This window comes from Bidens hawaiensis, unplaced genomic scaffold (assembly GCF_021521415.1).
Source record: "Bidens hawaiensis isolate Kalapana, Puna unplaced genomic scaffold, B.hawaiensis_p1.1 tig00001960_1, whole genome shotgun sequence".
Classification (NCBI taxonomy): domain Eukaryota; kingdom Viridiplantae; phylum Streptophyta; class Magnoliopsida; order Asterales; family Asteraceae; genus Bidens; species Bidens hawaiensis.
Window position 1 is genome coordinate 2,792,369 of NW_027491108.1, and position 72,089 is coordinate 2,864,457.

At 36.2% G+C, this 72,089-nt stretch overlaps 4 protein-coding genes and 1 pseudogene across 5 annotated transcripts in view; 1 reads left to right on the forward strand and 4 right to left on the reverse strand.

Annotated features, from left to right (window-relative positions):
- Nucleotides 1-2,897: 2,897 nt before the first annotated feature.
- LOC143600924 (glutathione S-transferase U17-like) lies at nucleotides 2,898-3,855 on the reverse strand. The gene is made up of 2 exons (XM_077078468.1): nucleotides 3,446-3,855; nucleotides 2,898-3,293 (listed from the first exon to the last, which is right to left on the reverse strand). The coding sequence occupies exons 1-2, from the start codon at nucleotides 3,767-3,769 to the stop codon at nucleotides 2,925-2,927; spliced, it is 693 nt and encodes a 230-aa protein (XP_076934583.1). The 5' UTR covers nucleotides 3,770-3,855; the 3' UTR covers nucleotides 2,898-2,924.
- Nucleotides 3,856-22,984: 19,129 nt separating this feature from the next.
- Nucleotides 22,985-23,808, reverse strand: LOC143600932 (glutathione S-transferase U17-like; annotated as a pseudogene). Its single transcript, XR_013147568.1, has 2 exons — nucleotides 23,468-23,808; nucleotides 22,985-23,354 (listed from the first exon to the last, which is right to left on the reverse strand). The product of XR_013147568.1 is annotated as a glutathione S-transferase U17-like (transcript).
- Nucleotides 23,809-27,647: 3,839 nt separating this feature from the next.
- Nucleotides 27,648-39,001, reverse strand: LOC143601445 (aconitate hydratase, cytoplasmic-like). Its single transcript, XM_077078852.1, has 20 exons — nucleotides 38,671-39,001; nucleotides 37,988-38,092; nucleotides 37,724-37,884; nucleotides 37,542-37,644; nucleotides 37,304-37,479; nucleotides 36,257-36,418; nucleotides 35,475-35,619; nucleotides 35,260-35,402; nucleotides 34,643-34,699; nucleotides 33,774-33,853; nucleotides 33,617-33,692; nucleotides 33,333-33,518; nucleotides 31,385-31,452; nucleotides 31,107-31,225; nucleotides 30,394-30,515; nucleotides 30,201-30,299; nucleotides 29,289-29,768; nucleotides 28,272-28,370; nucleotides 27,958-28,200; nucleotides 27,648-27,889 (listed from the first exon to the last, which is right to left on the reverse strand). The coding sequence occupies exons 1-20, from the start codon at nucleotides 38,948-38,950 to the stop codon at nucleotides 27,818-27,820; spliced, it is 2,976 nt and encodes a 991-aa protein (XP_076934967.1). The 5' UTR covers nucleotides 38,951-39,001; the 3' UTR covers nucleotides 27,648-27,817.
- Nucleotides 39,002-44,779: 5,778 nt separating this feature from the next.
- LOC143602303 (uncharacterized) lies at nucleotides 44,780-45,127 on the reverse strand. The gene has a single exon (XM_077079467.1). The coding sequence runs from the start codon at nucleotides 45,125-45,127 to the stop codon at nucleotides 44,780-44,782; it is 348 nt and encodes a 115-aa protein (XP_076935582.1).
- Nucleotides 45,128-65,665: 20,538 nt separating this feature from the next.
- Nucleotides 65,666-72,089, forward strand: part of LOC143601455 (putative beta-1,3-galactosyltransferase 2) — a 14,269-nt gene continuing 7,845 nt past the window's right edge. Inside the window, exons 1-5 of the mRNA XM_077078861.1 lie at nucleotides 65,666-65,859; nucleotides 66,438-66,534; nucleotides 66,632-66,705; nucleotides 66,838-67,046; nucleotides 67,298-67,361. Of these exons, the coding sequence (XP_076934976.1) occupies nucleotides 65,735-65,859; nucleotides 66,438-66,534; nucleotides 66,632-66,705; nucleotides 66,838-67,046; nucleotides 67,298-67,361 (569 nt within the window). The 5' untranslated portion in view covers nucleotides 65,666-65,734. The remainder of the gene's footprint in view (nucleotides 65,860-66,437; nucleotides 66,535-66,631; nucleotides 66,706-66,837; nucleotides 67,047-67,297; nucleotides 67,362-72,089) is intronic.

Sequence of the window (72,089 nt, forward strand, 5' to 3'; positions counted from 1 at the left end):
TGTGTAATTGAGCTCCCATTAGACGTGGCTTGGATGGGAGCACCATCGAGCCGACATGTATCTTGTTCGGGATCTCGTTGTTTACGCAGTATGTAGTCTCCGTTGAAGCTGCGATTTTATTCGTGCGTTTCCCCAGCTGGGGTTCACGCATCAGCCTGCTCGACGCTCACTTCGCCACAAGGTGCGCGAGTGTCCCATCCTTGACAAATGCTTTGACCAAGTCCTTTACGTCTAAGCATTCTTCAGTGTTGTGACCTTTGGTTTTGTGAAAATCACAATACTTTCTCCGGTCAGCATTGTGGCGTTGTCGGATGTATGGAGCCTTCGGCCACGGGAGCTCCTCCGTGGCGAATATCTCAGTCACTCTCTTTGTGAGTGGCGTCCACCTGGAGTTCTTCTCCGGTTTCACGTTATCTCTTCCGCCCAACCTATGTTGGAAGCTGGACGGGGTGTCAAAGTTTACCCTTGACTGCCAAATGCCCAGCTTCCGTTTTTTGTTTAATCGGCGGTAAGGACGTTGTTTTCCCTCGTTTTCTGGGTGTAGAGGTTCGTACTCTGCGGAAGATCTCTACCCAGTTGCCTCTCAGTTTCCGCAAAGCGTTTAGCTGCGGTCATGATGGCATCCCATGTTGATGGCATGCCATCTTTGCCCGTTAGAGTGCGGATGAGTTCCGGGTCGTTTGCGCCTTGGATGAAAGCGGCTGCGAACGAGATCTTCGCTAACGTTGCCCAGGCTTAGCTTCTTCGAGTTGAAGCGAGTGATGAAGTCAGGCAAAGATTCTTCCTCCTCTCGGACGCACTTGAGGATTGTCCACTGCTCCTCAGTGTACTTTCTTTGCTGACTAAAGTGTTGGCTGAACTTCTGTTGGAAGTCCGCCCAATCGTAGATGTGGTGGACCGGTAGACGGTCGAACCACGCTCTGGCTGCTCCGACCAGCGTCATTTGGAACATATAACACCACGTGGGTTCCGTCCAGTTACTAACGGTCGCCCCCGCTATGAATTTGTTCAAGTGATCGTCAGGGTCGGAAATACCATCATACGTGCCTATGTTGGACATTTGTTTGGCACTTCTTGGGGCGATTGCTTCCGCAATGTCCCTCGCGAATTTGGACGTTCCCGCCCTTGCCGCAGTTGGCGTAAATGTTTTGGAGAAGTCCCGTGGGCTGTTACCTACGTTTATTGGACTGAATGCTTCTCCAAAACGCCTTCTCGGTTGGGAATCCGTTTCTTTACGCTTCCCTTTCGCCTTATGACGAGGGTTCGCGTCTTCCTCGGATTCCTCCGAATCATCGTCGTATTCGAATTCTTCCACTTGTTGGAGTGAACGTAAACGTTCATCCAACTCAGCTTGAAACTCTCTTTGACGTGCTTCGGCCCATGCTTTAACCTCATCGAGTGTTTGGCAGGGGAGCCTCGTCTGTTGATTTTCTAACTGGGTATCGGTGAATCCCAGTGTCTGATTATTTACTCCACTTGCCCCGGCTTGGGTAGCAGGGGTAGTGTTCGTAAAGTTTGTGTATTCGGTATTCCCCCTCATAGCTGGGGTTGTAGTTACCGGAGTCTCTTGGTTACTCGGTTTCGGGACCGGAGTATCCTTAACCATCTTTCCAGAAGTTTTGAAAAAACTGGAGAAAAATAAAGTTCTAGCTTTATGCACGGATGGCGCCAATGAAGAAACACCAGTCGAACCCCGACAGATTACGAGTAACCTGAGGGTTAGATAGACGTTTCCCACGAGGGGTTAATTCCGGCAAGATGGTTCTTCCGATAACCTGCAAAACAGACACCGTGAGCTCGTCACTAAGAAGGGGGGGGGGGTTCCTCCTTGTGACCACCCTCCGGCGTGAGAATCAGTCTATATTACTCTTTCAATATAAAAGTATATTAAGAATACTAGAGCAGTTATCAGGTAAATTATACAAGATATTAGATGATGAAATGATAATACCATTTGATGTCTTTTATAGCCGAAGGTGGGTTTCCAAGGAGGTTTAGCCGGCCTAGTACTCTGCCAACTGTGGCCTACACACGTGCTCTGCTGGTAATTGGTGGATAGGCAGCGGCTGATAGTGACCAGGCGTGCTGTTTACTTTTCCTTTTCCACTAACTACAGGCTAGGCACGTGGTATGGCAGGAGTTGGTGAGTAGGCGGCGGCTATTGGTCACAGTGCTGTGGCGTGTTGTCTGCCATGCTGCTGTCAGTGAGCTGTCGTATCCTTGGTCAGATCTTTTGTCCATACCTCGTCAGGTATCACACAAAAGATCCTCCATTATTATACGGACTGGCTCATTTAGGCGGGAGTTTTCCCCCTCCCGCCTTTATGCGGGAATGTTCCCGACTTTGCTCATTCCTTCTTCAGGTGACTACTGAATTATTACGAGTTTGAGCCTTATGCGTGTAGCCATGCTGCGCGGGTGGCCAGTCCCTAATGGCGGGTATCCGCACCTGCGGGGACAGGCGGATACTTGGAAACCATAGGGAGGCATTTCCTGCGGGACCAGCTTGCGTACCGCATGTGAGGTCGTCACAACTCTGAGCGTGGTGGGTCCTGCGGGTCTGGTAGGTCGCGGCGCAGACGTCCCTATGGTGAAGTCTGCGGGTTCAACTGCGCAGACGTCCGTTTAAGGAGTCTTGCGTGTTCAACTGCGCAGACGTCTCCTTTTAAGGGAGTCTTGCGGGTCCTAACCACCTCTGCTGGGACCTACCTCTTCAATTATTATTATGTCAATGTCAAAATAATTGATTTGGCAGGGATTTCTTAATGATCTTGAAAATAATCACCTGATTTGAAAACAAAAGGTAACATTGATATTAGAAAGCATATATAATACATGGTTCAAATCTAATTGAAAGATGATAACATGAAATGACTTTCAACAACAAATCACCACACAAGCATTATCAAACATCTCTATGTGCTTTATTTATATGGTGGTCTGTAGATATTAATCAAACCAAAGAAGCTTTCAAGTGTTTCCTTTCCTGGTGTCACGCTCTTAAGGGCTTCATGCGATGCTATGCACTTCGCCCATTTTGCAAGTTCCAGGATTCTAACTTCGTCAAACTTATTGAAATCGTTAAGTTCATCAACATGCTGTGTCCATCTGATGAAGCATCCAAGAATAACATCCAAATAACCTACTTGATCTCCTCCAAAATAAGTCTTCCCATTACTAGACTTAATAAAGGCTTCTTCCAACTGTTGTGTCGCTTCTATCATTTGTTCTTTTATTGCTTCTTGTCCTGCCTTATTTAGTGTCTGCCTCAACTCTTCATACAATGGGAAAAACTGCGGAAAATGTTTTACTATCAATACAACATATTATGTGAATTATATATGTATATCCCTTAAATTTGTTTTTGCCAATAAGAAAGTTTATAACTTTATGAAGGAAATTAATATAAATGCATACTAATGTCAAATTTGATTATTTAATGTACCTTGTTATCAATATATGCGGCCCAAAACCGACAATTAGCCCGATCTAAAGAGACAGATGGAAGGAGTTGGTATAAATCGGGTCGGATTTCATCAAGATACTCGACTATGATTTGAGACTCACAAATGGGTGGTTTATCTGCATGCAAAAGGACCGGGACTTTTTTATGAACTGGATTCGATTTTATTAGAAGCTCGCTTTTGCAAGCGAGATTCTCTTCAATGTACTCGTACTTCATAGACTTGAGGTTGAGGGCGAACTGAACCCGGTTTGCAAATGGACTTGCAGCGGTTCCAAGAAGCTTTATTTCGCTCTTGTTACCCATTGAAAGAGTTGATGAATACTTGGAGAGATATCCATGAAATATATAGACATGAAAAATAACTAGTTATGCCCCTAACCTTTAAATAAATAACAAAACTACCCAATAGGTTGCATAGGGGCTGTTTATGTGAATTGTCAATCTTCTGACTTCTACACAATCGATCTGTTCAATAAATGGGGATCAATGCTTTTTATTAGATAATATATTCATATATTCTGTTCAAGTTATATCTTTCAGGACGGCACTTAATCATAAATAAATTGTCAATGGTTTTGAGCAATACTTGGAACTACCTCCGAGTGATTCTTCTTAAAACAAAATATCAACCGTCCATACTGATTTTGACGCTTTAGGCCCAATTCATCCAGGAAACCTATCAAGGATGTGCAACAATGTATTAAAACATGAACATTGATTATTTAGACTCTTTTAGTGTACAATGTGAATCATTATGCATCAACAACATAATTGTTGTATAGATAGCCAATCATATTTAAAAGAAAAACATAAATTTCTTGCTTTGAATATACATTGTTTCATTGAAACTTTGTAAACTACATATATTTTTAATTTAATGAAATTGAAGCAACTTATTTTACAGTTTTTACACTTGAAATTAATAAAATAAAGAAGAAGACTTGGGTATGCACGTGAAAATGATTGTTTGCTCATTCCACAATTTTCCATCAAGGTTTGTTAAATGTCATGTTGTATTAGTTTATGTGGTTAATATCATCACATTGCAAATGAGATTTCGTCTAATATATGTTTCTCATCAAAGTCAACTTTCTACATTAATTTATAATATATCGAAGTCTAAGAATAGATGTGGGTCATTAGATCTCATGTTAAAGGTTTAGATTAAATCTAGTAAAAAAGCATAGGGTGTTATAAGATATGACCTGTTTTTAAGCTAAGAAGTAAATGATGAGTTTTAAGGTCAGGTGTGTTTTAACCTCCTTGTATCATATACTTTTCAGGATACACTAACCTCTAGTCATACAAAGCGTAAGAAGAATTTTGAACGCTTAGATTAAAAAAGCAATCGCTGATATCAGACCAAGGCGTGAGACACAACGCTACAAAGCAAAAATTTAAAAATATGGGGCACCAAGGGCAGAGACAATAAAAGCTTGACGGGCGCGATGGTGTTTGACCGGAGTGAAGACTAGCCATTGAGGGGCGGAGTATTGTTTGTTTTATTTTATATACTCGTGTTTGCAAATTTATTTAATTACTAAATGCATCTTTAGTATCGTTATCATAGATTGTTTTTATTTGTTTTTTTAGTTTATTTCTTTTTGGTTTTAATAAATAAATAATTTGTCAAACATCATTAAGTTAAATGTGAAAAATATCTAGACGCAATTAAATGGGATGAAACGATACAAACTTAAACGGCTTATTATTATTTTACCGGAGCTTTTCCATCTTCATTTTAATTTTTAGGGCCCTTAATATACCTTTGATAAGTCAGCCTTAAGAATTATATAAATCAATCAAAGTTCAAAGTTTAATTAAACAAACATGGTTCTAGCCATTGATTTAAGTTAATTTGGTTCTAGTCCACATAAAAAGAAACAATAAAAACATTGCTCAGGATTAATCTTGATAAACGTTTAAAGTTTAAAGAGTTTTTATTTGAGTCGGTTTAGTTTATTAATTAGGAATAAGATTAGTTATTTTTATTTATTTATTTGGTTTCCTAGTTTGAGTCTAATTAGGTTTCTTGGTGAGCAAGTTAAGGTTTTAGTATAAATAGATGGTTTAGGGTTATTGTATTTTGTGTGGTTTTCGTTCTTAATAATATTGAAAGAGTCATGAGGAGTTCTCACAAAATATCGGTGTTGTTCGTGTTGCTCGATCCAAATAAGTCCAACAATTGGTATCAGAGCGGGAGTTCTGTAAGGCCCCGAACCCGGTAGCCTTACTTTAGCGTCGGATTTACTCATAAACACAGTTCTTACAAATCAGAGTTCATTAAAACTTTCGCGGAATATAAAAAAAACTTTCATGAAACCTTACAGCAATCCAAAACTTGCCTTAATTAAACATTATTGTCTTTCAAAAATAAACGTCAATTACATTAAAACATCTTGAGTCTTCAGATGCCAGTCTCCTATTCGCCCACCATGTGCCCGCTCAAGCTAGCTGTCTCATTCTACTTACCTGCGTGCATACTAAAAGTCAGCTACGCTGAGTGAGTTCTAGTTAATCGGACGCCATACAATACATATACATACATACATATCCGAAGATACATATCCATACTTAACTAGTTACCCTTCTGTTCTACATACATACTTACTACCATACATACATACACATCTACAATCACTAACCTCAGTCTACCGAGAGTACGTTCATAGTCCGCCGTCTATACCTGTACTTAAGGTCGTGAACACGTAAAAGGTCCGCAGTCCTTACCTATGTTCACCGTTTATGGTACGTGCAAGGTCCGCAGTCCTTCCCTATACCATCCTACATCCACAACACGTACAAGGTCCATAGTCCTTCCCTATGTTGCAACCTAAACCATAGCACGTACGAGGTCCGCAGTCCTCCCCTATGCTACCACAATACAAATACATAGCACGTACGAGGTCCGCAGTCCTCCCCTATGCTACCACAATACAAATACATAGCACGTACGAGGTCCGCAGTCCTCCCATATGCTACCACAATACCAATACATAGCACGTACGAGGTCCGCAGTCCTCCCCTATGCTACCACAATACAAATACATAGCACGTACGAGGTCCGCAGTCCTCCCCTATGCTACCACAATACAAATACATAGCACGTACGAGGTCCGCAGTCCTCCCCTATGCTACCACAATACCAATACATAGCACGTACGAGGTCCGCAGTCCTCCCCTATGCTACCACAATACAAATACATAGCACGTACGAGGTCCGCAGTCCTCCCCTATGCTACCACAATACAAATACAGCACGTATAAGGTCCACAGTCCTTTCCTATGCTGGTGTCTATCTATAATACGTAAAAGGTCCGCAGTCCTTAACTGCGTTGTCATCTATTATCTGTAACACGTATAAGGCCCACCGTCCCTATCTACGTTTACATCTATCATCTACCTTACGTATAAGGCCCGCAGTCCTTAAATACGTCATCACCAGCCGAGTCTGTGACAACTGCCCAATCCGACCCGACCCAGGTACCCGTTTTCAAATCCGATTCTTTTTATGATTTAAAATTTGATTATTAATCTTTGTAAATTTAACATTTAATAAATCATATATATATATATATATATATATATATTTTATAATACTTACTAATAATAAAAAAATTCCTTTCCGCCGTCCCGCCCTTTTCTCTCTTGTCGCCGTCCCGCCTTTTCTCTCTTGTCGCCGTCCCGCCTTTTCCTCTCTTGCCGCCGTCCCGCCCCTCTGCTTAACCCTTAAGCCTTGAACCCCTTTTTTTTTCTCTTAACATTTTGCTTGTCCTTTGGTTCTTCCCGCCTAAGGATGTCTGCGCAGCTCCACGCGCCAGACTCCTTACAAGGAAGCCTGCGCGAAGACCATCTGTTCCTGCGATACACGAGGCGAACTGTTCCCGCAGCGCGCTAAGAATGGTAGTTCTTCCCGCGGCGCGCTAAGGATTATAGTTCTTCCCGCAGCGCGCTAAGAATTGTAGTTCTTCCCGCGACGCGCTAAGAATGGTAGTTCTTCCCGCGGCGCGCTAAGGATTATAGTTCTTCCCGCAGAGCGCTAAGAATTGTAGTTCTTCCCGCGACGCGCTAAGGATTGTAGTTCTTCCCGCGGCGCGCTAAGGATTGTTCTCTGTCTGCCTTCGCCCTCGCGCGCGCTCGAGCCTTCTCGCGCTAGAACTTAAGTCTTTTCTTCAGTTAGCCTGTATGCTTTTGAAATATCTTATCTTTTGTATGAGCACTGTAGGTCAGTTCCGACATCTGTCCGAAAAGCCACTTTCGGCGCAGCATGCGCACCAATCCTATTGGTTGACAGAAAAAGTGACTGACATAATCTTTTGAAATCTTCTTTTGCATGTCTTGAACAGTGCTTTATCTGACACCTCCCATGCTTTGATCTGTAACCTGTCAGCTTTTCCCCATCCCCTGCAGCTGCCGGCATATCTTTGGATATCTTTTGCTTTTGTTTTCTTGTGTTTTTTTTTATATCTTTTGCTTGATTTGTTAAGATCTTTTCCTCTTTTCAAGGGATTGTGTTCCCTTGGGTTTTCCTATAAATTAAGCTATTTTCTTGTTTATTAACACTTCACACACTACACTTAAACACTCCCCAAATCTTTCTCCTTTGCTCTCTACCGTGATCCTCAGCGACGCCTCCTTGCATCCGCCTTCTCTTCGTTTCTGCCCAGAAATCTCGGTAAATATATATTTTGTTTAAGTAACTGCATATATTCAAGACATAAAAACCAATCGTTAAACCAATAACCTCTTATTTATAGGTTAACTTGTGCTTGTTTAAAATTTGGATTCTTGCTTATCTTTCAACGCACCGTTTACAAGTGAGTAATCTCGTACTTAATCCCCTTTTATTTTTAACGTTTTGGGATGTTCATGTGTTCTTACAACTTGAGTCTTAAACTTGTTTATGAAATTTATGTGCGCAAAACCCCATGTGTTATGGACGTTTACTTGGCTGTTTATTTGTATGTGTGAATCATTAACCGCTTTGTTCGGCCTATTCCGAAGTTTTCATGGATCCATTAGATGAACACGGGAGACCTATCGTTTACGGTTTTCTTGTTTTGTTTACACATGCACGTATGATTACTTGTTTTTGTGCTCGATTGGGAGCACGGATTGAACTATGAGCTATGATCTATTTAGGCTTGATCACAATCTGATTACACCCTATGTTAAACCCCAGTTAAGCACATGTTGCGCGCAGTGTTTGTTATTATCTATTTATATCTATTAAACTTGATTTCTCACCGACACGCAAGTGTTGACGTTTTATTTTAACACATGTTCAGGTTTGCTGTAACTGCTTTTGGAATCTCAAGGACACATAGGATGTTTTCTTTTTCTTTGGACCTAGATTAAAATGTAACAAGACAAATTATGTTATTTGGATATTTTGAGTTATGATATGATTTATGTTACTTTATGAGATTTGTGTTCTGCGCGTGCGCAATGAAAATGTATTTATTAAATATGGACACCCAAATAGTGTCGCGAATAATGAAACAAATACGTGGCGCCCCGATGTATAATCCGCCATCGGTCGGGGTGTTACAGATTGGTATCAGAGCTCCGTGACTTTAGGATAGGTGGTTATACGTAACGACCTAGAATACCTAAGAGTCCCTTCTCGCGCATGAGAAATATCTCATGTTTGCGCGTTAATTGTTAATTACTCGATATTTATAAAATATGCTTGCGCATACGCAGCACATAATTTCATGTTTTATTCACAATCTTTCGATTTTTATTATTAATTTTCAATTTATTTCTTTACTTACATATTCGTTTGTTGTTGGGATTTAGCATTGAAAATCCGAAAAGTCATGGTGATACATGAATAGTTGATTTTCAATCCCCATTAACTTTATGTTTTAAATTGAAGATTTGAAAAGTCATGGTGATACATGAATCGTCAATCTCCAATATTCATTTACTCGATATTTTAAATTGAAGATTTGAAAAGTCATGGTGATACATGAATTGTCAATCTCCAACATTCATTTACTCGATATTTTTAAATTGAGAATTCGGAAAGTCATGGTGATGCATGAATTGTCGATTTTCAATTCGAATTCATTACCTGTATTAAGTTTGCACTTAAATTTATATTTTACTTCAAAATTTGATAGCATTTTACTCCGCGAAACAAGCTTTACGACGATATACTATGCGCTAAAACGATTTCCCATACCAAGATATTAACGAAAACTAAAACTTTTATAGAATGCCTCCGCTATCAGCTCGTTATCAGAGGAGAGAGGCCGCGCGCAGACGTAGGCAGCAACGTTCCCAGGAAATGGCCGCCGCAATAGCCCAAGCCTTAAACCAAAATAATACCAACCCCTCCGGATACAATATTAAATCCTTCAATGCGGGTAACCCTCCGAAATTCACAGGGCTTGAAGGAGCCACCGTAATGCTCCAATGGCTCGAGAAAATTGAGAACACCTTCCTCCATACCCATTGCCCTCCAGACCGACGAACCTTATACGCCTCAAGTGTCCTGGAATCAAGGGCGCTTACATGGTGGAACGGAGTAGCTCATGCGCGTGGCGCAGAGGCTGCTTCTAGCATGCTCTGGGAAGAATTCAAGGAACTTTTGACTAGAGAATTCTGCCCTCCCAACGAAATAAAGCGCCTTGAGGAGGAATTTTGGAACTTGAAGCAGTACAGTGGCGAAGCGCGTGAGTACGCTACGCACTTCCACGAACTAAGTTTGCTTGTCCCGCACCTAGTTACCCCTTCCCGCCGAGCCATCGAGAAGTTTCTTGGGGGTCTCCCCATGGAAATTCAAGATTCTGTATGGGCCAGGAACCCAGTAACCCTCTCTGACGCCATCGAGTTGGCCGCTGTGCTCAGCGACAACCATGTCAGGGCAGGAACCCTGTTCCTGCGGGGAGCCGAGAAGACCAAACTCACCAAGACTGTCCCAGAACCAACAGAAACCAAGCCAGAACCCTCAAACCGTAACAACCTTAAGCGCAGGCGCAAAACAAATCATCAAGCCTACGCGCTTACCAACCCGCTCGTTGTCCAGCAACCCGCCTACCAACCTCCAGTATACGCTCCTAACCCACTGTCAACCTACCCAACACCCCCTATAGTCCATAACTACGCCATAACCAATCCCGCACTCCCTGCCCCGTCAACTAAGAAACCTTACACAGGAAACCAACCCTTTTGCCCAACCTGTAGACTTCACCATCCAACTCAAGTCCCGTGTCGACAATGTAACCGATGTGGCCGTACTGGTCACACTGTTGAGAACTGTAGAGTCCTTCCCGCCAACCCAATCGCGCAAACACCACCAACTTACCCGCTAAACCCACAACCAACATACCCTAATCCACGACCCAGGTCGTGCTATAACTGCGGTGACCCCAGTCATTTCCGGAACGCGTGCCCAAGACTGCAAGTACAAATTACGCAAGCTAATCCGGTTAACCAAATTTCAAACCAAGTGACGCGCGGACGAGCTTTTAATATAACCGCGCACCAAGCGCAAGCGAATAATGACGTGGTTAATGGTACATTTTTACTTAACGGACTATATGCATCTATACTTTTTGATACTGGCGCCGATAGAAGTTTTATTTCTCGCGCTTTTGAACAAAAACTTGCGCGACCGCGAGTAAACTTAAACGAAAACTTTTCAGTTGAATTGGCTAATGGTGAAACTATTTTAATAAACTCCGTGATCAAAGATTGCACGCTTAACCTTAATGAGCATGATTTTCTAATCGACCTCATTCCCATGCCTCTTGGAAGTTTTGATGTGATTATCGGAATGGACTGGCTCTCGCAAAATCGCGCCAAAGTAATCTGCGCCAAGAAGTTGATTCGCATACCTCGGGAAAATGGTCAAGATCTTCATATCTACGGCGAGAAACCATCTAACGGTCTTAAACTTATGTCATGCACTGAAGCCCGAAGACTTTTACGAAAGAAATGTGTCGCGTTCTTAGCTCATGTGATCAAACCCGATGAAGGAAAGAAGAAACTTTCTGAAATCCCCATCGTGCGTGACTTTCCTGAAGTCTTCCCCGATGATCTTTCTGGTTTACCTCCCGCTCGGGAAGTCGAGTTTCGTGTTGATCTTGTCCCTGGTGCATCCCCCGTAGCCAAATCTCCTTATCGACTTGCACCCGCTGAAATGCAAGAATTAGCAAGTCAACTTCAAGAGTTGACCGATAAAGGATTCATTCGCCCTAGCTCTTCGCCGTGGGGTGCTCCGGTTTTGTTCGTTAAAAAGAAAGATGGTTCGTTTCGCATGTGTATCGATTACCGCGAGCTGAACAAGCTCACCATTAAGAACCGGTACCCCTTACCTCGTATTGACGACCTCTTTGACCAACTCCAAGGTGCCTCTTGTTTCTCCAAAATCGATCTCCGTTCTGGCTATCACCAGTTGCGCATCCGTGAAGAGGATATTCCCAAGACTGCCTTTCGAACCCGCTACGGTCATTTTGAATTCTTGGTCATGCCTTTCGGTTTAACCAACGCACCCGCTGTCTTCATGGATCTAATGAACCGGGTGTGTAGGCCTTTCTTGGACCAATTTGTGATTGTGTTTATCGATGACGTTCTGGTTTATTCCAAAACCAAGGCCGAGCATGAACAACATCTTCTGTTGGTGTTGCAAAAGCTTCGAACCGAACAACTCTATGCCAAACTCTCCAAGTGTGAGTTTTGGTCTGACGAAGTACAGTTTCTTGGTCATGTTGTAAACAAGATGGGTATTCATGTCGACCCATCCAAAATTGATGCAATCAAGAACTGGATTGCACCGACCACTCCTACCGAAATCCGTTCCTTTTTGGGCTTAGCTGGTTACTACCGGCGATTCATTTCGAACTTCTCAAAGATCGCCTTGCCTTTAACAGCTTTAACGCACAAAGGCAAACCGTATATTTGGGGCTCGAAGCAAGAAGAAGCCTTTCAAACGCTCAAGCAATTGTTGTGCGAAGCTCCTGTTCTAGCGTTACCTGAGGGTACTGACGACTTTGTCGTTTATTGTGATGCCTCCAACCAAGGTCTCGGTTGTGTACTTATGCAACGAGGCAAGGTTATCGCTTACGCGTCTAGGCAACTCAAAATTCATGAAAAGAATTATACGACTCACGACCTCGAACTTGGTGCAGTTGTATTTGCCTTAAAAATCTGGAGACACTACCTCTATGGGACTAAGTGTATCATTTACACAGACCATAAAAGCCTTCAGCACATTTTTGATCAAAAGGAACTTAACATGAGACAACGCCGATGGAACGAACTCATCAGCGATTACGATTGTGAGATCCGATATCACCCTGGAAAGGCTAATGTGGTAGCCGATGCGCTCAGCCGCAAACCCAGTCAACTCAACTGTATCTTGCCGCGCACGCAGCTTCATTTCGCGCCAATCCAAAACGATCTTGAATCGCGCATTCGCGACGCGCAGCGCGCATCGATCAGCAAGGGCAACCTACGCGCCGAGTTAGCGTGTGGTGCAGAAGCGCATCTAGTCCCTAACCTGAATGGAATTCTCTGTTATCTCAATCGCATCTGGATTCCCAATGATGAGAATCTTCGCTCTGTCATACTGAGTGAAGCGCACAAAACTCGGTATTCCGTTCATCCTGGTGCTGACAAAATGTACAAAGATTTGCGCCTTACCTTTTGGTGGCCCGGTATGAAAAAGGATATTGCTGTGTTCGTAGCTAAATGCCTAACTTGTTCTAAGGTAAAAGCTGAACATCAACACCCATCTGGTTTGCTCGAACAACCTGAAATTCCTACGTGGAAATGGGAAAGTATAGCAATGGACTTTATCACCAAGTTACCCTTGACCGCAAGCAAACATGATAGCATTTGGGTAATAGTGGATCGATTGACCAAGTCTGCCCACTTTCTGCCCATTCGTGAAACCTACCGTGTTGAACAACTTGCGCATCTTTATGTCAAGGAAATTGTCTGCCGTCATGGTACTCCTTTGAGCATCATATCCGATCGCGATGGCCGTTTTATATCTCGCTTTTGGTAATCTCTCCAATCTGCGTTAGGAACTCGTTTGGACATGAGTACTGCATATCATCCTCAGACTGACGGACAGTCTGAGCGAACCATCCAAACCCTTGAGGATATGCTTCGTTCTTATGTTCTTGATTTTGGAGGTAATTGGGATTCACACCTACCTCTGGTCGAGTTCTCTTATAATAACAGCTATCATTCCAGCATCGGTATGGCCCCATTTGAAGCACTTTACGGTCGAAAGTGCCGCTCACCGATTTGTTGGAACGAAGTGGGTGAAGTTCAAATCACAGGACCCGAACTAGTTCAAGAGACAACCGATAAAATCGCCAAGATCCGTGATCATCTGCTGACTGCCAGAAGCCGACAGAAGAGTTACGCAGATCGCAGGCGGAAGCCTCTCGAATTTCTAGTTGGTGATCTTGTTCTCCTCAAAGTGTCGCCCTGGAAGGGTGTTGTCCGCTTTGGGAAGAAAGGTAAGCTTGCGCCTCGTTATGTTGGTCCGTTCAAGATTCTTGCGAGGGTGGGAAAAGTTGCCTACAAACTGGACCTGCCGCCCGCGCTCAGCAATGTGCATCCAACTTTCCATGTATCCAATCTCAAGAAATGTTTAGCTGACGAGAACCTCCACATACCACTTGATGAAGTTCAAGTTGATGAGTCTATGCACTTCGTTGAGAAGCCTGTTGAGATTATGGATCGCGAGGTAAAGCAAACCAAGCGCAGTCGCATCCCTATTGTTAAAGTTCGTTGGCAGTCCAAGCGCGGAGCCGAGTTCACTTGGGAAAGGGAAGATCAGATGAAGATCAAGTACCCGCACCTTTTCTCTGCGCATCCTACTTCGAGATAAATTTCGGGACGAAATTTCTTAAAGTAGGGGAGACTGTGACAACTGCCCAATCCGACCCGACCCAGGTACCCGTTTTCAAATCCGATTCTTTTTATGATTTAAAATTTGATTATTAATCTTTGTAAATTTAACATTTAATAAATCATATATATATATATATATATATATATATATTTTATAATACTTACTAATAATAAAAAAATTCCTTTCCGCCGTCCCGCCCTTTTCTCTCTTGTCGCCGTCCCGCCTTTTCTCTCTTGTCGTCGTCCCGCCTTTTCCTCTCTTGTCGCTGTCCCGCCCCTCTGCTTAACCCTTAAGCCTTGAACCCCTTTTTTTTTCTCTTAACACTTTGCTTGTCCTTTGGTTCTTCCCGCCTAAGGATGTCTGCGCAGCTCCACGCGCCAGACTCCTTACAAGGAAGCCTGCGCGAAGACCATCTGTTCCTGCGATACACGAGGCGAACTGTTCCCGCAGCGCGCTAAGAATGGTAGTTCTTCCCGCGGCGCGCTAAGGATTATAGTTCTTCCCGCAGCGCGCTAAGAATGGTAGTTCTTCCCGCGGCGCGCTAAGGATTATAGTTCTTCCCGCAGAGCGCTAAGAATTGTAGTTCTTCCCGCGACGCGCTAAGGATTGTAGTTCTTCCCGCGGCGCGCTAAGGATTGTTCTCTGTCTGCCTTCGCCCTCGCGCGCGCTCGAGCCTTCTCGCGCTAGAACTTAAGTCTTTTCTTCAGTTAGCCTGTATGCTTTTGAAATATCTTATCTTTTGTATGAGCACTGTAGGTCAGTTCCGACATCTGTCCGAAAAGCCACTTTCGGCGCAGCATGCGCACCAATCCTATTGGTTGACAGAAAAAGTGACTGACATAATCTTTTGAAATCTTCTTTTGCATGTCTTGAACAGTGCTTTATCTGACACCTCCCATGCTTTGATCTGTAACCTGTCAGCTTTTCCCCATCCCCTGCAGCTGCCGGCATATCTTTGGATATCTTTTGCTTTTGTTTTCTTGTGCTTTTTTTTATATCTTTTGCTTGATTTGTTAAGATCTTTTCCTCTTTTCAAGGGATTGTGTTCCCTTGGGTTTTCCTATAAATTAAGCTATTTTCTTGTTTATTAACACTTCACACACTACACTTAAACACTCCCCAAATCTTTCTCCTTTGCTCTCTGCCGTGATCCTCAGCGACGCCTCCTTGCATCCGCCTTCTCTTCGTTTCTGCCCAGAAATCTCGGTAAATATATATTTTGTTTAAGTAACTGCATATATTCAAGACATAAAAACCAATCGTTAAACCAATAACCTCTTATTTATAGGTTAACTTGTGCTTGTTTAAAATTTGGATTCTTGCTTATCTTTCAACGCACCGTTTACAAGTGAGTAATATCGTACTTAATCCCCTTTTATTTTTAACGTTTTGGGATGTTCATGTGTTCTTACAACTTGAGTCTTAAACTTGTTTATGAAATTTATGTGCGCAAAACCCCATGTGTTATGGACGTTTACTTGGCTGTTTATTTGTATGTGTGAATCATTAACCGCTTTGTTCGGCCTATTCCGAAGTTTTCATGGATCCATTAGATGAACACGGGAGACCTATCGTTTACGGTTTTCTTGTTTTGTTTACACATGCACGTATGATTACTTGTTTTTGTGCTCGATTGGGAGCACGGATTGAACTATGAGCTATGATCTATTTAGGCTTGATCACAATCTGATTACACCCTATGTTAAACCCCAGTTAAGCACATGTTGCGCGCAGTGTTTGTTATTATCTATTTATATCTATTAAACTTGATTTCTCACCGACACGCAAGTGTTGACGTTTTATTTTAACACATGTTCAGGTTTGCTGTAGCTGCTTTTGGAATCTCAAGGACACGTAGGATGTTTTCTTTTTCTTTGGACCTAGATTAAAATGTAACAAGACAAATTATGTTATTTGGATATTTTGAGTTATGATATGATTTATGTTACTTTATGAGATTTGTGTTCTGCGCGTGCGCAATGAAAATGTATTTATTAAATATGGACACCCAAATAGTGTCGCGAGTAATGAAACAAATACGTGGCGCCCCGATGTATAATCCGCCATCGGTCGGGGTGTTACAGAGTCTATGTCCGACAGAAGCTAGAGGGATTTGCCATCCTAACTTACTATGTCGAACGTAGAACTCACATACCATTCGTGTACCTGTATACACATACCTCACATATACAATAATTACATTATAGCATAAGAACACTCTAGGCGTTCTTTACATCATTCATTTAACAACCATACCTCTTGTGGATACGTGCAATATCCGAAGAACGTTCACGCCCCGACAAGTATTCATTTGTAATGTTCATACATCTTCGATATATAATATTCGTATCTTTATTTTTAACCTGACAGTACGTGCAATATCCGAAGATCGTTCGCGTACCGACAAGCAATCATTCATATCCATCACATATATCACATATGGCATACACTTATCACTTAGGATAAATGTATTAACAACACATCGAGTATGCACACAGCCCCGAAAACATAACAAGGAATGGGGCTAGAAACTCACCTGAACTCTGCTTCTTCCTCCGATAGTTGTAAATCCCTTCTTTAACTGAGCTCGGCTGACTGTATAAGTTACACGTATCAATACTCGCCTGATCTAATCTGGTGGCCTAGTATTAGCTTACTTTTACTTATCGTTTTAATTTATTTTCTAATCGAACTTGACTCTAGGCGAAGTTAAACCTTAGGCGAAGTTGTCATCAGGCGAACTTAGCTTTTAGGCGAAGTTGTCATCAGGCGAACTTAGCTTTTAGGCGAAGTTGTCATCAGGCGAACTTAGCTTTGCAGGCGAAGTTCATCAGACGAACTTAGCTTGCAGGCGAAGTTGTCGGCTGCAGCTACTGTTCGTCCTTAATCATCTTCGTTTCTTAACCAAATAACTCGATTTAGGTATCCACGGAATCGTCTGACCAGCGCCTACAAACCCCAACCATCAAATCGGCCTAACATCGATGTTTAAGGGTGCGATTTAGGCATATAGGTTACGGGTTCTTTTATCAATCGATTAACCCATCAAATCTTAACCATTTTCAGTAAGTTTAGCTTTGTAGGATTCGTTTTTACCATACAAACATAGATCTATCATTTCTATACTAATCCAAACCTAAACGAACAAGTTCTCGATATAAACGTACCGTAAATGAGTCGAACTACGAACACGAGCTGGTCTTGTTGCTTTGGTTCGTCACGACGATCTAGCACCAACAAGCTCGGGTCCTCGCCTTTGGATCTTGGTTCGGGTTGTGTGTTTTGGAGTGTGTATAGATTATGATGGAAATGAAATGAGGGTTTAGGGTTTTAGGTTGGTTTAGGGGATATTTATATCCCTTAGAGCCCATGGACCTAAAGCCCATTCTCATTTAACCCATCTCCATTAATCTAAATCCATGATCCGTTCTTTACTCGATATTAAGTAATTAATAACGCGAACTCACTAAACGTAACTTTCTTTATTCAACATTATAATTTTAGGATGTTACAAGTTCAAAGAGACCTGTGAAGACGTCGAATATTTGCAGGCATCCATAAGAGGGGCGTGCTGATTTGGTCAAAGAAAGAAATCAAGCAAATCGGCACCTCTAATATTTTTCGGCTGGAATTGTCGAACAAAGGAAGCAAGCGTCGGTGGAATTAATTCAAGAATCAAGTAGGTAAAACAAATTGCAAGGAGGTCGCAATTAGGAGAGGTGGTGAATTAATAAAAAAAAAGTAGCACCTCTCTATGTACTACTGAATTCGAGAAAGAAGAAATTGTGGTGAAATAATTAGTTTTAAAAGGAAACTTTCCTAGCCACAAATTAGATCCAGAAACCAAAAGCAAACAAACCATGTTGTGAATTAATTATTCTACCAAGCAAGCAGAAGTGTCTAGCAACCTAACCGAAGACTTGAGCAACAAGGAAGAAGATAGAACCCATCCGAGAAGACGGATTGCAATAGTGTAGCAATCAAACAGTGAAGAAAACGATCGTATCTGTGTGAACGATCAAGAAGAAGACGAAGACGGTCGTATCTGTGTGAACGATCGAGAAGAAGAATCAACGTTAATCTGTGTGATTCGTTGAAAAAAGAGACAACGTTAATCTGTGTGATTCGTTGAAAGAAGAAGCAGCGTAAATCTGTGTAACGTTAAGAAGATTCGAAGAAAAGAATGGCTAATAATCCAAATAATGCAGGGAATGGTCCGGTTCAAGAAAACAACACCGCCTCGTTTCAAGTACCAAGGTTGACAACAACGAACTACAACACTTGGACAATTCTAATGGAGTCAGTTTTGGATGCACAAAGGTTGTGGGAGACAATTAAGCCAGTAACCGATGGAGCCATTGATGAAAAGAAGAACAAGATTGCAAGGGCGATTCTCTATCAAGCTTTACCAGAGGATATACTCCTTCAAGTTGCTAGGAATCGAAGTGCGAAAGACATATGGGAAGCTTTACGTGTAAGGTTTCTTGGTGCCGACAGGGTCCAAAGGGCACGTTTAGCGAGTTTAAGAAGAGAATTTGAGCAACTACGAATGAAGGAGACAAATACGATTGAAGAGTTTGCCGGAAAGTTAGGCGGATTTGTTTCAAGATTTACTAGTCTTGGTTCAACTCTCAAAGATGAAGTATTAGTGCAAAAGTTGTTAGATTCGGTGCCAAAGAAGTATCTTCAAATTGTTGCTTCTATTGAGCAATATTCAGATTTGGACACCATGCCATTCGAAGAAGCAATAGGCAGGTTGAAGGCCTATGAGGAATGAATCAGGGAGCAAGATAAGACGGGTGATAGCGGACAAAGTAAGTTGTTGCTTACTAAAACTAATGGACAGGAAAGTTCGAAGAAAGAAGAAGATGTTTGTGAATCTTGTTGACAAGGGAAAAGCGACCATGGACGTGGCCGAGGTAGAGGACGTGGTGTTGGACGACGAAGAGGTGGCTGGTTCCAACCCAATGGAAATCAAAAGGAGAAACGTATGGGTCGAGGTAAAGCTCATATCAGATGCTATAATTGTCTTGAATATGGTCATTTTGCATATGAGTGTCCCGGACCAAAACCGAAAGAAGAAGCTACTAATTTGGTTCGTGAAGATTTAGATCCAACACTATTTTGAAAAGTAATCAGTCCATATCAAGATTAAGGGGGTAATGAAGGATTAATCTTGATAAACGTTTAAAGTTTAAAGAGTTTTAGTTTGAGTCGGTTTAGTTTATTAATTAGGAATAAGATTGGTTATTTTTATTTATTTATTTGGTTTCCTAGTTTGAATCTAATTAGGTTTCTTGGTGAGCAAGTTAAGGTTTTAGTATAAATAGATGGTTTAGGGTTATTGTATTTTGTGTGGTTTTCGTTCTTAATAATATTGAAAGAGTCGTGAGGAGTTCTCACAAAATATCGGTGTTGTTCGTGTTGCTTGATCCAAATAAGTCCAACATAAAACATTGCTCGGATACAGGTGCACATATCAGGTTTTTTCAACAACCGAAATCCAGTAGGCACCGGTTTCAGGTTTGGTCAATAAAATTAAAGAACCGGATCAGGTAGGAACCAGTTGTATAATCTTTTGCTAGGTTTTATCGGGTTTTGGCCGGGTCAACGAGTCCGGGTTTTGACCGGGTAGAGGAACAGGTTCTGGCCGGTCCAGGTACGGTTCCAGGGAGAAAACCAAAACCTTGTCCTACCTGCGGGTCAGGTATAGCCAAGTCTTGTTCCGGAGCAGGGTTTGTTGCCCACCTCTAGGCTCTAGCTGGGAATAATAGCAATTAGAAGAAAACAATTGGGCGGGCTTCGACTTTTGTTGATGGTTTACACCTAGCAACTGGGATTATGGGCTGGTGATACCAAATCCTTAAAAATGCATCTTATAAAGTTTACAAGATAGTTTGGACTAATCTAGTCGTGTCAAGCGTAGTAGAACTTGGTGATTATCTCAAAAAAGAGAGAGAAATACAATGTTAAAGAAGGGTATGAGGTTTACAAGCACTATAGCATATGTTGATGATATAAGTGTATCTCTAAAAATGTCGAAACAAGAGCTAATTTAAACTGAAATTTCATCTATTTTTCCTTGTAATTCTTCTCATATTGGTTTGCTATTAGACTAGTTTAGATGATTTTTAACTTTTATCCAAAATATATTTTACATTCCTCTAGGGTCGTTTATAGCCCAAGTTATATGCAATATCAGCCTTTTTGTTGTATTGGTTTAATCAAAAGGCTTTGGATCCTCTCACATTACTTGGGATTCCCACACACCATTTTTTTCTCTATACGGCTCGTATAGGGTTATACGGGCCGTATAGAGCTATACGGACGTATAGACATTTTTTTGGACACGATTTTAAATAATTAATACGTTAATATGGCTGTATAGACCTATACGGGCGTATAGATAATTTTTTAGACACAATTTTAAATATTAATACGTTAATATCTTACATTTTAATGTATTAAGTACATAACATACTTGCCTAAATATGATATTTTAGAATAGAATAAATTGTCTATTAACATTTGCATAACATACTCGGCTAAATAATTTATAGTTGTACCCCGAGAACATTATTTTATGTTATATTTTATAATAGTTTATACACAATAATCAATTAATGATTAAGCAAACAAAAAAACATTTGATCAAAACATACTGATAAATATCTGGTCCACATACAAAAAAATAAAAGTGCACCCCAAACATTTGGCAAAAGTTTTCCATATGGTCGTATAGCCCTATACGACCGTATAGGTTTTATGGTGTGTCAGTTAGCAATACGAGTCATTTAACACATATACGGCTTGTATAGGTATATACGGTGGTATGGGTTGTAAAAAGCTTTTTTTTTTGTCCACCTTGTCAGTCATGCATAACCTATACGAGCCGTATAGGCATATGAAAGTGGTGTATGAAAATCACATCTCAATCAAAATTATATATCTTTTTTGTTCACCAAATTTAGTCGGTACTGATTTAAAAATTTTCCCATGTCACGACTCACATGACACAGATGCAAATAACATGTGTTACCCCTGTTCACATGTTTTTGCAAATAGGCTTTTATATTTGCATGCCATTACATTTTTTATGTTTATTTATTTACCTTTTAATGTTAATTCATACACACTCTAATTCTACTTATAAATTTCACAATTTTATTCACCATGAATTTATACCATTGCCACTTGAAAAAGGAAACGTCATCCAGTATTATGGTATCAGACTCAGTAGATCAAATGCTCTTTGGTATTTGATGCTTATTGATATGTGATATACATGAGTATTTTATGCTCCTACACATATTTATTCACATGTGATTCTGTATATATGTTTGTTTACTCGCAACTCGCAAGTAATGCAGAAACATATTAACATAAAAACAAACATAACGCTCTCGAAACACAACCTAGTTTCTCAATCTTAATTCATAAATACTATTTAGATGAGAAATATTTTAATTTATGATATTCAGATGTAAAATAAAATTTGTTCACATTTTTTACCGCAAACTAACCACGCTTAAATACTCATGTAAATCAGTTATACATACACCTTGCAGAATTTGTTCGTATGTAAACCATTAATTCGATCAGTTACAAACCATTTTAATTTACTCACACGTATCGTGTTTAACCGGTACATTCATATCACATGGGATACAATGTATTGTAACTCATAACTATGAAGTTGAAAACTCACTATTCACATGTTGATCATATGGGTAAAAATCATGGTAAGAGGTGTTTAAAACCAACCAAGCGTCACAATAATCTAGCCATTATAAAATTTAATGCTTGCACATATGAAATACGAAACACGAACAAGATCGAAAAATAAATACGAAATTAATAATAGTTTGTATTATTATTGAGTATTAAAAGTTTTAAAAATATTTCAATGTACATCGTCATGTATATATGGGAATACATTGTATTTTTTTTTCATTTTATTTTTGAATGACGATTTTTATTAATGCAAAACGAAATCGTAGTAAGAAGCTAGAGAAATTGGAAAACGAACAATTACATGCTTGCATCACGAGAATTTAAATCTACACCCTGTATGGCAGTTTTAAATTTTGAACTTATATCTATGTTTCACACATAAAAATGAGTCATCTTTGATATCATCCAGTAGCTTAGAGCATGTCGACCTTTTATTATTAAAGATTCTCTCATTGCTATTCTTCCAAATTCTTCAAAAAACTGTATCACAACCTGGGTAATCTAGGCTTTTTAAAATTTAGTGTTTGCACTTAAAAAACTATAAAACTGAAACACTCACATATGAAACATGGTAAGATCATATGATTTTAAAGGACATAAAACAATTTATAGCTACTATATAAAAATAAAGTTATTTTTACTATTATTTAAATGCATTAAAATGTCTTGTTAATTTGGTATGAATAATGCTTATGATAGTAATCTGAAAAATTAACAACGGATTTCAAACACAAAGTTTAAACATTGATGATAGAAGACATAAGTAAAGACCATGATTAAGATCTTTACCTGTAATGAAACATAATACATAGATCAAATGAAACTGAAAGACAATAACATGAAATGACATTTAACAACAAATCAACAAGCACGCAATAGGAAACGTCTCTTTTGTTTTTGTGCTTTATTTATATGGTGGTTTGTAGACATTAAGCATGGCGTAGAAGTTTATGAGTGTTTCGTTCTCTGGTGTCACGCTCTTAAGGGCTTCATGTGACGCTATGCGCTTCGCCCAGTTTGCAAGTTTTGGGACTCTAACTTCATCAAAGGTATTGAAATCATTAAGCTTGTCAACATGTTTTATCCATGTGACAAAACACCCAAGCATAACATCAAGATATCCTACTTGATCTCCACCAAAGTAAGCCTTCCCGTTGCTAAACTTGTTGAAGGCTTCTTCCAACACTTGTGTTGCTTCTATCACTGCTCTTTTATTGCTTCTCGTCCTGCGTTACTTATCGTCTGCCTCAACTCCTCATACAATGGGAAGAACTATGGATAATGTTTTAACATCAATATAACATATTTGACAAAAAAAAATGTTATGAAATTATGAAGGAAATATAGATGTAAATGATGTTACAGTATTTAATTATTTAATGTACCTTGGTATCAATATATGTGGCCCAAAACCGACAATTAGCACGATCTAAAGAGACCGATGGGAGGAGTTGGAATAAATCAGGTCGGATATCATCAAGATACTCGATTATGATTTGAGACTCACAAATGGGTGGTTTATCTGCAAGCAAAAGGACTGGGACTTTTTTATGAACCGGGTTTGATGTTAATAGGAGCTCACTTTTGCAAGCAAGGTTTTCATCAATGAACTCATACTTGATGGACTTGAGGTTGAGAGCGAACTGAGCACGGTTCACATATGGACTTGTAGCGGTTCCTAAAAGCTTTATTTCACTCTTTTTATCCATTGAAAGAGATGATGAATACTTGAGAAGTTGGCCAATATATATAGACAACATAAAACTAGTTATGTCCCTAGTGTTTCGATAAAAGACGAAACTACCCAATAGATTTAAATAATTACATTTGGCTTTTGTTGTAATACATGTATCCCGTGTGATTTAATGATGGTAAACGTTTCAAGCATTGGTTATCCTCGAGAATGTGTTTTATAAAGTTACATATTCAGATGTAAAGTAGAATTTGTTCACATGTACAAACCATTGTTATTCACATGTTTCTGGTTTAACTAGTCATAACCATGAATTAGAAGTCATTATTCACATGTACATCATATGGAAAGACCTTGCCTTGTAAAAATCATGGAAGGCGGTGTAAAAAAACTAAGCGTCATGATAATCTAGGCTATTTAAAATAATAAAATTTAATGCTTGCATATATGAAACATGACTAAGGTCTAAGGAGATAAAATATATACGAAAATAATAAATATATTTATTATTATTGAGTTTTTTAAAGAAAAATAAAACATATTTTAGTCTCGGTCCTCGTAGTGTATCAGTATATGGGAATACGGTGTATTGTTATGAACACTAGTGACTTAAGACCTTAAGTCCGATTGAAGTCAATAATACCACTATCGTGGACCCAATCATGCAGCACAGCCCAAGAGGCCCATCTAAATTATGCTAATAAATAGCAACACCCTCTTACTCTTTAGAGAGGGTAGAGGTGGACAACAAAACCGGTTCCTGGAACCGGTTCGACGGAACCGAACCGGAACCGAACCGTTTTTCGTAGGAACCGGTTCGGTTCCGTTTCAACCCGACGATCCGGAACCGGTTTGACATGTTTGGAGGTGGACCGGGTAGGAACCGGAACCGAACCGGAACCGGTTCTGGAACCGGTTCGACCGGAACCGGTTCGGAACCGGTTATAGCCGTTGGAGTGGTTCTAGCCGTTGGGAAACGGTTTTATGGCCGTTTTTTGACCGTTGGGGTCAAAAATGGCCGTTTTTTGGCTCCCCAAACACCCCACTACTAGTATAAATAGGTATTTGGTGTAATGGGTTCATCACAACACTCAAAACGCAAACCCGAACGCAAAAAAATACAAAAAAACGCTATTACAACGTTCTGAGTTCTCTAATCTCTTGTTTTCTCTTCTTCTATATTCATATTTGTTGTTATGGCTGCCTCACAATCATCGGTTGGTCAAGGTTCCACCGCCGGACCAAGTTTCGTTCGTATTGTACCTCATAATCGTAATCAAGAGATTTGGTGCAATTGGGATTTGGTTGAATTGAGTGACCATTCATTGAAGGCTCGGTGCAAGTTTTGTGGGATTTATTTAAACCCACTTTCGAATTCAAATTTGAAGAAACACATCGAAAGACCGTATTGCAGGGCGTTGAAACAGAACGTCGAGTCGCAACAAACGCAAATGGATAGTGAAGGCGGAATATTTACATACCAAATTGATCGAGTTCAAGATCGTATGGCGAAGTTTGTGATTCAAGAAGCTTTGCCGTTTAGCCACTTCGACAACCCTCGCTTAACCGCCATGATTCGAGATACGCTTCAACCACAATACACTCACGTAAGTCGTCATACTCTTAAACGTTATTGTTTAAAATTGTGGAAGAAGGCCAAAGAGGTACTAATTGCATATTTTGAAAATATAAATACGGGAATAAACTTAACTACTGATGTTTGGTCGGCTCCACATGGTCTACCCGAATCTTATCTTTGTGTCACCGCTCATTGGGTAGACCCGTCATCGTGGGAAATGATGAAACGCACCATTGCTTTCGAACTCTTTGAGTATCCACATACGGGAGATAATTTGTTTGAAATTTTAGATTATGTTATAAAAACTTATAAACTAGAAAATAAAATATTTTCAATTGCATTTGATAACGCGTCGAATAATACATCGGCGGTTGATAAATTAAAATTAAAATATACGCCGATTTGCAATGGTGTATTTTTTCACTCAAGGTGTGTTGCACATATCATTAATTTAATCGTGCAAGACGGACTTGCTTCGGATGAGGTTACATCGGTTATAAACGATTTTAGAGTAATGCTACATGAAGTTTTTAAGAAAAGTAAAAAAAGACAAATGGATTATAGAAAATTTTGTAAAGATACGGGAAGAAAAGCTTTGGGAGCTAATTGGGATGTACCTCATCGATGGAATTCCACTTGCATAATGTTTCAAAGTGCTTTGAAACAAAGAGACACTTTACAAATGTTTCATTCTAGTCTTGCCGAGAATGATTTGGCAATCCCCTTTTCAAATGAGAAATGGGAAATTATCAATGACTTATCGACTTTTCTTGAAGTTTTTAAAACATCAACTACGAAACTATCGGGAACGTATTATCCGACAAGTCCCTTGGTTCTTTCGGAGTTATTTTTAATCGTTAACAATCTTAAAGAATTTGAAAATAAAAGTCCAATGTTTTCAAACATCATATTACCAATGAAGTTTAAATTAAAAAAATACTTTCTTGAATTGCCACCGATTTTTACTTGCGCCGCCGCTTTAAACCCAATGTTAAATGTTACGGGGGTTGAATGTGTGATAGACGAAATTTTTTCAGCCTTAGATATGCATGAAGTTGACCCAAACTTTTCAACAGAGGCACAAAATGATTTTAACTTGAATTTTAAATTTATGTATGACTTTTATATAAATAAATATGGGTCAAACATACACATGCCTACGCCGGGGGGGTCTTCATCAAGTTCAAGTGCTCCTAGAGTACGAGACCCCATGATTAGCCTTATGAACACCGTTCGCAACGTAACGGCTAAAAAACAAAGGGGTAACACCCCTTCAAGCGAACTAGGAAGGTATAGTGCATATGATTTCTCTACCGGTTTATCCGAAGAGGAATATGGCACTTTTGATGTTTTGGCTTGGTGGAAGGTAAAGGAAACCGAGTTTCCGATTCTTGCCACCATGGCCCGTGATTTACTAACCGCCCAAGCTTCTACGGTAGCTTCGGAATCTGCTTTTTCTCTTAGTGGCAGGGTAATATCGGTGAGAAGAACAAGACTGAATTCGGAGTCGGTGGAGATGTGCATTTGCTTGAAGGATCACTTGGACTCAATCGATCGTGTTCAACACGTAACCACTCTGGAAGACGAAACACCACTTGATGTTCGAGTGCACGACGAACAAGAAGGCGTTTCTACAAGTAATTCTGATGAATAAGTCGCCACTCAATAATTACGACGAACAAGAAGGCTTTTATAGAAATAATATGTCACAACTTTATATTTATAAGTTTAATGTTTTGTTAGTTTGTTTTTGAATATTTTAAAACATGTAACCTTTTTTTTTTGAACTTCTTAAAGTAAATAAAATGAATTTTATGTTAATTGTTTTTTTTATTTAACATGTTATACAAATACGAGCAGCGGAAACGAAAAACGAAAAAAAAAATATTTTTTACACTGTAACCGGTTGGAACCGGTTACAGTGTAAGAACCGGTTTAGGAACCGGTCAGAACCGGTTCCACCGGTTCCGGGTCCGAGGGTTGGGGAACCGGTTCGGTTCCCTAACCGGTTCGAACATGGAATCGGTTTAAACAGTGATGTTGACTAATGGAACCGGTTCTGAACCGGTTCCGGTTCCTTTGACCAACCCGATTTGATCACCTATAAGAGAGGGTGTATGTAAAAAAGAGAATGTGTGTAAAATGAGTGTATGAATAACAAAAAGGGTGCCTGAATAGACAAACCCATACATAATCATATAATGATAGCTAACGGCACAACTGAACTGACTAAATAGTAAGTTTTCAACCTGTCTAAACCTGTTATTCACCAAAAATTCAAACTTACGACAATGTAAAACTGTAAATATCTTGGGACTTCCATAACAGGATTAGGGTATTAGCACAAAATTCTGCTGCAACATTGCAGATCAATTCAGACACTATTTTGAAACTCCTGATATGCAAAAACTAAACATTTTATTTTTCATTTCCTCAAATTGTACACTTTAATAAAGCTCGAGATCATTTTTGTGCCGCTAGTTGTCGAATAACATATGGAAGGATGCCACCATGATTGAAATATTCCAACTCCACCTTCAGAAAAACAAAAGGTTAATATTTGTTTTGAATGTGTGTATATGTTTATAATTTTATATATTTACCTCGGTGTCAAAACGGGCTGTACACATGAATGATTTTCCAGCATCGGTTTTGACAGTGACATCTTGACCAGGCCGGATCTCGTTAATATTATTTGGTAAGTCAATGGTATATCGTTCATGGCCGGTCAACTGCAGTGAGTCAGCATCTTCCCCGGCTTTGAAGCAAAGAGGTATAATACCTATTCCCACCAGGTTACTTCTATGAATTCTCTCAAAACTCTTTGCAATTACCGCTTTCACTCCCTGTCGCATATTTAGAAAGAATTTTCAGCCAATAACTTTAAAGGGTAAAAACAGGAATCCAGAATAATTACCAATAGCATGGGACCCTTGGCAGCCCAATCTCTAGAGCTTCCACTTCCATACTCTGCACCCGCCAAAACAATTGTATCCTGGCCCGCAGCCTTGTACCTCTGTAAAATGATTACAAGTTAAAAATAATCCTCTTTTATACATTTATATTAATATGCATACATTTGATTGTGAGTGAAAAACACTATTCACTTCTTACAAGTGCTTGAAGCATTGCTTTTTCCAAATTACAAAAAGACCACCTCTAAACTTACCAGTTAGACCCTAAAGTCTGACTTTTACTTTTTTTTCCTAACCAATCGTGTTACTTGGACCACTAAACAATTTCTTTTTATTTTTTCGTTTTTGTGTTTCTCTTACAACTTTAAAGATGCGATGTTTATTAAGTTCAAAGTATGCTTTTGCGACATGCTTATCTTTATCTACGTATCGACATAAACTTTGTTTAAAACTGAGTTGTTAATGGTAATGCACAAGTGACCAAAGCACAAACGTACACGCCATTAAAGTTGTGTCACGGTTTCTTTCTTTTTTTGTAAAAGAATGACACTTACCCTTTCCGTTAGGGGTGTTCATCAGGTCGGTTATTGCTTATTTGCATAAGTTTATTCATATTTGAAATTTTGTCCATAACCGATATCTTAACCGAGCCGAATTCGCAATTGTCTAACCGAACCAAATTCAATTTGATTTCAGTTACTGAGAAAACCTAATTAACCGAACATCATTTCTTACTAGATTTGCTTCATATTTTTGTTCAGGACATTAGTTAGTGTATCGCAATCCGGATACAGCTAATACCAAACTGGAAACCAAATTTGCAAATCAGATCGGTTTTTCTGGTTACGTACACGGTTTGGTTTCCGTTGTTACGTATATTTCGTTAAACTTTTTCCGTGGGTTTACCTGTATTCTAGAAACTTTTGTGAATGGTCTATGATTAACGATAAGCGCAAACGCGCGGGCGCAAATACTATACTACTTAGTAAGAAATAATAACAATCAAGAATAAAAATTACCAATGCTGCATCAAAAACCGAGAGTTTCTCTCCTGTTGGAATATGAACCGTTGCGGGGCCAACTTCTCCTTTCAATAGCTTATTTACAATGCGTATATTAGCAAAAGTACCCCTGGCCATAATTTCATCATTACCTCTTCGACTACCATAAGAATTAAAGTCTTTGCGGACAACACCACGGTCAACAAGAAACTTAGCAGCCGGGCTGTCTTTGTGAATGCTTCTTGCAGGTGAAATGTGATCGGTTGTGATACTATCACCAAAGTTGAGTAAGCAATAAGCGTCCTTCACACCGTGGGCCCCAGGTGGGTCCATTGTCATGTTTTCAAAATATGGTGGTTTGTGAATGTAGGTGGAGTTTTCATCCCATGAGTATAGCTTTGATTCAGGGACGCTTAGATCATTCCACATTGGATTTCCCTTGGTCACGGACTTGTAAGTACTCTTAAACATGTCAGGTAAAACACTTGATTGAACAGCCTGCAACAATTACATTTGAAGTTCGATTATGTTCAAATATCTAGAAACGAACGAACATGAAAAATGTTTTTTGTTCTTTTAGTTAAACGGACAAACATGAACAAATGACTCATTTTGTTCAGTATGTTCGTGAAAGTCCATTGATGTTTGTTCATTTATGTTTCGTTTATATATTCACATAATTTGGTAGGTCTGTTATAACTTTGTCTAGTTTACGAAATTAAGATGTCATCCATTACATTTTAGTCAAGTTCTATTATTCTTTTAGATCTAATAGATTTGATGTTAAGTTCACTTTTAATTGGTGTTTGTTCTCTCAAATATGTTCAGTTACGTGTGTTCGTTACATGTTCATTTTTTTAACGAAACGCGAACAAGAAAACCTCACTCGTTTAGTTGTTCGCGTTCAATCGTTTGTTCAGTTAACGTTACCTCTGCAATTTCCTCAGTACTTGGCCAAATATCCCTGAAATAAACGTCCTTTCCGTCTTTTCCGACTCCAATTGGTTCCTTCCCAAAATCAATATTAACCTGGCAAAGGAAGTGACATTCTTTAATATTAATTTTGTTAAGGATTTAAACTTAATTGTTTTAAGTTTTAACACTAAATAAAGTTGAATATTACCATGCCAGCAAGGGCATAGGCAACAACCAAGGGAGGCGATGCAAGATAGTTTGCTCTTGTTAAAGGATGAACACGCCCCTCAAAGTTTCGGTTCCCGGAAAGAACGGCTGATGCAAGAATATCTGCACAAACATAGGTTATTATAGATGATTCACCCAATCAATAGAATGAAGGCTAACAAGTAGGCCTGTAAACGAACTGAACGTTCAGTGAACCATTCGTAAACATACGACGGGATGTTTTGTTTATATAATAAACGAACAAACATGAACAAACTTTTTTGTTCATTTATTTAAACATACGAACATAAACACCTGTCTCGTTAGTTCATTTTATGTTCATGAACGTTCGTTCCGACCCATGACCCGTTTCGACCCAACCCATTTGCCACCCCTAGTATGAGCTGTAATTAAAAGAAACTAACTTGCAACCACATATGTTAACAGCAAATTACTCAATTCATGACTGTCGTTCAGTATCTACTCTATAATCACCTTGTGTGGAACAAGCACCATATCCACAAGGATCCCATCATTCAGTTAGAAGGGCATTTGTAAATTGAAAATAAAAGATGGGTAAATGGGTAATTTTATTTGAAAAGGGGAAATATGTAATTTATTTTTTGGCTTGGGTAAATATGTTATTAAGGATTTTAGTAAGGGGATATATGTAAAAAATCCTATTAAAAAAGGCGAACGCAAGAGTAATTATACCATTATCAGTAATAGCAGAACCAACTGATTCATCCAAGTCCCCTGAATTTCCAATACATGTTGTGCATCCGTATCCAACAATGTTGAACCCTTGTTCATTTAAATACTTCTGCAACCCACTATTAAATAAAAAAATTAATCAATGCAAGTTTTTTTTACTTATATGTTAATAGGAAATGAACTAAAGAAGTAATGTTTTTTTACTTATATGTTAATTGTAAATGCACTAAAGAAGTAATGTAATAGTAAACATGTTCTTAGCCAGTACAAGTCAATACCTTTGCTGCAAGTATTTTGTAACAACTCCAGAGCCTGGAGCAAGACTTGTTTTAACCCATGGTTTAACCTGGTCATTGACACAATAAATACAAATTTTTACACCAAAATATAATAAGAAAAAATGTTTTTTTTTCATTGTATGTAGCATTAGGACTGTTCAAAGGGTAAGACCCTACCCGGACCCTTTACCCTTTTAGGAAGAAATGTGGACCCGAGACCCAACCCTCTAAACAATAAAAGGGTCGGGTATAAATAAGGGTTTCAAGGGTCCAACCCTTTACCCTTTAATGCAGTAATTGCAGCTACTTTTCTGCATTTACTAGTTGCATATCTCATAGATGACTTTTATATATGAATCCTAGAACAATTATACTTTTACTTAATAACACAGTAAACTCTAACTTCGAAAGTTTATCAATAATTTGAACCGATACAAATAATATTCACATTCATAAATTATATGTAGAGAACAATTTAGTGATTTTCATACATACATACATACATATATATATATACATATATGTTTCCAATCAGTAGTATGGCCTTTTATTTTTATTTTTCATAGTAGTTGGGAAATTTATGATGAATCATATATAAAATACAAACCTCTCCTACATTTCAGATTAATCGCGAATCTGATGTATATCTATCTAGAAACTAGTAAACAGGTCAAGGGTTTGAAAAAGGGTCAGACCCTTGAAACCCTTTTACCCTTTAAGGTGAAATTTAAATACCCTTTACCCAACCCATATTATATATTCGGGTCTAATTAAGGGTTTTACGAGTCGGGTAAAAGGGTTTCATAGGTCTGACCCTTATCTTGCTCACCCCTACAGTAGCATGCTTTCAACCTTTTACCCATTCTAATATATTGTCACCTTATAGCACGTAATATGCTGAAGTGGCACAAAACCATATCAATACATCACCAAACAAAGATGGTGCCATGCCACCATTATACTTGCTGTGGAAGGGTTAGATCAATGTACATGGGCTTATCACCCCAAAATCCAAAATGAACTTGCTTACACATCTTGCTCTGTGTGTGTAAGTAAAAATGCTTGTTTCCATTGTAACATATTTTAAAATTTTACCGCTGTAGGTAAGTACCTTCTAATAGCATGTGCAATGCTAAATCACGTCATAAAAAAAGGTGTCATCTCACCAGTTTATCGAATACAGAAGGTACTAGCATACAATGGTAAAAAAGATTGAATGTATCTTTGTTACTTTATATATAATGGGAAATAAATACTTTTTAACATGCTAAGACAAAAAGGTGGAACACATACACAAACACGCATGTAGGCCTGTAAACGAACCAAATGATCAGTGAACTATTCATGAACCATTCAGCGGGAAGATCGTTTATTTAATAAAAAACCAACATAAGAACAAACTTTTGTTCATTTAACTAAAGGAACGAACATGAGCACATGTCCCGTTCGTTCATTTACATTCGTGAACATCTGTTGATGTCTGTTATGTTCTTTTGTGTTCATTCTTTTATATCTATTTACTTATGTCCGTTCTCTTAAATAATCATTCTTTATTTATTACTAATATTAATTTAAGATCAATTTGAATTGCATAGTCAAAACCTTTATTATATATCTTTATTTACTTTTTAAATGTCAGATTTAAAGATCAAGGTATTTTAGACGTTAATTTGGGAATACGCTTATATTTAGTAAATATTCGTTTGTGTTCGTTCATTTGTGTTTGATTATATTCATTGAATTCATTCATGTTCGTGAACCATTCTTTTAGCATATTAGCAAGCACACATAGATGAACACGATCATTTTCTTGATGATCAAACATGACCAAGAAGATCCATTCGTTTAAGTGTTCATGTTTGTTCATTTAAAGTTAAACAAACAAGCCCTGTTCGTGTTTGTTCAGTTGGCCTACACACACACACATATATTAGTAAGTTGACTTAACCTGTAGGCCCAGTTCACAGGCCTTTTTGGCAACAAGACCAGCTCCAAGCATAACACTAGGGTTTGATGTATTCGTGCAGCTTGTGATAGCAGCAATCACAACACTTCCATGCCTAAGTTCTGCTGGCTGTCCATGAAAATCAAACTTTGCAACTTTGTCTTGTGCATCTTTCGGTAACGCAAATCCCTGAAATTGAGATTTTAAAATTAACAAATCAATAGTAATAAGATTTTTATGCATAAAGCATTAAGATTTAGACTTTGATGTTCATGAAGTATATTCACCTTGAATCCCACTTTATTATCAAGGCAAGATTGCCAATCTGCCTTCATTTCTTTCAAAGGGACCCGGTCATGAGGTCTATCAAAATGAAACAGTGAATGATGATGTTTAAACATGGATTGAAAACACTACAGAGATTAATGGTTATGTGGGACCCACCTCTTTGGCCCTGAAATACAGGGTTCCACTTCTGAAAGGTTTAGCTCCAAGTAAGATGAGTAGACTCTTTCTTGTTGTGGCTGAGATTAATAAAAAAAAAGTGGTAATCAATCAATCAATCAATCAATCATGCCCAGTAAAATCCCACCGACAGCAAAGCTATAAGTAGGGTCTGGGGAGGGTGGGATGTAGGCACACCGTACCTCTATCCAAAGGAATAAAGAGGTTGCTTCCAGAGAGACCCTCGGCTCTAAGTACATGTGTATGAAGCAAAATAAAGGAAATCAAAGTTTAACAGTTATATAAAAACTACTACTAATTATAATAATATTAATAATAAGATCACAGTTTAACAGCTATATAAAAGCTAATAATAATAATAATAATAATAATAATAATAATAATAATAATATATGTAAGGGAAATACCATTATGGTATTTCAATCATGCCCAGTAAAATCCCACCGACAGCAAAGCTATAAGTAGGGTCTGGGGAGGGTGGGATGTAGGCACACCGTACCTCTATCCAAAGGAATAAAGAGGTTGCTTCCAGAGAGACCCTCGGCTCTAAGTACATGTGTATGAAGCAAAATAAAGGAAATCAAAGTTTAACAGTTATATAAAAACTACTACTAATTATAATAATAATATAATAAGATCACAGTTTAACAGCTATATAAAAGCTAATAATAATAATAATAATAATAATAATAATATATGTAAGGGAAATACCATATGTAAGCTAATAATAATAATAATAATAATAATAATAATAATAAAGTGGTAAGTTATATACTATAATAAAACTAACTAGTCAAGTGGCAATAAATGATAATGATAATAATAATAATAATAATAAAACAACTTACCTCATTGTAATCAACAAACATTTTGTTTGCTCGTAAGTATGCTTCTATCATAGCAACCTGAAGAGTGAAAGTGAGCAGGTCAAGTGATGAGTTTGGGTTTAGTCAAAACAGATTAGGGTGACCCCCCATAAACGAACCGAACATTTAGTGAACCATTCATGAAACATTCTGCAAAGTGAGTTTATATAATAAACGAACGGACATGGACAAAAAAACTTAATTCATTCAGTTAAACGAACGAGCATGAATACATGTCTTGTCCTCGTGAACATTTGTTTATTTAAATCTGTCTGTGTTCGTTAGTTTACGTTTCTTTAATATATTCATTTAAACTTTTAAGCCCCGTAACAATTTAGTCTAGTTTTACTACATTTTAGGTCCAACACCTTGTTATTCATCTATGTTCAATTATGTCCGTCCACATCTGTTCACAATCTGTTCGTTTATATTGTTAACGAACAAAATAAACGAATACGAACACATTCAGTATCTTAAAGAACGAACAAACCTCATTTGTTTAGTTGTTTGTGTTCGATCGTTTGTCCGGTTCAAGTTGTACAAACAAACACGAACATTTTCGGTTCGTTTACACTTTACAAGCCTAAAAATGAACATACCGTTTCATCACTTCGTCCAGTTAACTTGAGATACTGAAGAGTAACTTGATCAACTGGGAAGAACCCCATTGTTGCACCATACTCAGGCGACATGTTGGCAATAGTAGCCCTGTCAGCAAGTGATATTTTACCCACACCATCACCTAACAAAATAAAATGCACACATCAATATCTTTTTTGCACCACACCTTCAAACTACAACCAAGTTTACCTACCATGAAATTCAACAAATTTTCCTACAACACCATGTTTTCTTAGCATTTGGGTAACAGTCAAAACCAAATCAGTAGCAGTTACACCATCACGCAGTTTCCCTGATAACTTGAACCCAACAACACCAGGCAAAACCATGCTCATTGGCTGTCAATGTCATAATATACTGTTAGAAAATGTGTATATCTTTCATAAACAGAATTTGTACAAATAGTAAACGAACCAAAAGTTTCAGTGAAACGTTCGGCGGGAGAACATGAACACATATTTTGTTCATATAGTTTAAAAAACTAACATGAACACATGTCTTTTTCATTCATTTATGCTAATGAACGTTCATTTAAGTTTGTTCCTTTATGTTTGTCCATATATTCACCAACTTTTTGGGTACGTTCATTAAAATTAATATATGTTCGTTAGTTTACGTTTGTTTAAGTTGTCAACATATCCATTTAATTATTTTGGCCCATTACAACTTAGTCTAGTTTAATAACTTTTTAACCCCGACACATTTTAACTAGTTTTAGCTCAGTTATGTTCATTCATCTATGTCCAGTTATGTTCGTTCATGAACCGTTCGTTAATACTGTTAACTAACGAACACAAGCGTGTTCATTTTCTTATCAAACAAACACGAACAAGAAATCCACATTTGTTTATGTGTCCATGTTCGATTGTTTGTTCGTTGAAGGACTGAAGGCTAAATGAACGAACACGAACATGCCTCATTCGTTTCGTTTACAAGCCTATGCACAAAACTGTGGTAAAGTATTTATGTTGTTACCTGCCCAAGCATTGCAGCCTCTGCTTCAATTCCACCAACTCCCCAACCGGCAACACCTAATCCGTCAATCATAGTAGTGTGGGAATCGGTTCCAACAACACTATCAGGGTACAGCATTCCATCAGTGTTAAAAACAACACGTCCAAGATATTCAAGGTTAACCTGAAATTTTGAAGGAAAAAAAAAAGATGCATAATTAGTACTGGTTCCTTCACTGGTTGCATTACATCTAATAAATAAAAAAAAAGCATAGACCAAAAAAAAATATGTACATAAGGGATTGGAGTTAATCGAAAGATACTTCAACACAATGAGAAGAATAAAGTTTGAACAAAATTATTTAAAGGGTTGTGTGGACTAAAAGAAGATTTTGGGCGGCATTCAATGCATTTGACGCATTTGATCAGTAACTCTGCGAACTAAATTCTTTTATTTGACCCAACATTTAGTGAACCGTTGGCAGAAAGTTAAGCAAACAACCCTGAACACACACGAAGTTCGTTCATTTATGTTCGTGAGCGTCCGCTATGTTTGTTCATTTACGTTCGGTAGCTTGTATATTCATTTAAATTGTTATGTCCATAACAATTTAGTCTACTTTTATAAAATTAATATATCATCCATTACTATTAGTCTAGTTTTACTAATTTTAGACACAACAGATTGATGTTCATGTTTACTGTTGATTGATGTTCGTTCATTTGTATTTAGTTACGCATATTCGTTTGTGTTCGTTTATGTTCGTGAAACAGTCGTTTATATTGTTCACGAATGAGCATAAAGGAGCACGAACACATCCTTAACGAACGAACTCAAACAAGAAAACTCCATTCGTTTAGTGGTTCATATTTGATTGTGGTCTTGCTAAAGTTAAACGACCAAACATGAGCAATCCCCATTTGTGTTCGTTCGGTTCATTCACATGCCTATTTGGCCCATTTGGGATATAACAAAACTCAAACTGATCAATTTATAAGTAAATGAATAGAAATTGCAATCTCGAATAAGTAATAAGCACCAGTATAGCTAAATCAAAAGACCCTATACCTGATGCACAATACCAGATCCTGGTGGAACCACAAGCATGTTTTGAAAAGTTTTGGACCCCCATTTTAGAAAAGCAAATCTCTCCTTGTTTCTCTGAAATTCAAGTTCCATATTTGCTTTTACTGCATTTTCAGACCTAGCAACATCAACTTGAACCGAATGATCAACCACAAGATGAAAATGAGAAATAAATAACCAAAAAAAACAAATTAAGATTCATATATAAATGTATGTAGAACCATGCGTACCAAAGGATTGATTTTGTTTGAGTCTCCACCAAGGTTATTTATGGCATCACGCATGCATGCAAGATCTACTACAGCTGGCACACCAGTAAAATCCTAAAAAATAAACAAACATTAAAATGCATCTTCTTCAACAGAATATAAAAAACTGAGCCAAAAAGTTAAAAATATATACTTGCAACAGAACACGGGCAGGCTTGAATGGAATCTCAACTTGCTTTGGAGCAGTCTTCTCCCAATCAATGATTTTCTCAACATCTTCTTTAGTGACTTGGAAATTGTCACAGTTACGGATCGCTGATTCCAGAAGTATCCTAATTGAATAGGGCAGCTTGTCTGATTTTCATATGAACAGAATGTTGATCAGTTAAAATCATTAACAATATGCATTTCCACTAATTTATATACTCTTAAAATGAAGACATTCTATCAAATTTACCTATTCTTGGATCATTCAAAGCAGGCAAACCATAGAACTTTCCAAACTCTCCACCTCCAGGCTTAGGGAGACCAGTCAAAATCCCACTGAAAGCATTCTGCGAGGCTGTAGATGCATTTCATAAACTAATCAGGTCTAAAAGTTCATAAACAATCATTAACTTCACGTAATTAAAACAAAAAACTCTAAAATTCCAAAAAAAGGCAAGAAAAGATAATTATATTATCATATTATTATTTGTTAGCTCATAAGCATAATCCTGCTTGACAAATAAGCTACTATATAACACTCACAACCGTCAGTTCAAATTGCATAATTAAATAACTGAATTTTAGTTCAAACACCACCGCACCAATTATTATCATACAAACTACAGAACTACACGAAACATAAGCAATTGAAATGCAATAAAAAAAAGACAAGAAAAGATAATAATATTTTTATTTTATTATTTGTTAGCTCATAAGCATATTATTTGCTAGCTCAAAAGCATAATCCTGCTTGATTCATAAGCTACTAAACAACAATCAAAACCGTTTGTTCAAATTGCATAATTACGTAACTGAATTCTAGATCATACATCACCGCACCAATTATTATCATACACTCTATAACAAATCTCCGAATCATAAGCAAATAGAATGCAATCAGAAGCAAATTATAACGAATTAATTAATTAATACCAGCAGTAGCAAGAGTGCGGTGAAAACGGTCGAGAACAGGAGAAGCGGTAGTCCTGATCTGAGACGACAGAGACGCCGGAGACCTCCAATCAACGCCGTGGCTCCATCGCGAGCGGAAAGCGGCGGTTGGAGACCGGAACTGAGAGACGGCTGGCGACGGTGACGGGGACGGCGGAGATGATTTAGAATTAGTGGAAAGAGAAGAGTGGAGGCGTGTGGTTGTAGAAGACCTAGAAGCTCGGCGGAGAAGAGCTGAGGACTGAAGTCCGGTTATATGCATGCTGATTGTCTGGATTGAAGGTGAAGGTGGTGATGATTGAAGGTGGTAATTAGGGTTTGCGAATGCGAATAATTCCGAAGGGGCGTGTGGAAAAGGCAAGTTCGAAGCTCATGACAGGAATTGCAGTTATAGTTATAGAGGGTCATTTCTGGGGTCTAGAGTGCATACTTTTCAAAGAAAAATTCAAATTGAATAATAAAATATCTATATTTTATTTTATTGTTACTCATTAAAAGGTTTGAGATATTTTCGAATGATTCTTCATAGTTGATTATAACTTGTCAGCTATTTAAAAGGTTAATACATTGATTCACAAAAATAGAACAGATGCTTTTTTTCATATAAATGGAGTTACAAAATTCACGTTTACATTTTTTGACAATTATACCCCTGGAACACCACCACAACCTTAAACCACCACCATCACCGACGCCGTCGCCCCCACCCCAACACCACCACCGTCACTACCACCATAGCCGCCTCCACCACGGCCGCACCCATCCTTATTCGAACATATCTGGGTTATCCAACATTTTGTTTGAAAATTGGTAACAGAGAGATGATGATAATAATAATAATTATTATTATTATTATTATTATTATTATTATGAAACAGGGGAAGAAGAAAAATTGTTTGAAATGCTAAGAACTTAAAAGATTGATGGAGATATTATTAATTTTTTTGGGTTTTTGGGGTTAAATGAGAATTTAAAGATACCCAGATGAAGAAATTGCCATGGAAGCAAAAGGAATTGCAGGTGCAGGTGTGTGTGTGCACGCGCGCGTGTGTGCGTGTGTGTGTGAGAGAGAGAGAGTAGGTTGGGAGTAGGGGAGGCGGCTATGGTGGTAGTGACGGTGACGGTGGTGGTGATGGGGTGGGGGCAACGGCGTCGGTGATGGTGGTGGGGTGGGGGCAACGGCGTCGGTGGTGGTGTTCCAGGGATATAATTGTCAAAAATATATTTTTCCAAGAAATTGAAAATATAAACGGGAAAATTAGGAAACATAAAAAAACATTATTTCAAGACGGTTTTTTTGAGTAAAAAAGTTTTTGAAAAATTTGAACTTTTGCTCCAAGATTACAAATAATTTGGACTTTACGACATTATTTCCCCAGATCTCGTCTTTTACCTGAATTTCTTTCGAAATATCGTCTTTATTTTTATCTTTTTCCAATGCGTCTTGACAGTCCAAATTATGAAAGATTTTGAGGAAAAAAGGTCTATTTTGAGACTTCTCTCTCTAAAATGGGCTATTTTGGTAATTTTCCCTAATCAAAATGTTTAATGGTATTTTTGGCGTTTCCTTTTTTGTGCTTCATAATTTATATGTCCCCCGTGGTAATTTTTAACTTAGAAAAATATCATTTTCATTGGTCTATTTAAGATATAATTTTCATATTATATAAAATGAATTTTTAAATGTCCATGAACACTTTAAATAAAATTACAAACTTAATACATTGGTTGATAACAATGGCCTACCTAGAAAGAAAGGTGGGAAAAAGTCTGACCGGTATTTCAAAAATATAAAAAGCCAAACATTACGACTTGATGCATATAGAATTTTATTAACCCATAAATTCATAAGATATAACATATTCTTGAATTAATGTGTAATAAAATTTTTACAAGTAGAGAAAAGCATTTGCAATACATAATCCATCCAGAAATAGTCAAAAGTGGCCACATCAACACAAATATTGTGTGCATGTTTATGTCTATAGGTGTTTGTAATGCATCGTCGCATATAGATGGGTGAAGCGTATTTAATATTTTTCTTTTTCTCTTTCATTTTTAACTTTTTTATTATTATGTTAATAGTAAATTGTATACATACTTTGTGAGTAGAAACTTTAAAGGGAAAATTCTCAAAATAACCCTTTCTAAAGAGAGAAGTCTCAAAATAACCTTTTTTTCCTTAAAATATTTTATAATTTGGATTGTCAAGACGCATTGGGAAAAAGATAAAAATAAAGACGATATTTCGAAAGAAAGTTAGGTAAAAGACGAGATTTGGGGAAATAATGTCGTAAAGTCCAAATTATTTGTAATCTTGGAGCAAAAGTTCAAATTTTTAAAAAACTTTTTTATTTAAAAAAACCGTCTTGAGAGACTGTATTATTATGTTTCCTACCTTTCACGTCCATATTTTTAAATTATTGGAAAAATATATTTTTTACAATTATACCCCTAAACCACCATCACCCACTTGAACCACCGCCACCACCTTGAACCACCACCACTAACGCACCCATCACCGCCGTCGCCCCCCACCCCATACCAAAATAACCTATTTCGGCTCGATTTCGTTCCTTTCAAATCACAACATCTAACCATAACCGTCAAACAAACTAACATCAACCATCAAACTTTCAAATCAATTAACAAACTCAGGTAGATCTCATGAGTTATAACAACTAATACGTTCTTACAAGGGAAATAGAGCTTATTCCATGGATCAAGTCTTAGACGACAATCGTGTAGGAAGCAAAGATCTAGCCACAGATGATACAAAGATGGTGGAGCTATGGTTGTTATTATTGTTAGTGGTGTTGTCTCCTTCAATTTGGTAAGAAGAAGAAGATGAGGAAGTGGTATTGGTATTGGAGCTCCGGAACGGTAGCTTAAACAACCCCCAAACCTTGCCGCCGCCGCCAGTGTCCGACAGTGGTGATGGGGTGAGGGCGACGGTGGTGATGGGTGCGGTAGTGGTGGTGGTTCAAGGTGGTGATGGTGGTTCAAGTGGGTGATGGTGGTTTAGGGGTATAATTGTAAAAAATATATTTTTCCAAGAATTTAAAAACATGAACGTGAAAGGTAGGAAACATAATAACACAGTCTCAGACGGTTTTTTTGAGTAAAAAAGTTTTTGAAAAATTTGAACTTTTGCTCCAAGATTACAAATAATTTGGACTTTACCGACATTATTTCCCCAAATCTCGTCTTTTACCTGACTTTCTTTCGAAATATCGTCTTTATTTTTATCTTTTCCTAATACGTTTTGACAATCCAAATTATAAAAGATTTTGAGAAAAAAAATGTTATTTTGGGACTTCTCTCTCTGAAAGAGGCTATTTTGAGAATTTTCTTAACTTTAAAGCTTTAAGAACAATAACCATAAATTAGTTGTTATTTATATTTTAACTTAATAACTTTATTATAGTGAAAATGACATATTCCAAAATAGTGTGAGCCAACCAATCATACAACTTGACATGCATAGGATGCAAGTCAATGAGACAATGACTATTATTTAATGGTGAATACTCTTTTCCTTTCGGGAAGTGCCAATTTTTATTAATAGTATATGCACGATGTCAAAAGACTTCAATCCTACACCTTTTGGTCTTCTTTGCCAGCCACTATCAATGCCAAAAGAGAAATAAAATAACAAGAAAATGATATATTCTCTTAGTTTTTTGAAAAAGATAGTTGTAATCACTTTTTTGCTTTACAAGTACTTACACTTTCTATAGCTTTTACAAACTAATTGTATCTTAAATGAAAAAACGACAATGATATTTTATCAACTAAACAACACGACACGAGAGTTGTGTGAAAGAAATTCTAAATCAAAAACCACAAATGCATTTTGATATATTGGTTTTATAATAAAAGAGTAACTTTATATTTAAGTGTGTTTGGGTGATAGTAATTTAAGATGGGTAACTACTTACAAAGTTTCCAATTAAATAACAAAAAAATGAATTCATGTGCCTAGACAAGTCCAATAATATCTATCGGTATGAGGGTCGAATGTTACAAATGATGTACAAGTCACTCTTATGTCGTTTGCAACAAATTTCATATCTATGATATAAAATCTAATTGAGGATCATATGCCTTTAAGAGGACGTTTGTAACACGTTAGGTGAATGTTACATCTATGAATTAGTTCAAACAATAAAACAAATCTCATCAAGAACAACAAATATTAACACGATAAATGAGTTACTAAACAAAGCACATCAAATTTGACACAATTTTCACGACTCCTTTAGCACAGTCAATACATAATTAGACATAATTACCACGATAAAGAAGTTACATGATACAATCCATAAAATCCTTAGTGAACTGCATTAGCCATATAGAAGAGAGAATTTGATTTCTATATATTTACAATCCATAAAATCCTTAACAGACTATGCTAAACTAGTCATTAACATGTTGGCCCTTTTAAGTTTTAAGACCCAAACCAATTATAACTTCATGTCAGGTCATCTAGTGTTAACGAGCAGTATCTAGTGTTACTGAGCAGTGTCACGAAATCCCAGCTTCAGTCCAAACCAATTAATCATGTAAAATATATATTACATGAAGCGAATGAAAACATATTAATTAGAAGCATAGAACCATCAGGTATATACAATATATTGGTTTTAACTTGTATCACAAACAAAAGAATTAACACTTCAGTAGAAATTTTGAAAACAAACCTGTTACCAATTATCAATGCTTCATAGCTGCTTTGACAATACGAACTATCAAAGCACTTGTTTGATGACACTCTTCATATTTTCAAATTGAACATTAGCTAAGAAAATAGCATTATTTAATTAGTACACACATAATGATAAATACAACGATTTGCAGCATAAAACAGAGATATTAAGCATTTACAGGACTATAAATGCAGAGCTTAACAAGGAAACATTGTGCAGTTAGATCTAATTGCACTTCAAGTATTTGTTGAAGATTAAGCCTAGGGGAATATCTTAACGCCCAGGGAGTTAAAGCTGAGTTGGCAAGGGTTAACGATGACAAACCACTCCCTTCATGAGTTAAGGGGCGTTAAATGCAAGATGTGTTAAAATGTTAACATGCGTAAAATCCTCTGCACACGCACACACACACAATACATTAAGAATCAAATTTACATTATTTAAGAGAGGCAAAGGAGGGTTATAAAATTTCTTTCCTAGGGTGAGGTAGAGTGAAAGGCGGTGAAGTAGGTGATGTGATGTGTTCGTGGAGTTAAGGAGCGTGAATGTATACCCCATGGCCTTAGGAACAACATGACATTGTGTGATGAATGAACAATAAAAGAAGTGCATGTACAAACAGTATGATAATTGATGAAGCTATTAATGGCTTGTATATCATGTTTTTGGAGGTGATAAACATAATGTCATTCCAAAACCATAGTTAACAGTGTGATTCAGAATTTTCCTTCAAACTGATTAGACATACATAAGCATCTAAAACATTTTACTGAATCGTCGTTCATTTAAAATTATTTCACACCACAACTAGTTAAACATGATATTCATCTCATAAACAGTTCATCTTGTGTCATGGAGGCTTTAGTCAAACATAATTCTACTGTATGTAATAGTACAAAAAAATATATGATATGAAGCAAATGAAAACACAGCGTCGATAGAACCACTTGTTTGATGTCCCATAGGTGCAACCACATGTTTGATTTTGTTCTTCACGATTTCAAATCAAGCATAAGCTAAAAAAGTAAAATACAGCCACATAAATTATGCCTGCATAATGAAAAATCCAACAAATTGCAACATAAAACAAAGTTATTATGTAATTATTAGTCCAAATAAATGCAGAATTTAACAAGACAAGGTGCAGTTAGACCTAATTGCATCTCAGACATTTGTAGAAAATTAGGGGCAACATAACGCTCTTTGATAAATGAACAATTAAAAGAAGAGCATCTACAAATAGTATAATAGAACGATTAATTACTCATAATCTCATATATCATGTTTTTAAAATTCATAAACATAATTTTCACATAATAATCCTCCGAAGAACAACCTAAAATCACATTTCGCTCTTACAGAATCATCAGATAAACCAGAAATCAATGAGCAGCCACAAAATCATTAGCAAAACCATCAATCACCGGTTCAGGACCATCTGACGTCGGACCGATAACACTAGGGCTCAGAAACAACGCAGATCTAGCCGCCATGAGCTTCTTCCTCTGCGGACACCGAGGACCGTACAATCTAATTGAAAAGCACGGAGATCCGGCGTCAACGGCGGTGGTGGGAGATCTGGGAGGAGACGAAGCAACAGGTGATGACGGTGTAACGCGGAGGTGGTGAGATCTGGCGTTGATTTTGGAGTCTCGGAGTTGAGCGAGTGCGCCGGGTTTTAGGTAGCGGAGGTAGGTGGCGGTGGATCGGTTTCTGTTACGGCGGTTCATTGCGGCGGAGATTGGTGGGTTGGTGGTTTAGGGTGAGAGGAGTGGGGGTTTTAATTTAAGATAAGGGGGTGGATGGAGCGCGAAAAGGGGTAGGAGGAGGATAAATCCGTAATTATTGCTGGGTTTAAATTGTGTGACGCGGGGATTTAGATATTTTTTTATTGTTTTTCAATTATATGTATTTATTGTTTAAATGATTGATAATGATAATTTTCTACAAGAAAGTTAATGATTTTTTATTATGAATGGTAAATTTCTTTTTAATTATTGTCGTTTGTGAGGTCTGAACTTAAAATCTTAATTCTTAAATCAAGGTGTTTAAAGGTTTTGTCTTTATTAATGGGCCACCACCCTGCTAATAGAAAGTTAATGATTTTGTTATGTATATAGAAATTATTGGAGAAGTAGGATTAAGGTTAAAAGAACTTTAGGACAATGCATAATTTCTTGTTATAAATGTATTTTGGGGGTTTTTTCTTTCCTTTTTTTATTTTGTGTCACTTTGATTATTTTTGTCATATTTTCTTCCTGCTTTTAATTCAACCTAATCTATAATATATATAAATGAAAACCCTAAAATCTTACGTGTCGCGATGTGGTCGCTCCCTCCTTTTATGGAAGCCACCAGATTGCTTGGTTTTTAAATGGAGACCTCTCATTGATTTAACCCAAATTCATGGGTATGGGTCTTATCAAGACCAGATAGCTCTTAAACGGGTTATAACATCTCATTAAATAATAAATTAATCTTACCAATTATTTGATATGAAAATCCTATAAAATAAGGATATACTAAAATTCAATATCAAATTTAAAAAGAAAAATATATTATTTATAATTAATAAACAATTTTATAGTAAAAAAACATAAGCGGATCATAGGTCACCAAATCCAGATAGCTTTTAAACGGGTTATAACATATCATTTATTTATGAAACTATTTCATCATCAAACCCTAAGTATTTTATTAACTTTCTTACAATAAAGAAAATTAAAATCCAAAAAATAAATATTAAAAAACGAAAAATGTAAAACAACCATTCTCTCAAGTCATCAGATTGCTTTATTTGTAAATGAAGGCTTATCACGCATTTGACCTGAATTCACGGGTAAAGGTCTCACTAAACCCATATAGCTCTTAAATGGGCTATAACATCTCGTTATATTAAAAATTAATTTCATAAAATATTTGATATGAAAATCCTATAAAATAGGGATATACTAAAAATTAATAACCTATTTTATTTAAAAAAAGATATTATTTATAATTAAGATACAATTTTATAATAAAGAAAATAAACGGGAAATGGGTATCACCAAACCCATATAGCTTTTAAATCGTATTATAACATATCTTTATTTGTGAAACCATTTTATCATCAAACCTCAAGTATATTAATTATTAACTTTCTTACAATAAATAAAATTAAAATCCAAATATACATATATAAATATTAAAAACGAATAATGTAAAACAACCCCCGTAATACGGGGGATAAAATCTAGTGTAATATGTTTAAGTATTCATGTACTTATTTGTAAGGTCTAAATGATATACTATTGTCACTTTATTTTTACATTATTTTCTAGTATTTTAGTATTCATCACTGTTATCAATGTTTTCATGTATCTATTTAATACTAGACTGCTATTATTAGCATTATTATAACATATTAATTTATTGATTTTTTTTCTTTGCTATCTAAGGGTCTATTGTTGCACTTTTGTTTTTCTTTTATACGGCTTCATACATATATTTGTTTTTCTTTTTTGCCAGCATCCTACTCTCCCCATACCCTACCATTGGTGAGATTTTTACTATGTACGATTGTTGTTGTAATAAATTAAGGAATATTTGTCAAACTCTTCACCAACAGAGGCTTTAATGGGCAAGAGACTCCGAGTGAGTGCTGAGTACACAAATGTGATGGTGATCGGTGGTGGAGGAGGTAGAGGACGGAGGTGGGCAAATGAGGTGGTGCGTGAGTGACAGACTAAGTGTTATGAACACATGTAAATGAACAAAAATGTAAAATTTCATTCAACATCATGTTAAAATTTAAAGGGTAAAAAGTTTACTGATTAATTTAGAGTATACACTTATTTTTAACTAATCCAGAGACAGCCTCTTAATATAATTATTAAAAGGCTACTAAACAATCTCTCACATAAACATGTGGCATATAATTGGATATAATAGGTGAATGGTTTTCTTATAGCATCACCAATGGGTATTTTGGAGGATAGAGTGGGCGATGCGAATGAGAGGGGGTGGATTAGAGTTTTTGTGGACGAACGAACTAAGAATGACCACGAGAGGGAAGAGAAAGGGAGAGGGGGTAGTTTGTGAGTCAGGTGCCATGTTACACACAAATACATCTTATAAGCACATCTCTATTGAAGATGATCTTAAGTTTAGTAATTAATAGCATTGCTTCTTGAAAATTTTACTCTAAATTAATTTGAAAAGATAGGTTCTCTTGGAAGTTATTATTCATTTGTTTAATGCTAATTTAGTTTGTACTATGTTTTGATAGATTTGTACTACCTTTCATTGCCTGTACATCAATGTTTGCCTTTGCTAATCAAGTTGTTCCGTGAGGATTTGAGATACAAGCCAAAGTATGCTTCTTGACAACTATGCCAACTTTGTGGGAGTTTCTCTTTTAATCATGTATTAGTAATTAGCTGAAGGACATAGGGCACGATTTATTAAATAATATTAATAAAACAAATAAATAATATCTTTATACAATTTAGAAAATGGTAGTCATATATCATATACAAATTTAAACGAGAATAATATGAAATAATATATATATATATATATATATATATATATATATATATCTTGATTCATACCGAGGACCTTGACTTGTGCACAATAACCAATTCTTGAAACCGCATCGTAACCGCGCTCACTTCGTCTAGCTTATATTCACCGAGACCCAAGCATCACCTTTGAGTCATGTATTCTTGTACACCACTTTGCCTGGTGAACCCATCTTGATCAGCCGAAAACATCTACACCTTTCTAGCTGCAAAACTGAACAAACTGTGGTTCCCAGTTGTGGCTGAGGATTTATGTTAAGCAGAGGTCTCTTAAAACAGATTTCGGGCTACCTCCGCGGGCCCGTCTGTTTCCCAGGGTACAACAGCCGAAACAGTATGTACTGCCGGAATTACCCTATCACCCGAACGTTATTTGTAACGAGAGATCGGGATCTAGAGAGAATTGGAATTGAGAACACGAACTGGTTTGGCGTTGTGTGATCAGGTCGAGTGCGTTTACGTGATGTGACTTATCCTGGTTTTCAGTGTTCCAAATGAGCTTCTCGACTTGCTATTTATAGAAACTTCACGCCATGAGTCAGCATGACACGTTTCACATCCATAGCTATCCACACAACACTTGGCACAAGATTAAGCATGTGATGACACTTGTCCCGTGACTCACCAATGAGTTCGACACTTGGCGCAAGATTAAGCAAGTTACTACACGTGTCCCGCGACTCATCAATGAGTTTGACACTTGGCAGCACGTGGAGGGCGGACAATCAGGAGACGACACCTAGCTGCTAACTCATCACGGATTCATGACACATGGCATCATCCATAACACTTGTCACACACTCTCTACACAATCAACACATGTCACCTGGTTCAACCACCAAAAATGCTAAGGCGGCTCTCAAGCATTCCACCAATGTGAAACAAGCCCATTTCTATTTTTACCAATGTTCAAGTTTTCAACGACACACTTTAGAGTATCGATGTCGCATTCATCTTTATTCTTTGAACACGTTACAAATATATTTATTAGTAACAAGTACTAATAAATATTAATTATTGTCCAAAATTTCCAACATTAACCTCTTCCACACGTTTGAAAAGCGACCCACACTTTATTTCGTAACAATTGTGCAAATTTTGTGACTGTTTCACTTTTACTCATATGTTTTTAATTTATTATTGTCGGTACTTACATACATTACGGATATGATAACAGACCCGTGCAACGCGAGGGTCCTTAGTACTTGTTTATTGGAAATATATTTGTTTATTATAAGAGTATAGACAAAAGATAAACCAAATTACAACATTTTATAGTGGTTTGGGTGAATATTAACATAACCGCATTAGACTGTCTCTATCAGCGTGTCTGTCCCCCAACCCGTGGCTATGGTGTACTCGGTGATTTACCCCTCTGCAAAGGCATTGATGGAGTGGTCTGTTTGGTGTAGATGTTCGGTGTAGGTTTATTCGGCGACTCACCCTTTCAAGACTTCATTATGCCCTCAACTACTTGTAATACACCATATTTGTTTATTTATTTAAATAATTTTATTATAGTAACAAAGTAAAATAACAAATTTATGAAATGTTTTTTTAACATTTGTTTATTTATTTTTAAACTAGTCGATTTGTGTTTTCAACTTAAGGCTCAAAACGAGCCAAGTTAAAACTCAATCAATAGTTAAGCGAGTTAAACTCAAGCCGAATTACTCCAATTTAAATTTCGGTTACAACTTATGGATTGAAGGCGAACAGAATCATAGGTTAGGAATCTGGAAGAACATGCAATTGCAAGGTACATCACTTATAGACTCATGAGAGTCATAGTGATGGTTCAATATTAAAGTCCGCCGAAACGTTAATGGGGTAAAATGTGGTTATGTTCAAAACAATTTTTACAATTCGGCCCATATTATAATAGACAAACACTTGGGCCCCTAGCGAAGAAAGTATGTGGAGCCCAACAGCCCGTATTATATAGCCTATTGCGTATGTAAGTAAAGATTTCTTTTTATTTTTTTACTAGTTTTAGAGCCCGTGTGTAATTCAAATTACTAAATTATAAGTAAAACAAATAATTACATGACGTATATGAAAAAAAATGCATTACATCTATGTTTGTATCTATACAATGTGTACATAAATTGATTTTATTTATATCACAAAATGGTTTTTTTAAATGAACTTAATAAAAAAATGTCCGTGCAAGATCGTACACGAGAATGCTTCTTTCTATTGAAAAATTCATTTTCAGTGTCATATATGTATAATTGAAAGAATTTTGGTTATGAACCAATTTCGAAAATAAGACTTCTCATACAATAGTAGTTATAACCACTCAGCCTAAATACAAAAGAGACGTTACCTTTATTGATATATTTATCAATTTACCACCCATCAAAAGAAAGTAGAATATTAAATTGTAACAATGGACGTTCTTCAAGAACTATGTTTTTCTGAGCTACGCCATAAAAAAGATTTTGATAAGTTTCAGAGGGCTTCTCGACTTTGCTATAATGACAACATAAAAAATAAAATGTTAACCCATTCAATTTTGTGAATATTTTGTTTCATTTGAGCATAGTTTTACATAACATGCTTCCCATACAACGTTCTGATCACCATTGAAGGAAAAATTAATGTTGGCATAAACATTTGAAATTTGATAAAAGTTAGAAGTGTTGATAGGCATGGGGGTGGCATGTCGAAAGTGTTCGCAATCTTTTCTTAAGTTTTAATAGTTGAGGGAAAAATAGTCAATTTGCCAAATCCCGAACCTTTTGATTATTTCATAAAATGCCCTTAAAATAAACTTGAAACCCGAATCATGTTTTGACATTTTAAAGTCAACACTTTGAACTCATAACAAATTTGACGATAAATCTATTTTGCATTCTCAAACTTTTAAAAATACTCAAAATTTTCATTTTTGACCCGTAACAAAATTTGACCTAAATGTAGTTAACTTGTACCAAACAATCTATTTACCAACTTTTGACCCATAAAATCAAATTTAACTTCCACAAAAAACCCAAAACAATTTTCATTTGAGAAACATGATTTGTTGTTGATTTTTGGAATTCACCAAGTATTTTGAAATATATAGTAAAATAATATATTAATATTTATAAAAATATATAGATATTATATAATATAAATATAGTGTAAAAGGAAAGCGAATAATTATTGATTTATTACATATATTAGGGTATATTAGTTTTGGAGGGAAAAAATTGTGAGAATTAATCAAAATATGACAAGTGTCTTCATTTATTTTACTTTATTAGAATAAGTAGATTTTGGAAAACATAAACGAGATTTAGGGGTGTATATATTACTTGTTAAATTTATTAGTAGTATTCAATGTTTTCATAACCGGATCGGACATTGAACCGGACAGCCAACCGGTTCACCGGTTCAACTGGTCGAATCGGTCAGACCGGCCGAACTACCTTTGTCAAAAAATGAAGAGTCGGGCTGAAAAAATGATTTTCCAAAAGAATAATATTTTTTAATAGAAAACCGGTTCGACCGGGCCGGTTTTCCGGTCCGACCGGCTGAACCGGTTCTCTGGAAGCCGAGCGAGCTATATAGAACCGGACCGGTCAGTTGACTGAATCCCGGTGGGATATAGTTATAAGTACACATACAAATAGTTATGATAAGAAAACTTAAATCACATGTATTATGCTAATATAGTTATAAGTACACATACAAATAGTTATAAAAAACAATTAAATAAAACACAAGTTAAGTCGTTCAATAAATATATAAAATACACGAGTCGACCTATAACCTCTAAAATACTCAACAGTCGTGAGCTGGTTTTACACTTTAAGACCACGGTTAATTGTTAATGCCTCATAAGGGGTTATTTTTCGTCACATCATCATCATTTTTTAAACAAAAATGCGTATAATGGTTAATGCCCTTATTGCCCATTCAATCTTTCATTTCTAAGTCATGATACTTTATTATAAAAATGTTCATGCCCATATTATGCCCCATAACGCCCTGGCATGGGGACTTTATTTTCCCTTATGATGCCCATATTATGCCAAATTAAACATGACCTAAAGACATAAGGCTCATAATGAACGCTTGAACTTGTGTTCTCTTAAAACAAACGAGTTGAGCACGAGCTTAAACGGTCCAAAAGAATGGAGGCTTTCGCCACATAGTGTGGTACCATTTACCCTATTCATAACTTTCGGAGTGAAATCAGTGATAGAAAACGATGCTAACCATACAACTAGGTCGGATAAAAAATTCTCCATAAATTCGGAACCTGGCTGGTAAATGTTAAATCGTTTTTCTGTCATAGTAAACAACCGAATTGCAAGAAAGCCAAACAGGGTTCGAAGGCAGGCCATAACTTTGTCATTTTCAGTTGTCTTCATGTTGCCAGTCCCTATGACCTTATTATAATTATAATGTTGCATTCTTCTTCTCCTAAATGCATGGTTACAAGAACGTGTAGCTCAACAAAATTTAAAACATGACAAATGTATGCCTGCATCTAACTACATATAAGTATATAACTACTTTAGTATGTAAAGTTTCTTATGAACATCTTTTAAGATATTACTTAGATGTTTAATAACCGGGAAAATTCTCAAAATAAGCATTTATGAAAACAAATTTCTAGTTTTAGGCACCATTTGTAAAAGTTTCATAAATAGGTATGATAAACTATTCGTGACGAGTATTTGTTGAAACCAATTAGAACTTGCCACGCGTCCTTAAACTAACCGTAAAGAGTACGTTCACTAATCATTTACTCGTCGCGACTAAATAAGTTTCATGCCTTGTGATCAACGCCCACGGGTAATTCATAAGTCCTTTAGTCGCGACTAGTAGATTATAAGGTTGAACTAGTCGCGACGAGTATACTACTAATAAACTGCTCGTGTAGGAAATGTAAACCGGGTAAACTTGTCGTCGCGACTAAAGGACTTATGAATTACTCGTAGGCGTTAATTATGAGGCATGAAACTTATTTAGTCGTGACGAGTATATGATTAGTGAACGTGCTCGTTACGGTTAGTTTAAGAACACGCGACAAGTTTTAATTGGTCTTACAAACTACTCGTCACGACTAGTTTATATACATATTTCTGGAACTTTTTACAAATTGTATCTAAAACTATAAATTTGTTTTTATAAATGCTTATTTTGAGAATTTTTTCTTAATAACCTTAATCAAAAATCTAGTTTTAAGAAAGAGGTTAATAACATGCTAGAGATGATTAGCTAATCTCACACCAAAGGCTAGTTGTGGACCCAAAATTTTTGTTGGGTTTACCATTTTTCTAGTCAAATTTTGAAAATTTTTGGGTCGATTAGAAAATATTATAAAATACGATATCATACTAAAAAGATGATAATAAAAAAACACATAATAAAATTACGAGGTTATTGGAAATGCAAAATAATAATAATAATAAAAAAATAAAAAAAATTACAAATTTCTAAATTGTTCAGTACGACTGAATGAATTTTTATATAGTGCTTTAATGTAAAGTTTTAAAAGCAATAGGTTTACATAAGTAGTTGGGCTCTAGCTTAGAGGCTGTCTAGCCTGTTAATAGTTATTATGAGGTCACGTTTTAATAGTCGATAGCCTATTAACAGTTATGAAGTAACCTTAAGTCTGAATGATTAAAAGGTAATCATTAAGGTGCTACCTCTTAACTATTCAGACTTAAAGTTATCTGTGAGTCAATAAGAGACAATGAATCATTAAGCGGCTACCAAACAACCCTTAGTGGAGCCGCCCCCGCATAAGGCAATGTTTTCATAATCGAAAACCAATTGGTCTTGAGAAATAGACACATAACTATATGTTTGGGTCTATTGCACAAGCTGCATCTGAACTGACCAATTAGTGATTGAACCTGAATTAGATTGTTGAACAAGATTTTAAAACAAATGATTTTATTTTGTTGCGTCTTTCAAAATCTCATTAATATCTCCATATTTTGTTGATTTCGGGTTTCTCATGTTTATAACATTGTAAATCCATATCAAAAGATATAGTGGTTTCATGTTTTGCGTTAAATTAGTTATACATATTGCTATTAACATATTGCATAACATCTGGTTTTCGAAATCTACCAGACTTCCATGGCAAGTCAGACAATCTTACTAATGGCTCAATAACCGTTTGACTATGTAAATATTTCCAAAGGTTTTATACTCGTGATAGCATAGTGTGTATCTGAGGTTGTCTTTATAAGAATTAGGGTGAAGTCATATTAAGACAAATGTGAAAAAATATAAATTTTTACAATGCTTATTAATTTATTTTATTAATTTGCGTGGTCCAAACTTTTTGGGATGTGAAAGATTTACCGAGTTACAAATCACATGATTCATGGAACATCAAACTTTTTTGCCTTACAAATTGGATCACATGAATAGGTAGTTTTAAGATTGTCTTTGACTACACTAAAAGTGGGTTGCAATGTCACTAGTTGGAAGCAAGGTATCCAATTTCCCTAAAATCACTCCTACATGAATATCTAGCCTTAAAAACTAAGATGTTAAAATTGAAGTATATATAAATAAATACAATGAAATATTATACTAATTATTAAAATATGGTTTTAATGAGCTATGTATACTTGTTTTGTAATTTTGAGAAACCCGTATAACATTTACAAGAAAAACTATATAAATTATTATACTTGTTGTTTGAAGTTTTGCTAGGTAATTCTGTATATAAAAAACACGTATACACACAAAGTACAACACCTTTGTATTTATATGCACACCTAATACATTACATTTAGTATAACAATGATCACCCATTAATTTTTGGGTTATAGTCATTTGTAAATTCCTTTTAAATGGATGATTATACTTAAATAGGGCGTACAAGAGCCGAGCTCGAGATTTTCTAAATTTGTGTTCGCATATTTTGAGCTAATTTAAAGTAAGATTGACTCGGACTCGACTTATTTATTAGGCATTTCATTAGTTATATGTACACACACATGTATCGCTATAATTTTTACATAACATAATAATATATATTATTTGTGACTATCATAATTTTATGTATAATAGGTTAGCGAGCCCACTAGATTTCAATAAGTAAAGCTCGATCATTGCTTGTTTATTAAACAAATTTATTTATAGGCAAGAACTCAGTGTTTGAGTACAATTAACCCCAGTTTGCCTACAACATTTAGTGAATCGATTAACAGTAGGTCACAAGCGGCCATGTTGTTTACAACTCTAATTAAAATACATTGAATTTAACACAAATCATTATTTTGATATAATATAGTTCAACTATTATTTTTAAATCATTACTAAATAAATAGTAAAAGGAAAAAAAAACATCCATTTTTCTGGATTAATGTATCATCTTGTTGCCATTAGCCTTCTGGCTCAATGGCATGAGAATGATGGTTAAGGCTTGGAATCTTAGAGGTCTCATGTTCGAAACCTGACTCAATGGGGTTTTCTCACAGTGGTGTAAGTTTCCTCTTTGATGGTATTCTTGAGTGGGTTAGGCCTGGAACGTAAAAATCAGTATGAACGGTTGACATCCTGTCTCAGAAAGGCTCACTCAGGTATTGGCGGGGGATCCAAACGCTATTAAAAAAAATGTATCATCTTGTTTCTGAAAAAAAATACAACAGAGTTTTATCACTTTAAAATTTTAAATATTTAAAATAATAAAACGAATAACTGAAATAATAGAAAGAAGTTTAAACTAATCCGACTTCGTGACTGTCCACGTGGGATGACAGAGAATCAAAATAAGTACAGTTTTTGGCTTTTTGCGAATCTAGTGAGGGTTTAACCTCGCTGGCTCCGAACTCATTGCTAGTGAAATGATACCATAAACGTCCAAATGTCATTATGTCAAGTAAGCAAAAGATAAAGATTTATAAAAATATATATAGTTAAAATAAATAAGATGGACGGTGGCAGATGAGGTTAGTTTCTTTTCCGGCATCTATATATCTGATCTGCACCAGGCCGACAAACGGCGTTGTCTTCCATAATTTAGGATAACTTTCTCTTATTTATTTTCATAGGAAATAAAATTTTATAATAGTAAATCGATTTTAAGTATTTTTCTAGGTTGAAGTGATAGCAACTCGACATGGAGTGCTGCAAACTTTTAGGTGGCATCTACCATTATCATGTGTTTTGGTATGTATGGGTTATCCTCGAATGTGAATATTTTAAAAAGATAAGATGAAGAAAGGGTAACCATAAAAGTAAAACCCTGAATCATTCTTGTGATATATCAATGTGCTTTAGCTTAATTCTCCAATTGGAGGGAACGTTATGAAAAGTTGGGATTGAGGACGCAGGTCTTAAGCTTGAATTTGATTTTAATCGGATTTTAATTTAGCGGGTTTTAGTGTGGTGGGTTTTCCCCAGAATAGGAGACTGAGCTTTGCCCAACGCTGTCTACAATTGTGAGCGTATGAGATAACCTTTTGCCACTGGGTTACTCTGAGAAGCCGAGCTTTATTTGTTGGTCGTTCAAAAAATATCATTATCGTAACGTTGTGCTCCGTAGTCCATTTATGAACAAAAAAAAGTTAAATGCTTCGTAAGGCTCTTGTGGCATTCTTACAAACAAAGTTGAACTGATCAATTCAATTAATCGTTCAATATATAAGCAGATTTAAGAGTTCGAATTACAACGCCGAATAGGTTGATTAAAATTCTCCCGTTTCGAAATCACCCAAGTTCCAAACTTCCAACGGATTTTCGATTAAATTGATTGATTAAAAATAAATAAATAAACATATTATTGTAAAAGACAATATGACAAAAGGGAGAAGAAAACGAAAACGAATTCCAAAAGGGTCAGCATAAAGAAGAATACTATTCTTGGATGATATTGATGTTTACATGTGGTAGTTTAAGTATTTATTCCATTTAAAGATTTGATGGCTTTGTATATATTCTCTTTTATCTGCTACAAAATAAATGGTCCCTTTTATCAACTACGAAACAAACGGCAACTAGTCGGAGGCTAGCATGTACAACAAAACAATCATTGATTACTACATATGATCCAAAACGAGAATGTCTTAGGGTGAAGGCGGTGTAATAGGAAAAACCCATTCAGATAGTTTGGGAACTCTGGGAGCACAAGTGTAACTGATTCGGGTGGTGAAACCGGTTTTGAGTTCGTGAACACAAATTGTTAACCGAAGAACAATGAAAAAGGGTTCGGAATTGGGTTCAGGGTATCATTTATGCGTCTTAAATGAAATCAACAGGCTATAATTGAGGTATTCTATGACACCCGAGAATATGTAAGTAAGAAATAAAGCACCTTGAATCCATTAGAGAGCAAAGGATCTTGGATCCAACCGAGAACCCTTTATGAATGAGAGAGAAATAATTAAAAAGAAAAAACAGTTGAAATCAAGTTTCAATTGTGTAAGTTAATATTCATGTCGCGTCTTGCATACTAAATACGCTGCATACACAAAAAGCACGTTTTAGGATGTATATGATAATGTGAACACACTTTATAAGGTAAGAACACTCCCACTTTTAATGTCTATGCATAAAATACTTATCGATGATTGTTAATTAGCTCACTTTACATGTTCAATAAAAGTATGGCTAGTGGTGAAGCTTAAACGAAAATGTAGGGCGGGGACTCAAATGTGTATAAAAATTTCCGGACGAAGACGCGTAAGTTTACATTGTTGAGCAAAAAAAACGGTTGGGCTAGATCATGACAAAAATTCTGAGTGCATGAAGGATAAGCAAGCCAGTTTAAGATAACTAGGATTTAAATTTCAAAGACAGATATAAAAAGATAGGAAACAGGTAATATTCGAAGGTTTATTTGGATCAAATACCACATGCAAACATACCCTTGCTTGATTGTTGAATGTTGATATAGATAGTTTAATACCCATGTTACCAATATTTAATTATAGGAGGATTATTTTCCTTATTATTGTATGATCATGTAAAAATGGTGTTCAAGATCGACTGAATCAAAGCTAGCTCGTTTTGTAACTTGAAAGAATTCAAAGTTAAGTTAGTTTGTTTCAAATCCTACATCTAAAGCTCGTTCATGAGTCATTCTACAAACCTAAACTCAGTTTGATTCAACTCGATTATAATTTATTTATTATTCACTTAATTTATAGAACTATGGGATGAATATTTATGATATATTTGTAGTTATATTAACTAATATATATAGCATGTTATATATTATTTACTTTTTTTTATCATAACTATATGATGATAATAATTCATATTATACAAATACATATAATTTTATTTATATAAATAATAGGCTCGGCAAACGACTCACGAGCTCATTCAAGTTTGTTACACAGATGCTTTTAGGTCATTTTCATTTTGATGGGGTGATAAGATGGTATGGGTGTAAAAAGACGGGTAATGGGTTCAATAGCCATAGTATACAACATTTAGTTGTTAAAAAAAATATAACATGTGTTTAGAATTATACTTGTAACATAAAATTAGTGACAGTTATTGATTTTATGATCAAGAACACATGTTCAATCAACCAATAACCCAATGGTAATTTTAGAATTGTAAATCAAGTTATTAGCGTTAGCAATAACTGTCATCGTTACAATTGTTTTGAATACGACTCCTAAACTATATTCTAGCTAATAGATATAAATAATCGGTAAAGATATTTACAATATATAACAAGATAAAATTAAGATATATACCCAAAATATAGATTAAAATGATTTTTAATTTTTACTTGTTCTTCATTTGTTAGATCAACACTCTTTCGGTATTATGCGTTCACCAATAAAAAGAATAATTAAACACTTTTACAACAACAATCATGATACATGTACTTTTCATCAAAAATCGGTTTTACAAGGTTCATGTCATGTAGCTTACGAGCGATTCAACTCGTTTAAAGCATTAACAAAAATGCATATAACATTTAAAACGGGCAATGCTTCCATGAGTAAAAGAAGAAGAATGGATGATCACATGGAATGCACGTGCATGGACCGGAAACGTGACGTGGGCCCTGAGTTAGGGGAAGCATCCACATGAAAGTGTTATTCGATTGCATGTGGATTTTGTAAGAAATGATAAGAGTTGCGGATGGGTGTAGCGTAAGAAAGGTAGAGAAGCAATTTTGTTTGTCAGGTGCAATGCTTAAATCTCACGTGCCCCGTCCTACCGCTTCGTTGGGCTGTAACGTTTTTTATTTTTATTTTTATACTATGTTAGGTATAAAACACGGGTTAATAAGTAACTTTATATAAATAATAATACAGTTTTAAATATAAAAAAATATGCTCAGCATATATAAAGACATAACATATGGTATAAATAATTACACAATACACAATATGAAAATAAAAGGTTGAAAATTCATAAATTTCTAAATATTTCCTTATATATAATATTTGTAATTTTATTTGTAACTTTATCCTCCATATTAAAATTAGTAGTTTCACTTTGTTTTTTGTTTCAACTTTAGATAACTGGACGCATAACTGACCATGTATTAAAATAGATTGTTTAAAAAGACAAACAAAGCATCTAAAACGATCAGCGTTAGCTTTTATTAATCTTCATTGCAAAACAAACATAATGTGAAAATTTTCTTCTTTAGAATTTGAGATTAATTATTTTATCTAAATTAACGTGAAAATTCTAAATGCTTAATATTAATAACTAATACAATATATTTATATAAAACAAAATAATATGTTTATGCTGGTATTAAATTTTTTAAACCTAGAAATTATTATTAAAAGGAGAGAGGTGGGAAAAATTTTGTAAGGATCACTCATTAAGAAACCCGTGTAGAAAATGAGTTAGAATAAAAAAATTTATTTAAATAATAGCATAATGTGAAATATAAAAAATATGTTCAAAGGATATAAAGATAATATGATAGAATAAATTACACATTACACAATATGAAAATAAGAAGTTATTAAAAATTCGTAAACCTCTAAATATTTTTTTATAAACAATATTTGTAATTTTAACCTCCGTATCAAAATTAGTAGTTTCACTTTTATTTGCTTTCAATTTTAGAAAATGAAACACATAACTTATCAATTACCATGCGTTAAAATAGGCTGTCTCAAAAACAAATCATCAATCTATAGTGATTGACCTTAGTTTTTATTAATCTTCATTGCAAAACAAGCATAAAGTAAAAGTTTTCGTCTTTGAAATTTGAAATAAATTATTTTATCTAAATCAACGTGAAAGATCGTTATTTATAAAAACTTAATATTAATAGCCAATACAATACATTTATATAAAACAAAATAATATATTTATGTTGGTATTAAATTTTTTAAATCAAAAAATAATTATTAAAAAGATAAAATAATATATTAAAAAGAAAAAAGTTAAATATAAAACAATTAATAAGAAAGAGAAATTTATTTAATAAGTGAGAAAGAGAGGTGGAAAAAAATTATAAAAAGCTATCTTGTGTTTAACTTGCACTTCACATCCGGGTGAAAATCTTCTACAAGTTGATCATGTTACTCTTGGTAGTAATTAAGGAGATGTCTAGAGCCTAGTTAAGCTGGTTTTAACGAAACTTTCATAGACCAGTAACAATATGATTTTTCAAGAAGCTAAAGTGGATCAGTCGGGTTGGCTAGGTTGGTGAAGCTGGCCATATGGTCAAAATATTCAATTTTGACGGTTTAGTCGTTTTTTCATGACTAAATTTGTAATACCCTAGGCAAATCCTACATCGGCCGTAGACAGAAGAGATCCCTGGTTCATAAGTAAATTCTCCGTCTCTTAAATCACCAACGCGTTTTGGGCTTAATGATAGTGAACGAGAGGAGGGCTCCACAGTTAAGCGTGCTCAGGTGGAAGTAGTAGCAGGACGTGTGACCTCCTAGGAAGTCTCCACCTGGACAACCAAAGATAAATCCGTGAACTATTCATGGGCAAAGCGGATAATTTGGTTGTGCGAGGGGCCGAATGTTACAAAATTGTACCATCAGATTATTGAAAATTATGCAAAATGATAAGCTTACAAAAAAATATATATATAGGACATTTTATAATGCAACCATTGAAGGGTTTAAGGGGAAATACGAAGGGAAAAAAATAAAAGAATAAAACCGTCAAAAACTAATATCTATATGCATTATAACCAAAAATATACATATACACATTATATTAGATTGCTATTTGGGAATATTTATTATACTAAAGTTACACAAATTTAAAAACTATTGTTTTCTTGATATCTTAGTCGGTTCGGCGTACCCGGTTGGTTCCAAAATGTAAACCATAGTCAAACTGTAAAACAGGTTTTTCAAACCATAACGCGTAAACTAAATCATGAAATTTCTGACCAGTTTGTACTAACAAATTTAGCTCAGCTTAAAAGGTTCAACTAGTTTTATTGGTTTTAAAATATCCCCAATTAATAATTATTGCACTAGGTACTCAAAACTCATTTTTGATGTCAAGGTAGTCGAAATGAATACTCATTACTTTCAAGAGGCCAATCGATATGAATTCAATAAGAATATATTACAAAACTTATCCTTGTGGGTAATTTTATAGAATCTTTAAAGATTTAGACGTGTCATACATTTTTTTTTGTATTTGGTTGCACTTTTGGTTATTGCATATGCGAACTGACTCGTAATATATTTATTTTCTTCTTTCTTATGATGTAGTTTTATTTTGAAATTTTTGTTTGTTTTTAAAACAAAATTCCTGAGATATAAGCTTTTGTATCTTTAATATTAGTTTTATGAATTTAAACTAGACATTAATTCAAACAAAAATAATGTGCGGAGAAAATGGTGGCGACTTAATCATTTTACAAATTAAGATGAGGGAGAAATTTGTAATAAATCACAAGAATGACTAATTGGTGTATCGTATTCAAGGGATTGGATTCATATAATGTTTTTTCCTAGCTGACCACAAGATCGATGATTTATGTGATTTACTGTTCATGTTTAGGTGTTTTCATATAATCCACGCGGAATGGTAGGGAATAAAATCAACAAGGCGAGCCATAAAATCTACAATAAATGCTAGGGGCTTGTAAGTTGTAATCAGGAAAGCGGGTCATAAAATCGATAAGAAATGGCCCCGTATAGATTAGACAATATTTGAAAATAAAATCTACATCAATATAAAAATAAGAATAAAAATAAATTTGTCGTTAAAAATAAAAGTACGAAAATAAAATCATTAGATAACTATAAATATTAGTACAAAATTATACATCAATATGACTATATCTATATGAGTAAAATCAATAATATACTTTTTTTTTGCTGTTACAACCTAAATGACATCCCTCCCATAAATGAAACAAATTAGCCTCTTTTTTCCCGTACCAAATGGACATTACTACATGCCTACATTAGTCTATTTCTCATATACATTAAAAGGTTGATGATTAAATATTGTACTTTGAAGATAATTTTATTAATATTGAGAAAGAGTAAATTGTAAAAATATTTTCTTAGTATTTGTGACTAAAGATGTATTTCTATAATTTCTTTTAAAAATAGCTAAACTTTGCATCATCTTATCTTATGGTATTGTATTGTAACTATATGAAGCATAATGATAGATGAAATACCTCCACATATATATACAAAGCGAGTGACAGATGTGAAATCTAACTTATTGTTGTATTTGCCGTTAAAAAAAAAAAAAACCTTATTGGTTTACTTATTATTTGATTTGATATAATAAAAGACCGATTATTCTACAATTTTATTGCTTTATTAAATCAAGGCAAATGGACATACAACGGTTAGACTGGAGTGATGATACCCATGATAGATCTGAGCATTTAAAACAATATTTTTCTATAAAATATAAAACTGAATGATGAATCTAACAGATATACACATGGAGATTCATGTGGTGTTATACTGAAAATAGTTATGTAGAAACCTAAAAATGTTATCATTTATAAAAAGTTTTTAAATTATATTGTAACAATATTTATATCTTTGTTCAGGTAGTGCGACATTCACATTATCATGCTTTTATACTTTGTGTTATGGATGAGTTCGGTACCGTACCGGTACCTAAAATACTGATCCCGAAAATCGCCAAATCTTGGTACCGGTACCGGTATTGAAGGTAAAGATTCGGGAAATACCGGTACCGTACCAATCCCGAAACTCAAAACTTTGGTACTGATTCGCAACCGATGGTACCAAATTGATACCGATTTCGGTACCGGTATGATACCTGTACCAAATACCAAATGCTCATCCCTACTCTGTGTAATCTTTAAGTAGATTATTGACGGGCGGCCACGGTTAGTCCCCTTGTCGACTGTGGGCTTTTGTGCCCTTTTTGTGAGATCCTTTTTGTTGTTTTAGTATGGCTTTAAGAGTTTAATCTTATGATATCCATAAGATAAATCATGAACACTACATGATCATTTGTAAGTTACATTTGTTGTAACGCTTATTGTAACATCATAAAATGTACTGCAATCATGATTCGTGTCACTAAATGATATATAATTGATTAACGCACCCACATTTGCTCGTATGAGAGCTTCCTTAATTCCCCCTCCCGGCAGCCCCCCTTTCTCACAAGCGTGAGCCTAAAACTTTCATAGATGAACCCTCATAATGAGGAGTTTGCGGTTGTTTAATCCGTCGTCTATCACATAATCATAAGTGGGCCACTCATGAATCTTTATAACGTTTAGTTTAAATGATTAAAAACAAATGAATAATAAAATGCACACCGATGAAGACTATCCATCCACTTTCTCAATGAAAGTTATATGTTTTAACTTGAATTTATTAACACAAAAATCTTTTATTTCTTATATATTAAGAACGTATACGGACGTTGGTCGTTCGATAAGTAACCGTTTTTTTTAATTAATGAAATATATGAGCAATATAATAAACACTTTCACTTTTCATTTAAATAAACTTTGAAACTTTCATTTATATTATTATAATTATAAAGATTAATATTATGGAAACTATATATACACTTATAACTAGTGAATGGCTGAATGAGAGTATATATAACTAATAAACATGGCGGGAAGCCGGGGACATGATTTTGCTACAAATGGACCATCACATAGAGAAAGGGAATAACATAATGTAATGTTTTTGTTATGGTAAGAATAGAGATTAAAAGTGTAAGGTGTAGAATAGTTTAGGGACCATACATGTAAACAGCAAGGTCCACAAGCATATTTTTAGTGGCGATTGGCGAGAGTAAGTTGACAAGCATACTAAGAAGAATTTAAGACAGTAGGACACATGTCACTTCTGGACAAATGATCTAACAACCGTCATATTACTCCGCTGTCAGAATAGCATACTTCTGTCACCATAACTGTTTATTATTTGGACCAAAGACAGTTACACCATACCAGCTTTTAAGTGTGAGAAGAAAAATATGAATATGATTTTATTTTTTTACTATTTTAAAAAATTATCTATTTATCTATTTTTTAAACGACCAACGAATCAGTTACAACGTTTTTCTTTCTTGAGGACCAAGGCATAGCTCTTCCATCCAATAAAAACACACATGTAGGTGTGCTTTTTCTGATTGAGACAATCAGTTACAACATTTTAATTGAAACAATCAGTTAATTGTTTATTAGGTTACTTATCTGTTAGGGTGGATAACTTTTGACAAGGAGAGGGAAAAAGTCTCATAGCTTAAATTGTCCAGTATGAAATATTATCAGTTGATAAGTTACTGTTTAATTTATTAATACCAATTTGCATAAACGTAAATCTTTTTTAAACCGACTAATTTGACATTCATACTTGAATGAGTAGGGTGTGTAACGGGTTAAACCCTGATGGACCTGGACCGGAACCAAACTGCTAATAAAAAGCTCGGTTCCAGGTTTATACTGGGTTGGCAGGTCGGGTACTACCCGGATACAATCCATTTAGCAATTTCATAATTGTGTAACTTATTAAGTTATACCCCTAGCAATTACGCATTGTATATGATGAAGTAATTGATCCTTGATGATCGATTACCATATAAAATTGGTCAACAAACCTTATTTTCTCATTACAAGGAAGGAAAATTCTATAAATTAGGATTGAATGCTACAAATCAATAGCACTATTTCTACCTAACTTAAATACAAAATTCAAACTGAAATGAATAATTAATATACAAATAACAAGGCCAATGCTTATCATCTCCCAGAAAAACTAGGCACAAAACCTTATTCACGAGTGCACGGGTTTTTGAAGGATTCCGCCGGGTATAATCGGAACTAGACCAGAACCGTTTGGAAAGAAATTTAGGAACTATGACCCGTTTGATTTAAAATTCACGGGTAGGGTTCATGGTTTCTGTGGGTCAGGCCCATTTTATGCACACCCCTATGAATGAGGGACCGTCAGGTAATTTATTAATAATACAGGGGGTTGTAGTTAGTGGGTCATCCCTCACTTGTGTTAAACCGACGTCCTTCCCTGCAAAGACAAGAGAGAGAGAGAGAGACGGCATATATATTTATATATAGGATTGTATTGTATATATGAGTTGAGACGAGAGAGAGAGAGAGAGAGAGAGAGAGCAAAGAACAAAGGCAAAGGGATAAAGAAAGGTACAAACTAGAATAAGTACAGGGAACCTCTTTATATATTCGGCTCCCATCTCTCTTTCCATTTCCCTCTGTTCTCCACATCAATATTTTCAAATTATTTGGAGTGAGTTATTAAATTGGAACTATTGTTAAGGGTCTTCCATCTTTGACAAATGGGTTCAACTTAATAATTCAACTGAACCGTATTCATCGGGCAAGAATTAAGTAAGCTTCACGGCATGAAAGAAACACTATTCATGAAGAACCGAGGAGATCATCAAGCTTCAAGAAACCTTATCTCACAAAAATGGACTTTTTTGTTATGTATCAGCAGCTTTTGTGCTGGATTACTCTTCACCAATAGGTACATATATCATATTAATTGATTCTCTTTTTTATTTACTTTGGGAATTTTTTGTTTAGATTTTAATACACTGAGAAAGAAAGAACATAATGAATTTGTGTTGTGTAAATCCATGGCTTTCCTTATTTAGTTGTTTTTGTGATATGTTTTCTACACGAGCCCCCATGCTTTTGTAACAAAGTTGCAGATCTTGCTTATGATGTCTTGTACTCTTGTTTGTGAAGATATTGGCCTCTGCAATTTGATCATCATATGTACCTTGTTCTAAGCATTAATATCTTCTTTTAGAAATAAACACTTTTTAGTACAAGTGAAATCCCATTATTATAGTAAGAGTCTGGGAAGGGTGCTGAGACACCAACATAAAAACCATATTATTATTATTATTATTATTATTATTATTATTTTCTTGTGTGTATATATATTAAAAATTAATAATAAATAAATAAGCAAATGGGCAGTTGGTATCCTCATAATTGTTTTAGTGGTAGTTCTACCTAGAATAAATCTTGATTTATAATTATTTTATTGAATTACAAAATTGTTGGGATTTATGATTTACAATAAATTGGTTACAGAATGTGGACAGAGTCTGATTCCAAACTTATTACAAGACCAACTGCTCTAGAATCTGAAGGTCTAAGATTAGTATCAGAAGGTTGTGATCTAAGAAAGGTATGTTTTTCCTTCAAGAAATCTTAAAAATATATAGATACTTTTTTTAAAAAAAATTATTGTTTTTTATATACTTAACTGTGTTCGGTTATTTTAGTTACATATGAAGAATGTCAAACGCGATCCCAAACAAATACTCGGGGAAGTATCCAAGACTCATGAAGCTATACAGTGAGTTTTAGCCGCTTCTATATTAACTTTTAGAATTGTTTATATGAACATCTTTTGTGTGCTGCTTTCTTTGAAAAAATGTTAATATGTTTGTAAATAATGCTTATTTATTTATTTCTGTTATGTTTATAGAACCTTAGACAAGACAATATCGAGCTTAGAGATGGAATTAGCTGCAGCTAGGTCCATCCAAGAATCGATTGTGAGCGGATCTCCAATATCAGGAGAAGACACTCATAGTTCATCCGAAAAGAGAAAGTACTTGATGGTTGTTGGAATTAATACCGCTTTCAGTAGTCGTAAAAGAAGAGATTCAGTACGAGCTACTTGGATGCCTCAAGGTATGTTTGAGCCCGCAATCAATTTGGTTAACGATTTGTTTATGAAGAGTAACCTTTAAACTTCGTCAATAATTTTTCATTTTAAAAGTTATTATTATAAAATAGTTATTGTATAATATTCTTTGTTTAAATTTTATTATATAATAATTTTTATAGGAATTAAAATTTTTTTGTATAAAAGTGTCAAATCTGACCGGCAAATATTTTTGTTCATTCTTTATCTTTATTAACTTTAATTGTGGAATGTATAGGTGAAAAAAGGAAAAAACTTGAGGACGAGAAGGGTATTATAATGCGTTTTGTCATCGGCCACAGGTGCGTTCTTTATTCTCGTTATCGTATTTTTAACATTCTTTTAAAAATCAATATCAAGTTTTGCATTTTCAAAATTATATTTTTTTGAGTATTTTTACAATAATGATTCTTGATTATAACAATGATGGAAAAAGTGAAGTCACTCCAAATATATCAAGTGAACTTTTGCACAAATAAAGCATATGATAGCATAAACTTTTTCAGGATTTCATGTGCCAAACTTTTAAGTTAATCATTTGGCTTCCACATTTAAAGCTCATTAGATCTTAATGTTCTTGAAGAGGTATGTACCCGCCTTAACATCGAGCGGGGCGGGTCAACCCACAAGATATAGACAAGAGGCTTGAAATCAAGATATCATGAAGGCACAAAGCCAAAACCTATGCGCATGGCGCATATCACATATGCTCACGCATACCACATATGCTCACGCGTATCACATGCTCACGCACCATATATGCTCACGCATATCACATCTGCGCGTGGCGCATCTGCGCGTGGCGCATATCACATGCTCACGCATCATATATGCTCACGCATATCACATCTGCGCGTGGCGCATCTGCGCGTGGCGCATATTACATATGCTTGCGCATATCACATCTGCGCATGAAACATCTGCGCGTGAGAATAAAGAGAAGACCTTGCGCATCCTCAGGATAGACGCATATCACACATGCACATAATCAACCTCGTCCTTATCCAAATCAGGATAAGGACAACCTTGATTGTGCTCATCAGACAACCTTCCAGAAGGTATCCTTTAAGGAATAAGAATATGCTGATGTTGACAGCTGCCAATGAAAGGTGGACAACTCAGCAAAACCCATGTGCTACCACGTGATTGCACATGGGTCAGGTGAAATACCTGGGTCAGAGAATAATCAATGAAAAAGCACCAGGTGTCCTAAGGACACGTGGCGCAAAGCAATAGGAGGAGGCCAAAAAGGCCCTAATGGGATCTGAGCCCAATCATTGGAAACCCTAACACTATAAATACCACACCACCTCCACAAGGGGAGGTAAGCAAGAAAGTACATTCCAATTCCTTACTCACTCTCAGATTATTATTATCTTCTCCTACAATCTCTTATTCTCACACCGGAGGGTTACCCCAAAGAGGACCCCTCTGTCCCTTTCTGAGGGGTAAGTTCACGGTGCTGCTCGTTTTGTAGGTGGAAGAATTCATACTCCGGAGAACCATCGGTGAAATAGCATACTCATACCCGAGGAAAGTTGATCGTCTACCAGTGAGCCGATCCACGTTCAGCCTAACCTATGGAACGGAGGCTATGATTCCAACAGAAATTGGATGCCCATCCCATAGAGTGCTCATGATGAGTAAGATTGATAACGAGCGCGAAAGGAGGTTAGATCTCAACTTACTTGAAGGGCGCAGAGAGGCGGCTATCATCAGTGAAGCCAAATACAAGAAAAAACTAGAAAAATATTACAATCAACGCGTGAAAGAATGCCACTTCAAGAAGAACGATTTTGTCCTTCGGAACAATGAAGCTAGCCGCGCAATACCTCCGGGAAAAATGTCCCCCAACTGGGAGGGACCTTATCAAGTCTCGGAAGAATTGGGAAAAGGCGCATACACTTTAAAAGATTTGAATGGAAAGAAGATCCCACGCGCATGGAACGCAGCACAGCTTAGAAAATGTTTCATGTAAAAATTGTCAAGTTTGTAATCAAGGCTTTTTAAGCCATTATGAATAATGATAAGCGCTATTTTCTCTTAATGTGTGTTCTATTACCTTTTGCATACATGTTTCACACTTCCCTTTATTAATTTTGAGCAATATGATAACATTGTATTGACATCAAAACTAAAAATAAAACGAAGTAAAACATACATGCGCGAGCTTCAAGCTCAAACGCGTTAACGAGTTTTAACTCTAAAACGTTAGGGCCTTAGCCCAATAATATGAGCCTTAGCTCAGGGCCTTAGCCCAATAATACGAGCCTTAGCTCAAATCACTCACAACATCCATCCTACATGCTGCGCAGCTAGACCATAAAAATACCTAAGCACAACTAAGGCAAAGCACATGCCAAAACATAGTTGTTAAGGTCTCAGGTCGAGGTCGCACATAGAATTGTAATGGATATCAGAGTAACACATACTGACACGTAAAGGCTAAAAAACTCATAATTCCCTATAATAAATGCGCGATAACGTCGCGCAAAAGAGGAATAATGAAACGCCAAGGCACGTGTCAGCATAGTCAGGATATTGCAAAATCACTTAAAATATGACAAGGATTAAGTAAAATAATTTCCTTACAACCTTGTTCAAATTTCAACGTGCAAGCATATCCTATATTCAACAAGCAAACATGCAATATAAAAAGATGAATGGGGAATGCGCAAGATGCGAATAAGGGAAAAACAAAATTTCATTCCAAAACATAGAAGTTTACAAATTTACAAAATGATGAGATACAAACTACAAATAAAAAAAAACATGAAGGGCTTCTCAAGTCTCTATATCAACGTCAGCCTCTTCATCGCCCTCATCATTACCTCCCTCAGCATCTGGCGCAGCCCGCTACTCGTCTGTAAGGCCCCGTTACCGGTAACCCTACTTTCGTGTTGGATTTACTCATAAACACAGTTCTAAATATCAGAGTTAATTAAAAACTTTACGCGGAATATAAAACTTTCATAAAACATTACATATCAATTCATAATCATGTCTTAAAACATTCCTCTTGTCTTTCAAAATCAAAACATAACTTATAAAACATATCAGATCTTCAGATGCCAGGCTTTAGTCTTCTGCCATGTGTCCTCCACTCAAGCCAGCTGTCTCTACCTACTCACCTGCGTGCATACTAAAAGTCAGCTACGCTGAGTGAGTTCTAGTTAATCATACAATACCATACAATACCTTATTACATACATACGTACTTAACCTCATAACTTTCTTTCATACACACATAAGTACTCATACCTTCATTCTTACTTACATACTTTCTTTACATTCATAATCATACGTTTTAAAGAGCCTTTCGCCCTATAACCTCACAGATATTATAAGGGTCTGGTCCCTAACATCACAGATATTATAAGGGTCTGGTCCCTAACATCACAGATATTGTAAGGGTCTGGTCCCTAACATCACAGATATTATAAGGGTCTGGTCCCTAACATCACAGATATTGTAAGGGTCTGGTCCCCAACATCACAGATATTATAAGGGTCTGGTCCCTAACATCACAGATATTATAAGGGTCTGGTCCCTTGCTTTCGAATATTAGTAGGGTTCAGTTTCCTCTTCGTTACTATACAACCATGCAACATACCTCGAGTATTATTAGGGCTTGGTACCCTTTTCGTAACCATACAACCGTCATTTCCTTCTTTTATTAACTTTATTACGTTCATACACATAAACATACATATCATACTTGCCATATTTATAACGTTGCAACCTGACAGTACGTGCAATATCCGAAGATCGTTCACGAACCATCAAGCAATCATTCGTACATATCACATATATCGCATATGGCTTTATAACGTTACAACCTGACAGTACGTGCAATATCCGAAGATCGTTCACGAACCATCAAGCAATCATTCATACATATCACATATATCACATATGGCATACACTTATCACTTAGGATAAATGTATTAACAACACATCAAGTATGCACACAGCCCCGAAAACATAACAAGGAATGGGGCTAGAAACTCACCTGGATCCTGTTACGCTCGCCGTTGATCGTAATTCCTTTCTTTAACTGGGCTCGGCTAACTGTATAATATTTACACATATCAATTAACTACTACTTCTCGTTTTGTATTTCTATCTATATATGACCCACAACGAACGGGGGTCCGGGGGCAGCGCCCCTGGCAGCGGGGTTCTAGGGGCGGCAGCCCCTAGCGGGGTCCAAGGGGCAGAGCCCCTGGCTGGGGTTAAGCTGCCAGGTCAGCTTGGAAAAATTTTATTTTCGATAACTGCCTTAACACATTTTCCATTAGGTTTTTAATTTATTTTCTAAGCGAACTTCACTTCAGGCGAAGTTAAACCTTAAGCGAACTTGGCTTCAGGCGAAGTTAAACCTTAGGCGAACTTGGCTTCAGGCGAAGTTAAACCTTAGGCGAACTTGGCTTTTAGGCGAAGTTAAACCTCAGGCGAACTTGGCTTTTAGGCGAAGTTAAACCTCAGGCGAACTTGGCTTTTAGGCGAAGTTAAACCTCAGGCGAACTTGGCTTTTAGGCGAAGTTACCATTTAGGCGAAGTTACCATTTCAGCGAAGTTGCCATCAGGCGAACTTGGCTTCAGGCGAACTTATCATCAGGCGAACTTGGCTTGCAGGCGAAGTTCATCAGGCGAACTTAGCTTGCAGGCGAAGTTCATCGCTTGAAGGCGAAGTTGCCCAGATGAAGGCGAAGTTGTCGCGCTGCAGATCTGTTTTGCCCATAACTCCTTCGTTTCTTAGCCAAATAACTCGATTTTGGTACCCACGGAATCGTATGATCGGCGCCTACAAATCCCAACCATCAAATCGGCCTAAAATCGACGTTTTAGGGGTCCGATTTGGGCAGTTGTGTTTCGGGTCCGATTAACCCGTCAAATCCTAACCATTTTCAGTAATATTAGCTTTGCGGGATTAGTTCTTACCTTTCCAACTCAGATCTACCAGCAAAATCTCGGGTCTCGACTTCGGATCTCGGTCGGTTATGTGTGTGTTTTTGAGTGTGTAAAAG

Bases quoted from the DNA above. Each gene is read 5' to 3' on its own strand.
- LOC143600924 (XM_077078468.1), bottom strand. From the start codon at position 3,769: ATGGGTAACAAGAGCGAAATAAAGCTTCTTGGAACCGCTGCAAGTCCA. The intron at 3,294-3,445 runs GTACATTAAATA...CATTTTCCGCAG, and splicing joins CCGCATATATTGATAACAAG to TTTTTCCCATTGTATGAAGA.
- LOC143601445 (XM_077078852.1), bottom strand. From the start codon at position 38,950: ATGCATATAACCGGACTTCAGTCCTCAGCTCTTCTCCGCCGAGCTTCT. The intron at 37,645-37,723 runs GTATATATTTTT...TTTATTTTTTAG, and splicing joins CTGCCCGTGTTCTGTTGCAA to GATTTTACTGGTGTGCCAGC. The intron at 30,300-30,393 runs GTAATATTCAAC...TTCCTTTGCCAG, and splicing joins CCTATGCCCTTGCTGGCATG to GTTAATATTGATTTTGGGAA.
- LOC143602303 (XM_077079467.1), bottom strand. From the start codon at position 45,127: ATGAACCGCCGTAACAGAAACCGATCCACCGCCACCTACCTCCGCTAC.